The following is a 72089-nucleotide window of genomic DNA, read 5'->3' on the forward strand; positions in this document are numbered from 1 at the left end:
CAGAAAAAAATAATGGTATCTTGAAATTCGCAGGCAAGTGGATGGCACTTGAAGAAACTGTCCTGAATGAGGTAACCCAGTCACAAAAAGAGGAACATAGTATACACTCACTCATCTATGGATTTTACCTAGAGCAAAGGATCACAAGCCTTCACGTCACCAGAAGATCTAGGATACAAGGTTTATTCTAAGAGATTCATATAAAGTCCCTCACAGAAGCCGGAAGGGACAAGTCCTCTAGAGCACAGGGGAAGTGGGGGGGGGGGCAGCGAATGGAGAGAGAAGTAGGAGAAAGCGAGGGGGAGGATAGGAAAACACGTGGGACTAGGAAGATTGAGCCTGGATAGTAATAGCAGACAGGAGAGAGAGAGACAGACAGACAGACAGAGACAGACAGAGAGAGAAAGAGAGAGAGTACATAAAAGAGGGAGCCAATATTGTTTTGAAGATAAAATTGAACACAAGAAATGTCTAGAGAACTACAAGAGTGCTGCCAGCTAACAATTTGAGCAACCATGGAAAGGCTACCATAAATGCCCTTCCTGGATAGTGAGATCAACAACTAACTTATCCATGGAGCCCTCATAATACCTGTTGGAAATAGGAGCAAACACCCATACATAAACACTGAGTCGAACTAGAACCCAGATGCAGATGGAGAGACCAGGCTGCAGAAACACATAGAGACAGCTGACCTGAACTAGGAGGAGCTAACGGTCCCCCCAGACTGATAGCTGGGAAGCCAGCATGGGGCTGACTCTGGCCCTCTTGAATAAGGGTCGCAGCCAGAAGATCTGAGCAGTCTAAGGGAACTCAGACAGTGGAGCCAGGATGTATCCCTGGTGCACAAAATTACCTTGCGAACACATTCCCCATGGAGGGATAACTGCCTTAACTTAGAGACAGGAGAGAAAATCTAGTCCCTACTTCATATGACCTGTCAGATCTACATGAAACCACCTGGATGGCATTCCCCTACATATGGAATTGGGGTGGCGATATGGGAAGGGAGGAAATAAAAACCAACACTCACACACACACACACACACACACACACACACACACACACACACACACACACACAAATGATAGAGGTTCTCAAAGATGATATGAGAAAATCCCTTAAAGAAATGAAAGAAAAAAATGGAAGAAATCAACAAATCTTTTAAAGAAACTAAGGAAAGCCATGAAGAAACAATCAAACAGTATAAGGAAACATCTCAAACAATTCTAGACTTGAAACGGAAATAGAGACAATAAAAAAAAAAAAAAAAAAAAAAAAAAAAACACAAACTGAGGGAATGCTGGAAATAGAAAAACTGGGCAAACAATGGGGAACTACAGACACAAGGATAACCACCAGAATAAAAGAGATAGAAGAGAGAATCTCAGGCATGGAAGATAAACTAGAGGAAACAGATTCATCGACCAAAGAAAATCTTAAATCCAACAAATCTTTAACACAAAACATCCAGGAAATGTGGAACACTGTGAAAAGGCAAAACCTAAGGCATAGAAGAAGGCAAAGAAGCCCAGCTCAAAGGTGCAGAAAACATATTCAACAAAATCATGGTTGAAAATTTTCCCAATCTGAAGAAGGACATGCCCATGAAAGTACAAGAAGCATACCGAACACCAAATAGACTGGACCAAAGAAAAAAGACATGTCGGAACATAATAATAAAACACCTAACATACAGAATAAAAGTATTTTAAGAGCAGCAAAGGAAAAAGGACAGCTAACATATAAAGGCAGACCTACCAAAATTACACCTGACTTCTCCATGGAAACCCTCAAGGCCAGAAGGTCCTGGATAGACATTCTACAAGTACTAAGAGACCACAGATGCCAGCCCAGGTTACTATACCCAATCAGTATAGATGGACAAAACAAGGTATTTGATGACTAAGCCAGATTTTCACAATACATATCTACAAATCCAGCCCTACAGAAAATATTGGAAGGAAAACTCCAACCCAAGGAAGTTAACTCCAGTCACGAAGACATAGGCAAAAGAGAATCCCACTTCACCAGAACCCAAGGGTAAAACAGAGCAAATATATTCACAATACCACTGCCAAAAACAAATCTACAACAAACAAGCATTAACAGTCAATGATCCTTACTTTCCCTGAAAGTAGGCTAACAGAATGGATACAAAGACAGAATCCATCCTTCTGCTCCATACAAGAAACACATCTAAGCTTCAAAGATAGACATTACCTCAGGGTAAAGGGTTGGGAAAAGATCTTCCAATCAAATGGACCCAAGAAGCAAGCATGTGTAGCTATTCTAATATCTAACAAGTTACTTCAAACCAAAATCAGTCAAAAGAGATGAAGACGGCCATTTCGTATTTATCACAGGAGAAATCCATCAGCACAAAATCTCAATTCTGAACCTCTATGCCCCATATGCAAAGGCACCCACATTCATAAAAGAAACACTACTAAAACTCTGGCAGATGGGAGCAGGTGAAGAGACCCACATCCAAACATTAAGCAGAGAGAAAGAGACAGAGAGGGGAGGGAGGGAGAGAGATACCGGGGAATGTGAAATGAAGGTGAAGTTTGTGATTCTAGATGATACCTCTTTCTGGAAATTCTGTATCATATACATTTCCTCAGTGAGAAGTACAATGAATAGTATTAGTCTTCCACCTAGTAAGGAACTATAAAATGAGCTTGAAACACAATTTATTGTTACACAATGCAATTCAACAGCATTAAATAAATGACTTCTGGATGTCCCTCTCCTAGTTTCTAGGGCAGGACAATCAAAATCACAAAAGATTCTGCTCTTATAGGTTGTATTTTCCAGCAGGTAGACACATCTAAGTTCAAGGAGCAAAGGAATTAGAAAAGAAAAATTGAGGCCTTGGAGAAGGTTATGAAGGAGTAGGCTCTATTCATGCTGATGTGTAAGCATAGTACTTGACTCAGGAGTTTATAGACATCTCCTTTAAAGCTGTCGTATTTGACCTGTGCTTGAACAAGTCAGGTAATCTGAGTAGATAAGGGACAAAGTTTGAGAGAGTAATTCATCCCCATAGATTGGCTGGACATCATGTGGGAAATCTTATAATGTGTCTGTGGTAGGAGATACGAGAGGTTAATTAGGATGATAAGGTTAAAGACAAGGAAGGGTGATTGAAGAAGATAAATGGGGGTCAGGTCATGTGAAATGAGGAAAGCTAAGTTTAGAAATTAGAATTTAGCTTTGTTATATATACAATGTAGATTTTTAAGGAGTGTGGTGCAAGGAAGTGTTTGTAATGGGGTAGGCTGGCTATAAATACATATTGGGAGATTAGTTAGGTAAGCTTATGATATTAGATGAGAAACAGCACCATCTTGGTTTAGGATGAAAATTTAAACCTATTATCAAATTAGAACACTGTGCTGAATGTTATCACTGGATAGGGAAGCATTAGGAATATTATAGTTAAAACACTAAATAAAATCAACAAAGAAAGTGTATTGAATGATATAAGAGTTGAAATAAAAGTCACATATAAAGAAAAGCAGATCCAATCATAACTGATCTAGAAATGGAAATTAAAAGACAGAAAAGCCTGGAGCAAAGGATTCCAAATCCTAAAAGGTGATCACAGCCAGTCTAAACTAGTATACCCAGCAAATCTATCCACCATAATTTAAGGCAAAAGAAAATTATTTCACAGTGAGTACACAAACAGCACCCAAAATCAACAATATGATTACTGCTATTAACACACATATTTAAATAACTTTAAACACCAATGTCCTCAATTGTTAATCAAAGACTGAACAGACCAAGAAACAAAATACAGTTATTTATGTCTGTATAAAACACACCTCGAGAGAGAAACAGGGTGGACAGAAATATTTCCATCAAATGGGATGAGGAAGCATATCTATTTTAATATCAGATGAAGTAGACTTTAAACTTCATCAGGAAAGATAAAGAAGGACATTAAATTAGGTGCCATGTGTAGCATGAGTTCTGATAGGTCTTAATAATTAGAGGGGGAAAGCTGAAAGCTCAGAGAAGCAAAGAAGCCAGCCACTAGCTCTTACCTCTATCCCAGATGAATGGGTAATGCTGTCTCTAAGAATCCTCAGACTGACTGAGACTTACTGACTAGCAATGCACTTACTGCTCCTTAGACTGCAGTGAGTTCCTGTCTCCTCCAGCCTAACTTTCCTCTTTCCTGAGTTAGTGCTGTCATACCAAGTGCTGGGGTCACTTTTGTGTAAGCTTTTTTTTTTTTTTTTTTTCCCGTGAATCAATTTTGTGTAACACAGGGAGGCCTTGAACTCACAGAGAGCCATCTGTCTCTGTCTCCTGAGTATTGGGATTAAAGGTGTGTCCCACCACTGTCTGGCATCTGGTTAACTAGTGTGGCTAGTTCTGTACTCTGATCTTCAGACAAGCTTTATTTGTTAGAAAATAAACAAAATATCAATATACAATCAAGGGAAAAGTTAAGAAGATATCACTGTTCTACATACATATGCATTAAATCTGCAGTACCCAATTTCATAAAAAATTACTTTTGTATTTAAAGTCACAAATTAACATGAATCCATTATTATTAGGTGATTTAAGTACCACATGTTCTTAAATAAACCTATTATCTGGACAAACGGTAATTTGAAAAACATCAGGATTAGTTGAAATAATACATCAAAGGGACTTAACATATATCTATAGAATATTCAAACCAACACCAAAGAATATACATTCAACTCAATAACACACAGAAGTTTTTCTAAAGTAGAGCACATTCTGGGACACAAAACAAATCTTCAGAAATTCAAAAAGACTGAAATCACTTGTATCTGACCAGAATGTAGTAAAACTTAAACTCAACAGCAAACAAATCTTTAGTAAATGTACAAACTCACAGAGGTAAGCAACTCATTGTTGAATGATGAATGTGTTAAAGAATAAATTTAAAAAGAAATAATTTTTGGAACTAAATGTAAGTGTGAAATCAATCCTGTGAGAGAAATTCCCAATTCTAACTATAAGGAAAACAAAACAAAACAAAACAAAACAAAAAGAACACAAATAGCTTAATGATATACTGTAGCAATTTGGAAAATCAAGAAGATATCTAATTGTAAATCCAGTTGATGGCAAGAAACTGTAAAAGATAGAGGAGAAATCAACTAACTAGAAACAAAGAAAACAATAAGAATCAGTGAATCTAAGAGGCAGTTCTTTCAGAAAATAAACAAGATTGATAGATCTTTGGCCAAATTAAACAAAAGAAAGAGAGTACTTAAAGAAAAGTGAACTTTATTAAAAAGTGTAATAAACCATATAAACAGTGCTAAGGGGAGAAACAGTAATCTCAATACAGAACAGGTAAGTAGTATTGATAGTGCTTTGAAATGTTCAATTAGTAATAATTTTAGTTTTTTCTAATCTTTATCTTTTTATGGCTTCTATCATGTATGACTGTGTTATTTTTAAGGTCATATAGGATAACTATATGGGGAACAGTCTGAATATTGAAAGATTTTAGTTTGCAGAGCAAGGATGTAGGAAAGGGGCAGGAGAATAATTCTTGTAAGCAGAATATAGAAAATCACAAAGAATGGACGTTGGCATGGGAGGAAACATCAGGAATTATGAGAACAAGAAAGGGACCTAAAAGAGAATTGTAGCATTTACCTATCTTGAATTGAACTCAAATTATCTCACAAAACAAACTTACTATTGAAACCATCTAGAGCTTGGTAAACACAAGATCTGGATGGCCTTCAGCATCTGTGTGTTGATTCTTAAGATATATTCCCAATGAATTTATTTATATATAATCTCAAGGTTTATTTTAAATGCATTTAAACATAGGATTTGAAGTTAAACTCTATGTTCTCATGACCTATAAAAGACTTGGAGGCCAGATTAAATTCTGGAGTAGAGAGGAGGTAAGTTTTCCTTGACTCCTATCCACCTTATTATTGCTGTAATAGTATATTGCATACTATGAAAAGCCATGATTATCTAATGTGGGTGAATGAGACTATAAGATTAATAATCGATTATTGGTTAACATTGTGTTAACTGCTATCTAAGCATTGTCCAACTTAATTCCAGGACGTTCCATAAATATGGTACTGTTATCTTCTCTATATAAAGAGGAAATTGGTGCAGAATTACATTAAATCACCTGCTGATGAGATTGAAAAAGTGACTTTTTCTTACTGATAGAGTTCCTAATACTTAGTGGTGACAATCAACCCATGTGATAGGCTGGATTATTGTTCGTTCTGTGCTATAAATTTCTGTTACAAAATGGTATTCCATTTAATCCCACAAATTCATGTGGCCATTTCCATATAAGCAGAAACCTATGAAAAGATATTTGAATGATCTATGGTCCTTTCCATTGCAGTCAAAATTTTTCATGAGTTGAGAATTTAGCACATAAGCCGGAACAAACTGTGAACATGTGAGTGTGTGTGGTTTTCTGAGACAGGGTTTCTCTGTATTGTTTTGGAGCCTATTCTGGAATTCACTCTGTAGACCAGGCTGGCCTTGAACTTACAGAGATCTACCTGCCTCTGCCTCCCAAGTGCTGGGACTAAAGGCATGCGCCACCAACGCCCGGCCAAATTGTGAATATTAACACTCATCTTTTGGAAAACATTTTCTATATTTTACACATCACATCCTAAGTGGAGACACGAATTTTAGCTAGTAGTAATTACTATTATGTATATTTATATTATGATTTTTCAATTTAGGGTTTACTCTACTTCTTATTTAATAATTAGTTTTTAATCGTTACTGTATTAAGTGAATAAATCAAGGTTAGTGATTTTATTATTTCTTGAGACTATGCTATAGCTTATATTGGCTAAAATTAGTGACTTAAAAAATATAAAACCATTTAAACTCATGCTGTCAAAGTGATTGTAAAACTTTAGGCTATAACTAATTATGTATGCAAGCCATTTCATTTCACTGCTATTCATATTTATTGTGTTTTCCACTTTTTCAAGCTGATATTTTATTAAAATGTGCTAATTCTTTTATGACTCTACTGTTAATATTTTTTGTTGTTGTTGAGCTGAATCTTGCTGTATGTTTTTTTTAAAGGGAGGATTTTGAAAAGGATTGTAGGATTGTTTTCATTTACACAACTATATGTGTGTCTGTGTTGTTCAGTCCACAAGACTATATGTCTTAGCTGGTCTTCAGTATGTGACAGACTAGTCCCTAGTCTCTAGTGCTAGTGAAGGAATGGATTTGCCAATGAGAGTGAGGGCAAATAAAGAATAATCTTCCTTCTTCTATATCCTTTATATAGGCTGTCAGCAGAAGGTGTGGCCTGGATTAAAGGTAGATCTTCCTCCCTCAAAATATCTGGAATAAGGTGGATCTTCTCACCTCAAGGATCTGGATTAGAATTGGGATTTAATTAAGAAAGAAAATCACTCACAGGTGTTCCCAGACATTAGTTAATTCCAGGTGTAGTCAAGTTGACATGAAAGAATTGGCATCACAATATCTTTAAGACATTTTGAAATGGAATAATTTTGGCCAATAGTATGAGAAAGACATGGATCTAAATTGTGCTTCTTCCACCCAATAAATGGCAGTAGCTGCCTGACATTTTATATTAAATGTATTTTCTTCTTTGCAGTATTGTGATGTCTCATTCAGCATAAGTCCTGTAGAAAACGTTTCCTTCTAGGTTATGTCATCTCACTAAGTGGTCACATGGATATTCTGTTAGTTCGTTTTCAGAGAACTGAAAATGTCAGTGGCATTCCTTCTTTTCAAAGTTCTGCTCAGGAGACCATGAGTAAGTGTTTGCCTAAAAACCCAGAGAAGAGAAAATTACTCACTATTCCATTTGGCACTTAGTGTTTTCTAGGGTGATGTGTGATGAAGAAGATGGGCATTTTCCACCATCAAGTAATAGAACACTGGTCATGTTACGACATTTGAGATATCAAAGAAACTTCAGTGGGGTGCAGAAGCCCAATACAGAGACTAATTTTGAGAACCCCCAAGGAAAATATAGAGGGCTAGAAAATATTCAATGGAAAAAAAATTAGACTCTAAGGACTGTAGATAGTGTAGGATCATTACTTTTTATCCTCTTATGTTTCAGATGTCATACAGAGCAAGAAAAGAACATTTGAGATTGCATGTAATTCTTACCATACCCCCCCTCTTAATATATATATATATATATATATATTAAAGCTCTTCTTTTAAAAGGAATATTTAGTAGGGAAAAAACCCTAAATTTTAACTGTTCTGTACAGAGCAAAAGAGACTGCAAACTTCACTTTTGGTGCATTTGGGAAGAGATGGGAGATGAACATATGACAGAAGGAGCAGCTCCAGCTAAGGGAGACACTAAATGGTTCACATACGGTGCTATCTGGGAGTACCCTGCACTGAAGTGATGCTCAGAAGGTGTGAGATTGGGGCCTGCTTTGGCTTCAGCTTCTGGTTGTTTCTCTCCTGAGTATGAAGCTCACCCTTGTGTGTGTGTGTGTGTGTGTGTGTGTGTGTGTGTGTGTGTGTGTGTGTGTATGTATGTATGTATGTATGTGTGTGTGTGTGCTTTCTTCTTCAGCATTTTTAGCATAGCACATGTGTTTACCTCCTTAGATCTCTTTTCATTTTAAAATAGCTTGCTGGGTGATTTCAACTACATGCAAATGATCTCCAAATTTATGGCTCTGAGTTCTGCCCATTCAATTAACTTAAATGTCCCACACATTGCTTCTGGGATGATTCTTGCAAGGCCCCCACAGACAGAATCAGTATTTCCAAGGCCAAGTTCATTATTCTTCCCACTCTGCATCAGCTGCTTCTTTTATATTCTATTTCTTAATTAATAACTTCACTATCCGCATAGCCATTCAAGCAAGAAATATTGCAACTTCCTCAAGCATTCAGCTTCATATCCCAAATGAAATGTTCACTTCCCATATTCACACAAGACTGGGATCTGGTGTATCTATCACCTATAAGCTCCCACTGTGATTGTCCTCATCTTTTCCAGCTCTTACTGGTTTTCCTTTCTTGTAGATATATTTTTGTAAAATTATGTGTTGATATTGACAGTTAATTCGTCTGAGTAGTGTACATGGTGTAGGCATGTATGTGGGTGTATGCTTCTGAGCATGTGTATATAGAGAGCAGAGGAGGATGTCAGGTGTCCCTTTCTATCACTGTCTACCTAATTGATTTGAGATAGGAAGCTCATTCTTTGGACCTGCCTGTCTCCCTGATATAATGCTGGATAACAGGTTGGCAAAACATGCTCTGCCTTTTTGTTTTGTTTTTGCTTTTCTTTTCGAGAGAGAGTTTCTCTGTAGCTTTGGAGTCTGTCTTGGATCTTGATTTGTAAACCAGATTGGCCTTGAACTCACAGAGATCTGCTTGCCTCTGCCTTTCTGTGTCCTGCTTTTTTTTAAAAAAAAATGTAGGTGTGGGAATTGAACTCAGGTCCCAATCTTACCTGTGGAACTATCCCCCAGCCCCTGTAGTTAATACAGTGAAAATTCTTTGACTTTCTCTCCATTTAAAATGATGTTGCCTGTGGGCTTGTTACAAGTCATCTTTTTCATGTTGTATGTAGTGTGTTTCCTATAAATCTTTTATCATGAAACAACTAATTACTTCCATGTAATTAATCTGCCTCTAATTATTTGGTCATGTGGTTTCCGTGAATTGTGTTTCTTGATTTATGGATGTTGAAGCATCTCTGGGATGTAGCTGCCTTCATCATGGTGGATCATCTATCTTAATGTGTTTTTTAATTCACTTTGCAAATGTTGTAGTATAAATTTTTTTGCAGCCATGTTCATCACAGGTATTGACTTATAAAATTTGTTGTTGAGTTTTCAGTTATGGTTAAAAGGATTCCTAATGACTTACTGATATGCCTGTTGATCAATTTATCTTTCAGTCCTCATCAGAGACAACACTTCTTTCAGTAGATGCCAATTAACCCAGGGCTCCACAACTGGTCAATGTACAGAAAAGAATACTTTGCTCAACCCTACATGAGATGTCTGTATAACAATCCACCCCAATGGAAGAGGCAGGTGCAAAATGTCAGAGTCAGAGGTGATGAATACCTTCAAGACAACAGTCTTTTCCACACACAGCTGGGCAGGTGCATATATGATGAGCTCATAGTAATTTTGACACCATGTCCAAGAGCTGTGCAAGATCAAGTTAGACAAAGTCCCAACATTGACTTAGGTACTCTGGCATGTAGTCTCACTGTTGAAGAACTATTGTCATTTGATTGCTGCTTGGAGAAACAAAGTCAGTTTTCTTTAATAGTTTTGACACTTGGTATATGGCCTACACTTTAGGGCAAGCCTCACACCCAGAAGTAGTTGGCCATCACAAACTGCATGTGTGTGTATGGCTGGGTAGAGAGAGAAGATAAAGGTTTGGGGGGCTAAGGAGAAGGAGAAGATCTAGCAAGAGTTTGGGAAGATGAGAATGTGATCAAAATACATTGTTTGAAGTCCTCAGAAATTAATACAAATACTATTAAAAAAAAAAAAAGAAATTGAACGGTTTGTCACCACTCCACCATTAAGTGAACTTAAATATTTCAAATCAGGAAAGTGATGATACCTCTTGTAATGTACATCAGATTGATAAATTATCATGTGCTGTTTGAACTCACTGAGAAGCTAACTCTGGAAGTAGCATCATCTATGACATTTCAGATCCAAGCATGTTTATCTCCAAGTATCCTGCATGTCTGCTTGTTAAGGTATAGGCTGGCTTTCCTTCACCTCAACAGTAAAAGAAGAAAAGCAGGAATAGCTTCCCCGTAGTACCACATCTTTGAGAACAGCTAGAAGGTAAGCCATTCCAACAGGTTTACTGCTGTTTCTCCCATGACATGAAAACCCCTGAGTGGTAATGGGAAGCCAGAAGTTCAGCTATGAAAAGCTCATCCATGGAGCAAACACCCAGTTTGTTGACTTTAGTTGATGGCCCTGACTTCCATAGTCATTTCTGTTGGATGGTTATTAATGCCCAATGTGATGATATTATCTATTGGCTGCCCTCCCAGTCAAGGGCGCTCTGTTCCATCTGGGGCTCTTCATCAGAAATTCTATTCTGCTGCCTCAACAAGGCTTCCCCAGTCAACTTCTGCCAGATGCTTGTTTGTTTGTTTGTTTGTTTTATAGAAGAAAACATTTTAATACAACAGCAACAAAGTTTAATAAAATCAGTTCAATTAACTCCAACATATTAACAAAAACCAAACCAAAACAAAACAAAAAAAGAAGCCTGAGCTACTGCTATTGTGACAAAAGTCAATTCCTGCTCAGACTGGAGGGATACTAATCTCAAGGAGCCCATCCCAGGAGGAATTCGGGCTCTTTGAACAGCATAGGTAGGTAGCTCCATACAGAAGGCAACAGCACAGAGCCTCCAAGGGTCAAGCTCTGCCTTCCCACAAACTGCCAGATGTTTGCAAGCTCCAGATTTGATGTTGTTAACTTCTGTTTGTTCTCTCAGTTCAGCCATTCTAGTTGTCTTTGCTGCTGAATATCGGAAACACCCAATTTGAGGGTGGTTTTTGCTGCTTCTCTATTCTTAATAATGACTATGTATTCTTTTGCTTCCTCTTTATTCAATAAATTCACTCATAAAAAAACCAATTAGGCTGCAGATATGACACACTGATTAAAGTACTTGCTGCTGCTTTTTTTTTTTCATTTAACTTTGCAACAAGCTTGTTTTACATGCCAATCCCAGTTTGCACACCCTCTCTTCCTCTCCTGTTCCCCCCACCAATCCCCATCCCATCCTCTTTCTGCTCCCCAGGGAGGGTCAGATCTTCCATGGGGTATCTTCAAAGTTTGAGGTCCCATAGACTGCCCAGTCCTCCTAATTAATACTCACATTCAGGGGGTCTGGACTGGTCCTATGCTGGTTTCCCAGCTATCATACTGGGGGCCATGAGCTCCCCCTTACTGTTCAACTGTTTCTGTGGGTTTCTACAGCCTGGTCTTTAAACCTTTGCTCATCACTCCGCCATCTCTACAACTGGATTCCAGGAGTTCAACTCAGTGTTTAGCTGTGGGTGTCTGCTTCTGCTTCCATCAGGTACTGGATGAAGGCTCTAGGATGGCATATAAGGTAGCCATCAATCTCATTATTGGGGAAGTGCATTTAAGGTGGCCTATCCACTATTGCTTAGATTGTTAGTTGGGTTCATCCTTGTAGGTCTCTGGACATTTCCTTAGTGCCAGATTTCTCCTTAAATCTATAATGGTTCCTTCTATTATAGTATCTCTTTCTTGCTCTCCTCTTTTCTTTCCCTGACTCAATCTTACTGCTCCTTCATGTCCTCCTCTCCCCTCTTCTTCCTCCTAACTCCCTTTCCCCTCCCAACATGCTCCTTTGCTGCTAGGTTTTGAGGACCCAAGTTCACAACAGCTGTCTTTGGAAGCTCACAACTGCCTGTGACTCCATCAACAGGGAACCCTCTTCTGGTCTCCATAGCCTTCCTTCCTTGTTCATGTGCACACACATACACATAAATAAACAAAAACAATAAAAAAGAATGTAGACAAACTAATCTCTCCTTTTATCATAACATTTTATGTCACATTCTCTAGGAATACCTGGTATAAAATACTTCCTTGGTATTAAAACATAAGAGAAGACAGAACAGAATGCACATACCTTTTAAAATGTCATATGTTTAAAAATATTTTTAGAGAAAATGGTTTGGAAAACCATACCACTTGAGAAATTTCTATTGATATAACTGAAAATAAAAGTAATACTAGTTAACATATTTATCACATGATTCACTGAGATCATTCATATAATTAGAAAAACTTGGTAATTAAGAAATATGTAATAACTAATTACCCTTCCATTTCAAAAAAAAAAAAAAAAAAAAAGAAAAAAAGATCATCTTGCACCAAACAGTGTTAATTGAGCCACAAGTCTCCCTTGCTTGAAGGTGCTAGTTTTCCATAACTCTTCTCCACAATTTCTAACTTCTAGGATATGACCTCTTTTTCTTTCACTCTAGGATAATTAAAGTATATAAGATACAAATGATTCTTTTCATTTTCTGTGAACACTGAAGATTTAATGTTTTATCAGATGTACAATGTACTTGATGTCTTACTCTTTTTCAGTGTAGTGACTGTGGCTATAATTGAGGGTGCTAAGATCATGCTGAGTGCTTCTTAGATGTTGACACAAATGTTCTGAAGGATACATGCTAATTAAGATATCACTACTTATGTCTGTGTATTTTATACCTCGATATATAAGACATTAAGATCACCAGTTAATAAATGGGACCACATGGAGCTAAAATCCTAGCATGGAAAGGAAAGGTGAACATAAAGTCCTTCCCTAGCTAAGGAGCTATTGGCAATTTAGAGCTTTGGGAGAGGAAGAATCCATTTTTATAAGGGTGTCTTAGTCAATGTTGTATTACTGTGAAGAGACACCATGACCATGGCAACTCTTAATTTTATTTCATTTTACATTCCAACCAAAGTTTTCCCTTCTACCCCTTCTTCCACCCCCCTTGTCTCTTCCCACCCCTCTCACCTGTCCCCTGGGCCTAACCTCAGTCCACTCTTCCTCATGGGTAAGGACTCCCATGAGGAATCAACATAGTCTGGTACAACAGGTTGGGGCAGGACCAGGTCCCTCTCCCATGCATTAAGACTGAACATGGCATCCCACCAGAGGGAATGGGCTCCAACAAGCTAGCCCATGTACCAGGATTATATTGTGGTCCTACTGTCACTGAGCATGGCATCCTGCCCTAAGGAATTGGCTCCAACAAAGTAGCTTGTATACCAGGTTTGTATCATTGTCCTACTGCCAGGGGACCCTCTTATAGTCCAAGCTTCACAATTGTCTCCACATTTCTAGATCTAGAATTCACGAGTTCCCAAGAGCTTGGTTCAGCTATTTCTGTAGATTTTTTTCCCTTGACCATCTTTGCTCATATATTCCCTACTCCATCTCTTCAAATGGATTCCCTGAGCTCCACCTGGTTCTTGTTTGTGGACCTCTGCATCTGGTTCCATCAATTACTAGATGAGGGCTCTATGATGATAGGGTATTTACCAATCTGATTACATGGTTTCCTAGCAAAAGTGATTTCCACTTTTGCTAGGAGTCTTAGCTGTGGTGATTCTTGTGGATTCTTGGATGTTATCCTAGCACTAGGTTTCTCCCTATGCCCACAGTAGCTATCTCTATTAAGATATCTCTTTCATTGCTCTTCCACTGCATCCCTCCCCACCTAAGTCATCTCGTTCCCTCCTGTTCTCTTCCCCTTCCCCTCTCCCTTACCCCCCAATCTCAAGTTTGTCCTGTATATATCATCTAATTTCCTTTTCCAGGGCAATCCATGTGTCCCTCTTAGGACCCTCCTTGTTACCTAGCTTTTCTGGAGCTGTGGATTTTAGACTGATTATCCTTTGCTTTACATCTAAAATCCACTTGTGAGTTGAATACATACCATGTTTATCTTTCTGAGTCTGGGTTTCCTCACTCAGGATGTTTTTTTTTCTGAGTTCCATCCATTTTACCTGAAAATTTTATGAGGTCATCATTTTCTCAGTGACCATGGCAACTCTTATAAAGGAAAGCATTTATTGGGGCTTTCTTAAGAGTTTCAGAGGTTGAGTCCATTGTCATCATAGTGAGGAGTTTGGTGGTATATAGACAGACATGGTACTTCAGGAATAGCTGAGAGTTCTGCATGCAGATCCACAGGGAGCAGAGAGAGAGAGAGAGAGAGAGAGAGAGAGAGAGAGAGAGAGAGAGAGAGAGAGAGGATTGTTCCTCTATTGCCATCCTCCAAACAGTCACATTTTAAAACAGGCATGCTTAAAATAGCAATTTTAGTATACAATAAGTTAAAAACAAACAAGAAAAACCCAGAGAAATAAAATGCCCAAAAATGTAATAGCTAGAATTCTGCTACTCAGTTATTTTCAGGAGCACTAGGGACAGATTAAATTTTGTTCCATGCTGTTATAGACACAAAAAACAATTAAGTTAAATCATTATAACTTTACAAAACACTAGTGAGCTAGAATCCTCCCTAGGAGAGACCAACAGAGTCAAATTGAGGCATTGTAGGCCTCAATTTGTAGGCTCTCAAATTGAGAGCATTGAAGTTATTTCTTGACTCACTGCTATACACTGCGCTGAGCCTCAGTGTATCGCTTGGAGGGCCAAGGTCCAAGAGAAATCAACACCACCAAGAACCACCTGACACCAGAGGTGTCTGGATCCTTTGGTTTGCCAAACCAAAGAATGAATACCTTAGACAACAGGAGGGAGGGTGTAGAAAGGTATTTTATTATGGGTGGGTGGGTGGGGGGAGACAGAGCTTCAGTGTAGCCAGAGTGGATCCCAGAAATAGGCTGTCACTGAGTTGCTGGGTTGGGTCAAGGGATGCTGAGCTGCTCACTTCAATCCCTATATACCCCCCCCCCCCACACACACACACAGAGCTTTTGGTCATATCCTCAAGTAAGACTTACAGGAAGTGGTGCTTATCTATGTCTTGTAAAAGGAGAAGGGAGGATTTAAGAAGCCAGAGCAGGAACTGGAGCCCCCTTCTGGAATTTCTGGTTCTGCCTAGGATAGAATCAAGAAGACAGCTGGCTTTTGAACAAGAATTGCAGCCCTTGTCTCTAACCTCCTGACCAATTTCGATCTGACATTTTCACTAATAGTGTAGGCTGTGGGTGAGAGAATTAATAGGTTTAGAGGGCGCTGAGATTGGACATCCCTCATGATTAGCCCTGCATCCTGTCTCTCTTTGCCTAAAACATTGTTTTTAAGAAAGGGAAAGTATTACAGCTGTGTTAATATATACCATTTTACTTTAAAAAATAGTCAGTGGGCAATCATTTTCTGACCCTGAACTTGACTGCTAAGGTGCCATCAGCTATAAGTTATGGTTATTGCATGAAAAAAGTATGTACTTACAAAGTATTGGATATTTTCAGAGATCTATATCACTGAAAAAGACTGCAACAGGTGATTTAGTTCTTTTATCTGCTTTAGAAAGAGTTGGACTTAAATAATAATGATGGCTGTCCAACTGCCTGATCCCAGTTGAAGGATGACCCTTTCACATTCTGGTTTTGGTATGGTCACTATATAAGAGGTATTATATATCTGAGGCTGGTGTTACGCTTAATGGCTTTAGATGGAATGTCTTGCCATTTTCAAAACTGACTTTACACATGATAGAATATAGAAGATAGAAGAACGATTTATTTCTTTCCTATAGCTTCAATTACAAGGAAATCGTTATTCCTCCTAATATATAAAGCATTATAAAACTTTTCTTCCACATGAAGACATTTTCTTTTTTTTTTTTTTCCTAACGATTCTCATTGGAGTCTATTGTTAAGTCCCCTTTTTCGTTTCTGATTTTGTTAATTTGCATATTCTTTCTCTGCCTTTTGGTTAGTTTGGATAAGGGTTTGTCTATCTTGTTGATTTTTCTCAAAGAACCAACTCTTTGTTTCACTGTTGTCCTTGCTTTTATTTTATTGATTTCAGCCCTGAGTTTGATTGTTTTCTGCCATCTACTACTCCTCGGTGAATTTACTTCTTTTTGTTCTAGACCTTTCAGGTGTGCTGTTAAGTTGCTGGTGTGAGATTTCTCCAAATTATTTATGTAGGCACTTAGTGCTATGAACTTTCATCTCAGCATTGTTTTCATTGTGTCCTATATGTTTGGGTATGTTGCGGATTAATTTTCATTAAATTCTAAGAAGTCCTTAATTTCCTTCTTTATTTTCCTTGACCCAGAGGTGGTTCATTTGCGAGTTGTTCAGTTTGCATGAGTTTGTAGGATTTCTTTTTTTTTTAAATTTATTTATTTAATTTATAATTATTTTACATGTCAATCCCAGGTCCCTCTCCCTCCCCCCTCCCTCTCTCCCTTTTACCCTCTCTGCCCCCTCACATAGACCCTGCCTACCATCCCCTCCCATCCCCCCACCCCAATTCCACAACTAGGGCAATGCCATCCAGGTGGGGTCATGTAGATCTGACAGGTCATTTGAAGTAGGGACTAGGACTTCTCTCCTATCTCTAGGTTAAGGCAGTTATCCCTCCATGGGGGATATGTTCACAAGGTCATTTTGTGCACCAGGGATACATCCTAGTTCCACTGTCTCAGGTCCCTTAGACTGTTCAGTCCTTCTGGCTGAGGTCCATATTCAGGGGGCCTAGTCAGTTCCATGCTGGATTCCCAGCTATCAGTCTAGGGGCCCGTTAGCTCCTCCTTGTTCAGGTCAGCTGTCTCTATGTGTTTCTGCAACCTGGTTTTGTCCTCTCCTTCTTCATCTGGATTCTAGTTCGACTCAGTGTTTAGGTATGGGTGTTTGCTTCTGTTTCCAACAGGTATTAGATGAAGGCTCCATGGAAAAGTTAGTTGTTGATCTCACTATCCGGGAAGGGCATTTATGCTAGCCTTTCCATGGTTGCTCAAATTGTTAGTTGGTAGCAGTCTTGTAGGTCCTTGAGGTTCAGATTTCTCTTCAAACCAATATTGGCTCCCTCTTTTATGTTCTCTCTCTCTCTCTCTCTCTCTCTCTCTCTCTCTCTCTCTCTCTCATGACTTCTATCCCTATCCTTACTCAATCTTCCTATTTGCATGTGTTTTCCTCTCCTCCTGCTCTTTTTCTCCTACTTCTCTCTCCATTCACTGCCCCCCCCCCCGCCACCTCCGCTGTGCTCTAGGGAGTTGTCCCTTCCCCCTTCTGTGAGGGACTTTATATGAATCTCTTAGAAAACACCTTGTATCCTAGTCCCTCTGGTGGTGTGAATTTTAGGCTGGTGATCCTTTGATCTAGTTCTAAAATCCATATATGAGTGAGTACATACCATGTTCCTCTTTTTGTGACGGGGTTACCTCATTCAGGATGGTTTCAAGTGCCATCCACTTGCCTGCGGATTTCAACATTCCATTTTTTTTTTTTTTTCAGTAGGGTAGTATTTCATTGTGTAGAAGTGCCGCATCTTCTTTATCCATTCTTCAATTGAAGGGCATCTAGTTTTCTTCCAGGTTCTTACTATTACAAATAATGCTTCTGTGAACATATTTGAGCTGATGTCTTTGTCACATGGATGTGGAACATTTGGGTATATGCCTAAGAGGGGGATTGCCTGGTCCTGTGGTAAACTAATTCCCATTTTCCTGAGGAGCCGCCATACTGATCTCCAAAATGGCTGTATGAGTTTGCACTCCCACCATTAGTGAGGAGTGTTCCCCTTTCTCCACATCCTCTCCAGCATGTGTCCTCATTGGTGTTTCTAATTTTAGCCATTCTGGCAGGAGTAATATGGTATCTCAAAGTTGTTTTGATTTGCATTTCCCTGATAGCTGAGGATGTTGAGCACTTTCTAAAGTGTCTTTCAGCCTTTATGATTTCCTCTATTGAGAATTCTTTCTTCAGTTCTGTACCCCATTTTTTAATAGGGTTGTTTGGTGTTTTGATGACTAGTTTCTTGAGTTCTTTGTATATTGTGGAGATCAGCCCTTTGTCGGAAATAGGATTGGTGAAAATCTTTTCCCAGTCTGTGGGCTGCCGTTTGGTCTTGTCCACTGTGTCCCTTACTTTACAGAAGATTCTAAGTCTGAAGAGGTCCAATCTATTAATTGTTGCTTTCAGTGTCTGTGCCCCTGGAGTTTTGTTGAAGAAGCGGTCTCCTATACAAATTTGTTCAAGGGTACCTTCTACTTTCTCTCCTAAGAAGTTCACTGTGGCTGAATTGATGTTTAGGTCTTTGATCACTTTGAACTTGAGTTCTGTGCATGACGATAGACATGGGTCTATCTGCAGTCTTGTACGTACTGTCATCAATTGTGCTAGCACCATTTGCTGAAGATGCTTTCCTCATGCCATTGTATTCTTTTAGATGTTTTGTCAAAAATCAGGTGTTCATAGGTGTGTGGGTTAATATCAGGATTTTCAATTCAAATCCATTGGTGTACCTGTCTATTTTTGTGCCAATACAAGGCTGTTTTCAGAACTATAGCTCTGTAGTAGAGCTTAAAGTCAGGAATGGTGATGCCTCCTGAAGTTCTTTTATTGTCCAGGGTTGTTTTGTCTATCCTGGGTCTTTTATTTTTTTCATATAAAGTTGACTATTATCCTATCAAGGTCAGTGAAGAATTGTGGTGGGATTTCAATGGGGGTTGCATTGAATCTGTAGATTGCTTTTGGCAAGATTGCCATTTTAACTATGTTTATCCTACCTATCCAAGAGCATGGGAGATCGTTCCATTTTCTGGTATCTTCTTTAATTTCTTTCTTTAGAGCCACAAAGTTCTTATTATATAGGTCTTTTACTTGTTTGGTTAGCGTTACCCCAAGATACTTTATGTTGTTTGTGGCTATTGTAAAGGGTGATGTTTCTCTGATTTCTTTCTCAGTCTCTTTGTCATCTGAAGAAAGTAGGGCTACTGTTTTTTTTTTTTTTTTTTTTTTTTTTTAGTTTATCTTGCTAGTTTGCTAAAGGTGTTTATCAACTGTAGGAGTTCCCTGGTAGAGTCTATTGGGTCGCTTATGTAAACTATCATATCATCTGCAAATAGAGACAGTTTGACTTCTTCCTTTCCAATTTGGATGCCCTTGATCTCCTTTTGTTGTCTTATAGCTTTAGCTATCACTTCAGGTATGATATTGAAGAGATATGGAGAGAGGATAGCCTTGTCTTGTTCCTGATTTTAGAGGAATTGGCATAAGTTTCTCTCCATTCAGTTTGATGTTGGCAGTTGATTTACTGTAAATTGCTCTTATTATGTTTAGGTATGTTCCTGTTATCCCTGATCTCTCCAAGACCTTTATCTTGAAATGGTGTTGAATTTTGTTGAAGGCTTTTTCAGCATATAGGGAGATGGTCCTATGGGTTTTCTTTTTCAGTTTGTTTATATGGTGGATCACGTTGATAGATTTTCATATGTTAAACCATCCCTGCAATCCAGGGATGAAGCCTACTTGTTCATGGTGGATGATTTCGTTGATGTATTCTTGAATTTGTTTTCCCAGTATTTTATTGAGTATTTTTACATCAATGTTCATCAGGGATATTGGTCTGTAGTTTTCTTTCTTAGTTGTGTCTTTGTGACGTTTGGGTACCAAAGTTATTGTGGCCTCATAAAAAGAGTTTGGCAATGAACCTTCTGTTTCTATCTTGTGGAACAGTTTGAGGAGTAGTGGTATTAGTTCTTCCTTGAATGTCTGGTAGAATGCTGCACTGAAGCCATCTGGCCCTGGGCATTTTTTGGTTGGAAGGCTATTGATGACTGCTTCTATTTCATTGTGGGTTATAGGTCTATTTAAGTTGTTTGTCTGTTCTTGATTTAATTTTGGTAATTTATAGTTATCTGGAAATTTGTCCATTTCCTTTGAATTTTCAATTTTTGTGGAATAGAGGTTTTCAACATATGACCTGAAAATTGTCTGGATTTCCTCTGTGTCCATTGTTATGTTCTCCATTTTGTTTCTTATTTTTTAATTTGCATGTTCTTTCTCTGCTTTTTCATTAGTTTGGATAATGGTTTGTCTATCTTGTTGATTTTCTCAAAAAACCAAATCTTTGTTGCATTGATGTTCTGTATTGTTTTCCTGGTTTCTATTTTGTTGATTTCAGCCCTCAAGTTGATTATTTCCTGGCGTCTACTCCTCCGGGGTGTGTTTGCTTCTTTTTTTATTAAGGCTTTCAGTTGAACTGTTAATTTTCTTATGTGACTATCCTCTGTTTCTTCATATGGGCACTTAGTGCAATGAACTTCCCTGGTAAAAGTGCTTTCAAGGCGTCCCATAAGTTCGGATATGTTGTGTCCTCATTTTCATTGTATAGTAGAAAGTCCTTAAGTTCTTTCTCTATTTCTTCTTTGACCCAGCTGTGGTGCAATTGCACATCATTCTGTTTCCATGAGTTTGCAGGTTTTCTGCTATTTGTGTTCTTGAATTCCAATTTTAAAGCATGGTGGTCTGATAAGATACAGGGGCCTATTCCTATTCTCTTGTATCTGTTGAGGTTTTTATGCCATGTAGTATGTGGGCGATTTTTAGAGAAGGTTCCATGTGGAGCAGAGAAGAAGGTATATTTTTTTTTGTATTTGGATGGAATGTTCTATAGATGTCTGTTAACCCCAGTTGTGACATAACTTCTGTTAGTTCTTTTGTTTCTTTGTTGAGTTTCTGATTGATTGTCCTGTCTAGTGTTGAGAGTGGTGTGTTGAAGTCTCCTACTATACATGTGTGAGGCTTCATGTGAGCTTTGAGTTTTAGTAGCATTTCTTTTACAAATGTGGGTGCCTTTGTGTTTGGGGCATAGACATTCAAAACTGAGACTTTGTGTTGATGGATTTCTCCTGCAATGAATATGAAATGACCATCTTCTGATTAATTTTGTTTTGAAGTAACTTGATAGATATTAGGATAGCCATACTTGATTGCTTCTTGGTTCCTTTTTAAAGGAGGATCTTTTCCCAGCCCTTTACCCTGAGGTAATATCTATCTTTGAAGATTAGATGTGTTTCTTGTATGCAGCAGAAGGATGAATTCTGTATTTGTATCCATTCTGTTAGCCTGTGTTAATACCATTAATGTTGACAGTGAGTAAGGACCATTGATTGTTGATGCTTGCTTGTTTTAGATTTGTTTTTGGCAATGGTATTGTGAATATATTTGTCCTACTTACCCTTGGTTTCTGGTGTAGTTAGATTATCTCTTGCCTACATCTTTGTGGGCATAGTTAACTTCCTTGGGTTGGAGTTTTCCTTCCAATCCTTTCTGTAGGGCTGGATTTGTAGATATGTATTGGGAAAATATGGTTTTGTCATTAAATATCATGTTTTCTCCATCTATAGTGATTGAGAGTTTTGCTGGGTATAGTAGCCTGGGATTGCATCTGTGGTCTCTTGGTACTTGTAGAACATCTATCAAGGACCTTCTGGCCTTGAGAGTTTCCATAGAGAAGTAAGGTGTAATTTTGATAGGTCTGCTTTTATATGTTACATGTCCTTTTTCCTTCGCTGCTCTTAATATTCTTTCTTTATTCTGTATGCTAGGTGTTTTGAGTATTATATGTCGAGGGCTCTTTTTCTTTGGTCTAGCCTATTTGGTGTTTGGTATGCTTCTTGTATTTTCATGATCATGTTCATCTTCAGCCACGGAACTACATTATCATGTTATTATTAATTTAATTTTTAAAAGCCATTATCTGTTAAAGAAATGATGAAACATGCTTTGTTTTTGCCTGCATGTTCTCTTTCGAGACTCAAAGTGCATCTAATACAATTCCCTTTCAGAATCACCATCGCCATGGTCTCCTTATCTAGTTGTCATTCTGTAACCATAACTGGAAGCTTTATAAGTTTCATCAGGCTACCCTAAAACTCACTACGTAGCCTTGAAAATATTTGTCTTTGCTTATTTTTTCTTTGTCCCCAAACAAAGGGAAGTAGAAAGATCAGAAAGATTACTAGGAAGGACGGAAGTGTATAACTGAATGTAGAGGAAATGCTAACAGCTCTGTAGGATTTCTAGGTTATTTCTCTTCTCTTGAACAACTCACATCCATTCATGAAGTAATGGACACATAATGAGACTTGACTAATAATTAATTATTGTTTGGAGGAGAGAATTAAGCCAAGTATGGAGTGTCATTTCTTTATTAATTTAATTATTCAGTCATATAGAAAATGCACAGGCTCCTGTTATGTGCCAAACAGCATGAAACACTCTGAGAATATAGTCACGAAATGACACACAAAATCCTGTTCCTGGAAACATACATCAATGAGACCGAAGGAGACAAGCTGACCAATGAAAATAATCATTATGAACTGAATTCCTCATAGACTTTGAGGGGATTATGGGATACACATCTCATGTGTTTTAATCGTCTTCTCAATTCCCTAATTTTGCTCATGGATTTTTCTCCATATTGAAGTAAAATTTCCTGATCATAAATTGCCTAAACACCTGTGTGAGATGAATTTTCCTCTTCAAAAATCAATACCCCCTTTATGTTTTTATAATATTCTTTTCTTGGTGGCCAGTATATGCGTAAATAGTTTTTATTATAACCTGGCTTACGCTAGAGACATTAAAGAGGAGGAAGCCTCAAATAAGGAAATGCCCACAGAAGATTTAGATCTAGGACATTTTCTTAATAAGTGATTGATGGGAGGGCCCATCCCATTGTGGGTGGTACTGTCTTTGGGCTGGTGGTCCTAGGCTGAGTAAAGCAGACTGGATAAGCCATAAGGAGCAAGCCAGTTAGCAGCATCCCTCCATGGCCTGTGCTTGCATCAGCTCCTGTCTCCAGGTACCTGCCTACACTGTTTTTTGACAACAAACTATAAGGGAAAAAACAAACAAACAAACAAAACAACCCTTCCTTCCCTAAGGTGTCTTTCGTCATGATGTTCCAAACCAGCAATAGTAACCCTAACTAATTACAGTATACAAAATAATGACTTTCATTCTGGCAACTTCATACAGATGACCATACTTCTCTTTCACTCATTTTTTCCATTGTTCACTGCTCTCCAGCTTATCTTCTTCGGCTGTTTCCGTTTCTTGGCTCAGTTAGGACTTAGTTTAGCTTTCCCATTACATGTGTTCCGATACTCTATTTTCCATTTATCTTCCCACCCTCTCATGAGCCCCTTCTGCGGTTTATGAAAAGTGTTTCTGCTGTTATTGGATGCTTACCAATTACTACAATCCAGGGTGACTCATTTTCGGTCATATTCATTTTGTGTACAGTCCCATTGCTGTTAGCATTTACCACCTCTGTCATCGGCAGTGACAGTATAAAAGAAGAGTCATGGAATGTAGGAAAGAAGTACAAGGATGCTGCACACAGACCAGCTGAATCCGTGACTTATCCATGTCACTCCTCCACTCTGTTCTTTATTACTTAATCTCTCTAAAATGGGAATTTTAAAATAGACAGTCAAAGTTTTTGTACGTACTAATGATAGTAATAGTGAGAACAAAGTTCAAGGATACAACTTTATTCACAATGGCCTTAACAAAAATCTTGAAGTAAATATGATCCGGGGGATGAAAAACAAAACAAAACAAAATAAAAAACAAAAGAAAACCAAACCCATTAAAACATTAAAACACTGAGAAAATTTTGAGGAATGCCTTCCCATGCTCAGATAGGAAGAATTTATAGTGTGAAAATGGATGTCATAGCAAAAGTGATTCACATATTCAATGCAGTCGAGGTTATAATTCCAACACCATCCTTCAAAGTAACAGAACAACCAATCTTAAAATGTATATACGGAGTAATCCTGCAAAGCCAAAGTAATCCTGAACAATAAGAGTTACAATGGAAGTATCAACATTCTTGATTTTAGGTTAACTGTGGAGCGTTGTGATAAAAAAAACATGAACCCAGAATAGGAACAGACATGTAGAACAGTAATAGAGAACAGAGGGACTAGTTTATGATTCCCCATGACAAACATCTGATGTCTGACAATTTCCAAAAATACATACTGGATAAAAGGCTACAGTTTCAACATGCAGTAATGAGACATGTAGAAGATGAAACTAGACCCTTATCTATTATTCTGCACATAAATCAAATCAAAACAAACCAAGGAACTTAGTATCAGACCTAAAACAATGCACTGAAGAAAAATACAGAGTACATTCCATAATGCAGGCATAGTCATAGACTTTCTAGATAAGACTCTAGTTGCTCAAGAAGTAAAACATATAATCAACATATGGAATAAAGAAAAAAATTTAAAAGGAATGAATGGAATATTATGACATTGAAAAACTTCTCTTCAATAAGCATGTCTGTTACACAAGTGATGAGGCAGACTAAGAATGGGAGAAAATGTTCAACAGCTATATATGTCATAAAGAATTAATATTCAGAATATACAAAGAACTAAACAATTCTAAACATCAAAAAGCCAAACAACTCAATCCAACAATAGGTTATATGACTCAGCAGAGAAGTCCTCAAAAATAAATAATAATTGTGTTTATAAATTTTTACAATATTCAGGAGAGGGTAAATTCATAGCATGTTTGGATGTTGATTTCTACTGTGTTTGGGACCATAGTCTTTATTCCACTTCTTCTGTTTGTCACTTACAATCTGGTAACTTCAGTGAGGAAAAATGAAATTACAAAATTTGTAGGTAAACAAATGGAGCTGGAAACAGTCATTCTGAGTGATGTAACCTAGACCCAGAACATCACATGTTTTCTGTCATTTGCTGGTGTTAGCTTTGAATCTTTAGATACACAGATTTCATTTGGAATACAGAGGTCAGAAAATTAGTAAGGAGACATGGGGGTAGATTTCAAGGGTGGGAAGAAATAAAGCAATAGTATAAAATCCTAAAGGGAATCCATGGAAGAGAACAGGTTCAGTTGAGGTGGTTGTAGAAGGGTCAAGTAGAGGATTGACTACAGGGAAAGATAAATAGCTCTAAAATCCTCTTGAAATTGTTGTACAGAAGCCTACCCACTACTGGAGAACTATCTAAGAATATGGACAAATAAATGAATACAAAGAATTCAAATGTACTTACACTACAATGGGATAACAATGATGTACTGGACATCACAGGGTAAAAACTAAAAAGCCAGATGCCAAGAGTGGCTCTCCTTTTGGAATTATTCTTCAGTGGGGCTCCGTAAGTCCACAAACATTTAGGCTAATGCCAAAGCTATTGCCTTTCTTTTAGAACTTGACTGTAAGACTCTATTGCTCAAGACATCACATATTTTATTTATTTTTTTCCTTATTTTACATATCGATCCCAGTTCCCTCTCCCTTCCTCCCTCCCTCCTTCTCTCCCTCCCTCCTGTGCTGACAACCTTCCCATTCCATTCCCTCTGCACTTCACAGGGAGGGTGGTGTCTTCCAGGAGGGGTCAACATAATCTGTCAAGTCATTTGGAGTAGGGACTAGGCCCTTCCTCTTGCCTCTAGGTTAAGGGAGTATCCATCCATGGGGAATGTGCTCCCAAAGTCCTTTTGTGCACCAGGGATACATCCTGGTTCTACTGTCAGAGATCCCTTAGACTGCCCAGGCTTTCTGAGACCCATGTTCAGGGGGTCTGAGTCGGTCCAATGCTGGATTCCCAGCTATCAATCTTGGGGGCCCATTGGCTCCTCCTTGTTCAGGTCAGCTGTCTCTGTGGGTTTCTATAGCCTGGTCTTGTCCCCATTTTCTTATCATTCCTCCCTTTCTGCATCTGGATTCCAGTTTGGCTCAGTGTTTATCTGTGGGTGTCTGCTTCTGTATCCATCAGCTACTAGATGGTGGATAAGTTATTTGTCAATCTCATTATCAGGGAAGGGCATTTATGGTAGCCTTTCCACTGTTGCTCAAATTGTTAGTTGGAGTCAATCTTGTAGGTCTCTGGACATTTCTCTAGAATCAGTTTTTTCTTCAAAACTATAATGACTCCCTGTTTTATGCTCTCTCTCTCTCTCTCTCTCTCTCTCTGTTTTTTATTCCTCCCTGACTCAATCTTCCTAGTTCCACATGCTTTCTTCTCTTCCCCTTCTCTTTCTCCTAACTCCCACTCCACTCACTGCCCACCCCCCATGTGCTCAGGTGATCTTGTTTCTTTCCCCTTCTGTGAGGGACCTTGTATGAATCTCTTAGATTCCTTCTTATATCCTAGTTTCTAAAGACATCATGTAGTAAGCTACAAAATGCGAAGATATTAAGCTGATACTGACCCAAAAGTTTCTCCCCCACTGTATAGTTTTTATAGTGCTTGCCACTGGAGGAGAAAAGTAGTCAACTGTGAACCCATTGGACATATAGTAATGACTAGCTTGGCAAGACTGGTTCGATATAAGGGTGGAACAAACATCATGAGGGCAGCCAATTGGGTGACAGAATGCTGTCTGAGTAAATGCAACACAGATACCACCATCGTCCAACTTGGTGACCCAACTGGTTTTATTGGGGGTTACTTATGCGAATATGTGTAATAGTTTACTCACGGGAAGAGAAATAATTCAAAGTCAGCTGTGTCAACAAAGCCCACCTCAGCATGGATGACAACTCATAAAACCCAGAAAGCTAGAGCATAATGTGGACCGTTCAGGCTTCTCTACAGGTTGGAGAATTTCCTTTCCAGGTGGTTCAGTTGACTCAGCTGGGCCTTGTTTCTTTTAGGCTGCTTTCTGGCCTCTACTTCTTCTAGGGGGCAGGTCTTGTCTAAATGTTTCCCTTGTACTCCCTCCTCGGAGAGTAACACTAGGTAGTTTTACTGTTTGCTATTTGGGAAGGAGGGATCTAGTGAATTTGGTCAGTTTTGGAGACATCCTAGAGCTATTTGTTTACTTTCTGTCTTAATGAGCTTCCCTGCAGGGTGGAATGGCTCAATCCCAGAGGAAACTGCTACCAAACCCCGAAAATTTTCTGATTGGGTTTTAGTCCTCACAAACTGAAGCCAATACCTGACACCATTGTTGGGCAGAGAACATGTGACTACATGAGTTATCAAACCCAGTAGAGACTCTACTGCTAATATTCTGCTAAGTAAACATACTAGTCAATTGATTCCTAGTGTCTTGTTATATTCATAGATCAATGCATCTCTTAAAGTGCACCATAAAAGCTTCTCTGCATAGATGGTGATTAACAGAGACTAACACCTGGCCAAAGGTGCAGAAAATAAGAGCTCATGGAATGCTCAGGTGAAATGTAACATCTATGTTGCAAGTGGTGTTCTCATTGAGCCCAGGGTTATTGAAGAAGAAAGACTGGGTGGAATGACCACAAGAACCAGAGGCAATGAATGAATCTTGGGGAAATAGTGTCCTCCAGACACAACAAGGGAGCCAAACAAAGAATTCACAGTGGTTATGATGGTATGTACAAGCCCCATGCCAATCTCACCAACCAAATCCCAGCATGATGGTGGGAGATGAACTCTCACCCCTCAGTGAGGAGCTATTAGCAATTGGTAGCTACTGCAAAAGGGACAGTCACTTTTCTTTAAGAGTGCTGCCATTAGTAGGGTGACCTTCCTCCAATGGAAGGCCATACATCAATGAATTTATTGCCAGCACTAACTGGACTCCATACATGGGAAAATAAGAGAACACAAAGTCTAGTAAGTAGGAAAGAAAGGGTGGATCTCACAGGAGATGAGGGAAGAGGTAAATATGATATAACCTCATTGTGCCCAGTACTCAAAGAACCAATGAAAATAAATTTAAAAAGAAAAGTCATAACAAATTAGAGTGAAAATGTTGGGGAAAGTGGCATACTTATTCAGCATTTCTAGAAGTGTGAACTGGAGCAGCCACTGTGGAAATCAATGTGGATGTTTTTTAGAACCCTAAAAACATGGAAATGCTATGTGACCCAGCTGCATGACTCCTGGGAAGGACTACCACAGACACTTGCATATACATTTATTATTGATGTTTTGTTAATAGTTGGAAAAGGAATCAGCCTAGATATACGTAGTTAGGTGGATGAATAATGAGAATGTGATACATGTTAACATTGGAATTTTCTTCAGCTATAACGCAATTATAGAAAAATTGATAAAACTGGAAAATATCAAACCAGCAGAGTTATCCATGACCCAGAATGACAAATGCATAATTTTTCTCACATGTGTGGAATGTATCTTTAAATTTTTAGACAAGTGTGTTTAACTTGGAGCTTCCGTAGAGGTCAGGATGCTGGAAAATAGCAATGAGCAGGTAAACAAAAGGACTGTAACAGGGCAGGTTATAGAAGGAAGCATGGGTTTAAAAAAGTTAAATAAGGAGTGGTTATGGAGTATCAGAAGAGAAAGAGTAGAAGTTTAAATAAAATTAAGTCCATATGAAAACACGGCATAGAAACTTACACTTCACATTAATTAAAATACATAATGAAGAAGTTTGAATAGGTATTATGCATAGGTTGATAATGCTTCTGATAGAAGCCATAGGTTATTACATGAAGATCCCAGTTCCAGGTGTTAGAAATCTATCTATATGTCTTTGGACTTGAAGGCTCTACGGGAGTCTTTATACAAAAACAGTACAGGATATTGGGATCACTGTTTGATTGCCATCAGAACAAGATGGTAAGACCTTATTGGTGAATGCAACACACTGTGCTTACAGGACACAAAGAAATTTCACCAGATTGGCACTAGAAGCTTCTTCCCTGCTGGAAAGTTTTCACAGCACCACATCATGCTATGCAGGCTGATGGGAATCAAAGGACATCAATGTTCTTACCCCGCTGTTGTCCCTGAATACTACAGTACTGGTCTTCCAGGTATGGTACATCCACTGGAGCATTGGTGACTTGACTGTTATGGGGAAAATGAATTACTCACTGATTGGATAGGAGCCCTGCTCCATGGATGGGAATTTATGATTCATACTAGAAACCTGATAAAGAACCCATAGCTAGGGTGGTCATAGGGCCTATGAGGAACCTTCTACTATTGTTTCGCTAAGTGAAAACATGTCATGACTACATTCTATTTATGCTTCTACCTATAGATTAATGCTGATACCAGGTGTGGTCGGAAAACATTTTCTTTTTTTCTGACAGTGGATGGTAGTTAATGCAGACACCCACTAATATTTAAGGTTCAGAAAGGAAATGACTGTTGACTCTCCATGCCCAAGTGGTGTATCTATTTAATCATTTCCAAGCCTCTGGCAATATTGTTTAAGAGGAGTAGGAAAAGATATCATGGTGGGGGATGATGAGTAGTGTTGTAAAGTATAGTCTAGGATATGACACAGTGACTACACTCATGAACATACATCAGCAATGGGTACCTCCACAATGTGGGCATGTCAATATTACATTGTGGATGGAAGAGAATATGTTGCTGTATAATAGAAACCCTTTCCTCTCCAGCTTGCTTTTTGATAATGGTGTTTTGTTGCAGAAATAGAAATTCTAAGTCAGTACCCTTGGGGAAGTCAGAGACCTAATCATAAGTTCCCTTTTTCTACTATATGAGTTTTAATCATTAAATTATGTTAATCAGGCATGTATCAAATGGTCTATACAAGCTCAGCTATCTTACTATCCCCATGAATCCCTTTTATAAATACAGTTTATATAGTGCTGAATGGGAAAGACTATTATTTTCTGTTGATAGGTTTTAATAAAATTCTACTTTAACATTAAATCATGTCCACATGACTTTAAAGAGCTATGATAAAACTCTGACACAATTTTAGCTATCAACTGTGTCATAGGAAGCCTATGTTCAGTACCATTATGAGAAAATATTATAGATATTCTAGAAATATGCTTTCTGCCAATTTTAAATTTTGATGCATTGCCATCAGATATGATACAAAGAGTTATCTGAGCTCTTTGAATTTGTAGTATTTGCTTTGTGTCCCCCAAAGTGGTCTATTTTAGAAAAGTTTCAGCTACTTCAAATCTGCAGGGGTGAAGGTTTGGAACTATGAGATTTCAATGGGGGAGGACCAGGAATAAGAAAATAAAGACTACAGAAAGCAGCAACTTTGTTTAGCAGCACTGTGTCTCATATACTGCTTTCAGTGGGAAACATGGAGAAAGTCAGCAGAGAACTACCAGCAAGAAGATTATCAGGCTATGTTGTGTGAAGAGAACGCAGGCTATCTGAAGTGTGTCCCATACTAAGCACACGGCAGCCTTGGGACTGATAACGATAGCATTTCAGGGGAAAAGTAGAGTTCCCAAGAATGAAAAACTTGACTACTTAGAAGTCCTGGGTCCAATTCCACTGGGCAAGGACATAGAACTAAAGTTCCTTTTATACTCTATGGCCTCAGATAGAGCCTTGAATTTACTTTATCCCCAGTGCTTTCATGTGCTGATGAGAAGAATGTCTATATCCTTTGCTGTATGTTTAAAATATTGTGTAGATATATGTCTATTGGTGAAAGTGGGATATTAAAAGTGGGATATTTATCTATTCCTCAGTTAAAGGAAATCTAGGCTGTTTCCAGGTTCTGGTTATTACAAATAAAGCTGCTATGGACATAGTTGAGCAAGTTTCTTTGTGGCATCCTTTGGGTATATGCCAGAGTGATATAGTGGGGTTTTGAGGTATCTGTTTTGGCATGTCTACTGTTGTTGTCCTTGTGTAGTTCATGTGTAGTCAGTCACTCTGGTGAAACTTCATATGTGTAGTTTATGAGACTAGTAGGAGGCACAATTCCATATCAAAACTCCTCTATCCTCTGGATCTTACGATCTTTCTGCCACCTCTTTAATAATGTTCCCTGAACCTCAGGTATAAGTATCCATTGAGACTGGGTTCAATAACCCTTTAATTTGACTGGCTGTGGTTTTCTGTAATGTTCTCCATCATTTGCAAAGAGAAGTTTCTTTGACTAGGGGTAAGGACTACACTTATTTGTGTGTACAAGCACAAATATTTGTAGTGTAGTTAGGAATTATGCTAAATTACTAAAAATGGTGGCTGTAGGTTTTCCTTTAAGATCTATGATTCATTAACCCTGGGTAGTTAGTTAGGTTTCTAGTACCAGACATGATCTTCCACTTGATGAGACATTGTTAAGTCCAACCAGAGAACTTTTGGTTATAGCCAAGGTATGAATGCCACTACTGCATCCTTAAAATAAACATTTAGTGACTGATGGGGGATGTCCCCACCCTTTTTTGGTGGTGCCATGTCTGGGCTTTTGATACTTTGTTCTTAAGGCAGGCAGAGCAAGCCAGGAGGACCAGTAAGTAGCATGCCTTCATAGTCTCTGCCTCAATTCCTGCCTCCAGGTATCTGCCCCATTACAGTTCCTTTTCTGACCTCCTCAGATGGTGGATAGTGATAAGGAAATGAGAGACAAATCAATCCTTTCTGTCTTGACTTGCTTTGGTATTAATGGTGTTTCATACTAGCAAGAGTAACCTTAACTAGAACAGGTCTGTGGTGTGAAAGTCATCTGCAGAGAGAGAAAGAGAGAGCTACTGGTGCCATCAACATGGGAGTTGAGACTGCAGCAGCCATGCCAGGAACCTCACACCATTCTCTCAAGGTTCAAATATCAATCTGGCCCTCCTAGAGGCAGATTCTAGCAGACAAGAATTGCCAGGAGGAAATGGGATTTGGAGGGGTTTTGGGTTTTTTTTGTTTGTTTGTTTTTCTGTCTATGTGATACAGCAGAATAAAAAGGGGGAACAGGTTTGGAGCTGAGAGGAAACAAAGGCACAGAAACACATGCAGAAGACCTATGCTAATGACTGATATACATAAATTCCATTAAAAAGAAAGCAATAAATTCATTAAAATAAAGAAAAGTGTGAGTGTGATAGGACCTCGTTTTATTTGGTGGTAAATGATTATGATGCTCAAACAAGGATGGCTCCAGAATTTCTGGTGTACGATTTTTACATACACAGTGATTTTTCTATGTTCTGAAGTCTACAAACTAATACAGATTGATTTCCTATAGAGTAGATATTTTCTTATTATGTCTTTTGTCTTTTCTGTTTACTTTTCTCACGTTTCTCAGCTAAATCATCAGGCGAAGGTTCAGCCACATGTGCTGGTTTAGCTTCTGGCTTGTGCATTTCTTCTAGTTCGAGTTTGTACAGTTATTGTATATTTTGTAATTAGGAAAATCAAGGTAAGGAACAAAGCCAAAAAAAGAATAAAAAAACCTAGTATGAACTTACCACCCTTGGGCTTCTTAAAATATATCCTTGGAGGTGGTCCACTGTCTATACTACCTCCAAAGCCTTTTATCATACAGTCTGGTGGTTTCCATTGAGCATCACAGTGGCAGTGATGTTTATTGTTACAGACTCCTTTCATATTGCATTGGGATGCTGAACAGTTACTTAACAAAGCAGGCTTATGGGCACACTTCCTGTCAATGCAGATTTGATCTTGACCACAAGCTGTGCCATCTCTTACTGCTCCACTGTCCTCTACTGTCATTCCAAAATGAAAGTCTATACTCCAGCAGGTGACATTGTTGAAGTGAATCCAATGCACTGTTTCATGGCTTCTTCTACGTGGAATCAGTTGCACATTGTCACACTGAATTCGTCCACAGAGTACATCAGCAGCAGCACAACTTCTATACTTTAAGCTATCATTACCACAGTTACCAAAACGGTCACCCCTTGTATTCATTTCCTTGTAACAAATCTCTCCTGCACTCTTGGCTTTCCTACCAAAAAGCTTCCAACAGTGTTCTTCATGTCTAGGACATGTCTTATTATAGCAATAACCATCACCCCTGCATGGGCTTCCATTTTCCATGTACACATCTTCTGGACACTCAGCTGAAGTTCCATTGCACCATTCTGGAAGGTCACACTCACTGTTCTTTTCTCTACACACTGTGCCTGTGGAAATGAACTTGCAATCTTTGCAACAAAGTCCAGAAGCACATTCAGCACCGGGTTTGAATGCACAGTCTTTGCGACAGCATGGATCTCTTTGACATGACTCAGAGGGTCCACAGTCGCACTGCTCTCCATCCTCAACTATATAATTCCCACACCAGGTCAGGTTTGTGGTGATGCTGCTTGCTTCATCTGGAAAACTGTATAAACAGGTTCTTTGGGTAACCGTTGAAAACAGCTTTTCATAACTGCAGTTGCTGAATCTGTGGGAATTAGATTTTGCTGGGAACATTATACATCTCCGTCTCCCACAAGTACATTCTCCATCATCATGAAGCATACCCAAATTGTGACCCATTTCATGTGCTGTAAGGAATGCCATGTCTGTCATTGTATCATATATGAAACTGTTAACAGCACAATTATTAGGTGTACAAACTGTACCTACATAAGCTAGCCCCAAATATTGAATATAATCTTGCCTGGCAAAAAGATGTGCAATGTCATTTCTAGTGTGTCTGTCAATGTTTATTTTCTTCCAATTGCAGAAATTAGGTAGGTCTTCATATATAGATTCTGTTACATTGACTTTGTTTGTTATAGTCCAAACTTCCAGTGCAGTTAAAATCACCTCAACATCTATCTGACGATAATAACCATTTAGCCCATGGACAATTTGCAACATTTCCTGCATACAAACTGTGAGATTACTTGCTCTATAAACATATCGTTTATTATCAACCACCACATAATATTCAAGATATTTGTGATGGGTCCACCAGTTCTCATACTGGCTTTGCATAAGCGTGGAGTCTTTGCTTTCTTGAATCTTCATTTGTCGTGCTATTTCCTCTTCTGTTAACCCACATCTCATAGAAAATGATTCTGAGTCCTCACTGTCCATTTTGTAAGCAAGGTGTTCAAATGTGGAAGTTGACTTCTTAGGCATGATTTCATAAACTGTGCCATTTATCTCTAGTGTGCCTTGCAAACTTCCCAAACAGGTGTTAATAATCACCATGGAATCTGGGTCTCCATCTACATCGCCATGATAGTAGCAGTCAGTCTGCACAAAAGGCTGTTCTGCAAGGAGATCACCTTGGTCAGTGTAGGTAAACAGCAGGAAGTTTCTAGATATGAAGTATTTTGTGGGTTTCATGGTGATAATATGTCTGTCCCTTCCAAACTGTAGGCTATAGGACAACCAGCCTGTGGAAGTATTAAGTCTGTTAGTGTCAGTGACCCTCAAGGGTATCACTACTTCAGGAGGGCTATTGTATTTAGCATGTCCAGTTGGGGACCATGTGGAGAGGAAGAGCATCATCCACAGACAGAATTGAAAGACCATGATCCTCTCATGGACCAGGACCTCATCCACAGTCATTATGTCCTGTTAGACAGCAAAGAGGGAGCATGAGATGGCTTGCTCACCTCAGTTTGTCAGATAGTATGCAGCACTGGCTTTTTGTGGTATGTCTTCTGGCAGAGTTGGACCATCAGAGCAGCAGAAATGAAGGAAATAGGAAAAAGAATGGCAGATATGGCCATATGTAAATCAGAATCAAATCATGTTAGAGAAGAAAAGAATGCAGAATGGGCTAAAATCAACTAGTCTTTTTCTCCAAAGGGTTTCAACATTGTGCTTGGATCTTTTTTCTTTATTTGTTAGCAAAGCAAAGTACACTTTATTTCAGTACAAATATATTTCTAATACTCTGCTAGCTTTTGGTAATATACTTACATTTTTAATAACTTGTCCTTATTTCCACATTGTTTCTGAATGTTCTAATTTTCAACCTTCCCTTAATATCAATGTAGATTTCCTTAGCTGAAAAATGAGATTGTCTTTGCTTTTATATATACATCTATGTACCTACCTGCCTATCTATTTATCTACCTAGTGATTTATATTGTTACTCCCTTCAAACACTGTCCTGCTCGTTGAGTACATTTGTATGTTCCTTATAATCTTGCCTTGTCGTTGTGGGTGGCAGAAACTTCTATGAGGATAAAAATTATTCTTATTTTATTACCATATTTTGGTTTTAATATTGTTGCCTGTGAGTCTGTACACTAGTGTTAATGTGAACTCTGCATGCATCTCAATATGTGTTTGGACGTTACACTTCATCTTGGATAGTGAGTCTTCAGAAGCTATACACATTGCTTGTCCAATTACTTCTTAAGTTTAGTGTTTTATTTATTTTTGTTTGCATATAAGTGTGTGTGTGTGTGTGTGTATTTGTGTCGGTGTTCTTGTGTGTGTATTTGTCTTTTTGTTGTTGTTTCTAGAAGTCAAGAATTAGCCTTGGATGTCATTCTTAAGGCCTCATCCACCTTGGCTTTGAAACAGAGTTGATCAATGACATGGTGCTCACTAAAGAGGGATGTGCTCATTAAAAGAGAAGAATGACAGGCCAGAATGCCACAGCAATATTCATATTTCTGCCTCCTATTTTGTGGCACTGCAATGACAGGCCACTGACTTAGTATATACATAGCTTTTAGGGATTATTTTCCATGTCTGTATGCTCTCAGAACATTCATTTTACCAAATGAACAATCTCTCCAGTCTGGTATCATAATCTTTAGTGTGCTATTATTTTGAAAAATTAAGGTAGCATGTAGAGTACTAAGAGGTTAATAAGGAAAAGCTTCTATAAAAGACATTTAAGGACAACGAAACCATGATTAAAACTTTGACATGCTAATTATTATCCAAATATATTTTGATTATAAAAAGTGTATTTCTGATGTAGAGAAAATTATTTATTAAAAATGCACCATTTTTAGGATTGTAGCAAGAAAAACATGTAAAAATTAATGACTAAATCTATAGTAGTAGATAGGTTAAAAGCAAACCTTAAATATAATTAAACAAGTTGAATTTTGCATTTATTAAATTAATGTATACAATGATTCTAACATCCAAAAGTCTAGAGAAGCAATACAAATTTTTCTTCCAAAATTTGGTGCAATTATAACAATCTAGATTTCCTCTCAGATACCATCTTTTACCTATTCTCTTCCCACAATTTCATCAAATTTATCTATAGCTAGTCATTTACCAACCAAGCTATCTCATAATTTGGGATGTACTCTATTACACTAGAAGCTCTAGGTTCAGCATAATAAAATAGAAGAGAGTGAAAATATTTAAAGGAAACAAACCCCATTCTTAAATATGAACAATTGTCCAGGAATTGAGGGATGTATGGGTTCTCCTAATTGTTTATGCTTCTTACTGAATCTTCCAAAGTTTTATCACCAGATAAAGAGATACCTGTGTTCCTATGGTCTTGTTCACAAAACATTTGTAAAACCCATCTTAGTAACAAAGATTTTTGTTTGAGAATGCACAAAAGAATGTAAATCCTTTATTTGTCTCTTATGGAGTAAGTTCTAGATTCTTCAGCCTAGCAACAGGAGCCTCTCATTTAATAGAACCTGGCAACTGGTGAAGTTCTTCCAAAAGGTTCTACCACTTCAACCAACTCTTTCTTTTTGTTCATATTGTAATAATTGTTCCTGTTTATTTACTCAGTATTGACCATAATAAGGAATACTCAAAGCACTTAAAATTCTAGAAAATAATTCTACCCCTTTAAAAAATACTCTTAAGGAATCATGTGTCTTAATTTATCTTTCTCTGGTCAGTGAATATCCCAGAGACACAGAACACCTGCACATATAGATTCATTGTCTGTTTCATACAACTGTTATTAATCTAATGCATGAACTGAATTTAGAAGGTGAGAATTGAATGACAGCATAGGGATAAATTTCTTTGGCAGTGAACTAACTGATAAGTGAGAGAACATTAGATTAAAAGCCATGCATTTCCTAAGTTGATGAGTAACTGGGAACATGTTTATTTACTGATAAGATGTCTGGGAGCTTGTTGACCTGTTTGTGTGATTCATTGATTCTTCCATCTTTATTATTTTCTTTGAGAATTTTATACTTTATATTTTATTACATTCTTTCTTATCATGTATCTCCTCTCAGATCCATCCCCCTTTCATTCCACCAAGCTTCATGGGTTTTTTTTTCTGCCTTAAAACAAAACAAAAACAACAAAAATTGAAACAAACAACAAAAAGATACTAAAAAGTCTGGAGTCTGATTAGTGCTGGCCAAGTACATGTGATCATTGTGTCTGCCCAGGAATGAGTGAGTACTGAAGAAAACCATTTTTTTTCTTTTTCAGAAATTATCACTTGCAAATAACTTCCTAACTAAGAGTGGGCCTTTTGAAAGAGTTGTTTTTATGAAGTTTCTTCCCCCCCCCCCATACGATGTATTTTGATCATGTTATCTATTGGTGGCACTTTATGCCCACTTCTTGTAATTCTGTATGGATTGAGGTTGTTTTTCTGAGTTCATAAGTGAGTCCTATTGTGTCTAGAAAGTGTTATTTTCTTAATCATGAATAATTCCTGGCTCTTAGATGTTTCTATTCTCATTTTTACATTAATTTCTGAAGTCCAAGTGGATGAAGACATCCAATTTAGGGAGAATTACCCCCCCTAAATCTCTCACTTCTGCATATTGTTCAGTTTTAGTCTCTGTGTTATTTACTATTCACTGCTTGAAGAAGATTCTTTGATGAGAGTTGTTTAAAACTCTCATCCATGGATATAGCAATAGGTAATTGGGAGCAATATGTCATTTTATTATAATATTTTTTTTTGTAGTAGAATTATAGTTGTATATTTCCACCTTGGCCCCAAGACCTACCTATTTTAAACACAACCAATACAAGTATGGGTTCTAAATCATGGAGTGTAACTTAAATCCAATAAAATGTTGCGTTGGTGAGTCCCTGAACATTCTTACCACTATTTCCACTATTGTGCCTATGAGCATATCTTAATGGCAAGTCATTACTACAGCTTGGCATAGCTGGATAAGGTTGATGATTGTGTATCTATTCTCAAAGCATATATGGTACATGTAAGACATACGTGAAAGCTTGCCTGCATGGGTGAAGTCTCTAGTTTACTATCATCAATGTTTCTTCATATTGCATGCCATAAATAGGTTGTACCATCATCAGTAGCATCTTACCATTAGTTGTAGCTGGTAGCCACTATCATTAGCAATATCCTTTAGTGACTGAGTGTTTATGGGACCACTTTAGCTAACAACTGAAAAAGATGTAGTCCATTCTGGGTACTGGAAGTTTTATTTGGTAGCTTAAGTAGGGACATAGTCTAACCTATTATAACTGTGACTCCATTTAAGTTGTATGTATGTATGTGTATGAGTATGGAAGTACATGTTTCTATAGTAGTAGGTCTTCCTATGACTTTTCTAACGACTTCACTGTTAATTATCCTTCCCCATATTTCTTCATATATCCAGTCCTCCCATCACCCACCCCTTTTAATCAGCCTGCTCTAATTTCACCTTTATTTCTTTGTAAATTTGTATTCTATATTTTTTTCCAGGGCAGACCTTCTATTCCCCTTAGTCCCTTATTAGACACATAATCTCTGTGTATATTATAAATGAAACATACATAATCTAAATGATAAGTTTTAACATTATATCCACTTTTAAGAAAAATATGCGATGAATGTTTAACTTCCTCAGGATGATTGTTTCTAGCTATATCAACCTACAAGCAAATTTAACTTTTTTAATTGTTGAATAATATTCCACGGTGCAAATGTACTACATTTGCATTTTCTTTTCATCATCCTAGAGTCATTTGGGCTGTTTTTATTTCTTGTTTTTCTGAATAGGTCAGCTTTGAACATAAATGAGTAATTATCCCTACAGTAAGATGTTGAGTCCCTTGGGTGTATGCTCCAGTTTCAGATGGATATAGCTTGTGGTAAAACTATTTTTCTCCTTTTCAGGAATCTCCACGATAATTTTCAAGTGGCTATAGGAGTACGCACTCTACCAGCAGTAATTAACTGTTCCTTATTACCTCATCTTAATCAGCATGTACTATTTTGGGTTTTATTAACCTTGGCCATTGTGATGGGGATACATGAAATTTCCAAGTAACTTTAGTCTTTTGCTATTGAAAGTGGATTACAACTGTAAGCTTAGCAAATAGGGATGCTTTATAATTTATTAAAGTTGCCTGATGATTCAGAAAGCAAAGCCAGCCACAAACCAAAGATGCCAGGAATACACCTTTAATTCCAGCAGCCAGAAGTTAGGAGGTGGTGGTACACACCTTTAATCCCTGGACTCATGATGAAAGGGGTAGACAGATCTCTGAGTCCAAGGCCACCCAGATCTACACAAGGTTGATACAGTCCTAAAGACAAAGAGCTCACACAAAAATGATCTAGGAATCTGGGATAACATAACTTTAATCCCAGCATTAGAGAGATATATAAGACAGGAGAAAAGTCTTAGTATCAGGTATTCATTCCCTAGCCACACTGAGGACAGGAAGGCATTCCGTCTCAGATTCTCCAGCCGTGCTGAGGAGAGGTAGCAAAATCAGACATTTCACCCTGAGATAGTGGTAAGAGCTAGAGACCAGCTACTTTGCTATTCTGATCATCAGTTTGAAGTTTGAACCCCAATATTAAACTCTGGATCATTTATCGTGTTACAGGGATGTTCTTCTTTGAGTCTTCCTCCTCCTTCTTTCTTTTCTTTTCTTTTTTTGAGACAGGTTTTTTCTTGGCTCTTTTGAAACTTGCCCTAGTAGACCAGGCTGACCTTAAACTCAGAGTAATGTCTGCTCTAACTCACAAGTGTTGTACCCATCATTGGATATTCACATCTTTTTTTTTTCTAGACATTTTAACAAGTGGTTTGTAAAAAGCTCATAAATGACCTTATGTTTTTCACTCTTTAATAAATTCTTACAATGGTCATTATAAGGTAAGACATAGTAACTGTAGCACTAAATAGAATAAATTTATTGTGTGGCATTTTAGAGTTCAGAATCTCAATACATGATGTCCTCATAGCCACACATCCTCTCATGTTGTTAAGGCCCATGAACTTCAGGACACTTCTTCAGTCTGGAGGGTCCTTGAGCAGAGGAATATTATGCTACTTTTTTTTACCTACCATTGTCTTCATGTAAATTTTACTCCATTTAAATGACTGTATGACTGTAAAATATATCTTTTTTTTCACATTTTTAAAATTAGTATTAAAATCTTGTTTTCCATGTCAATCCCAGTTCCCTCTCCTTCCCCTCCTCCCCTGCCCTCTACCAACCCCCTATGTCATCCCTTTCTGCTCTCCAGGGAGGGTGAGGCCTTCCATGGGGGATCTTCAAAGTCTGTCACATCATTTGGATCAGAGCCTAGGCACCCCCCCATGTGTATAGATTGAGAAAGTATCCCTCTATGTGTATTGGGCTCCCAGTGTCCATTTGTACACTATGGATAAATACTGATCCACTACCAGAGGCCCCATAGACTGCCCAGTCCTCCCAACTAACACCTCCATTCAGGCAATCTGGGTTGGTCCTGTGCTGGTTTCCCATCTATCAGACTGGGGTACATGAGCTTGGCCTTATTCATGTCAGCTGTTTCTGTGGGTTTCTCCAGCCTAGCCTTGACCCCTTTGCTCAACATTCCTCCCTCTGAGCATCTGAATTCCAGGAGTTTGGCTCAGTGTTTAGCTGTGGATCTCTGCTTTTGCTTCCATCAGCTACTGGATGCAGTCTCTAGAATGGTATACAAGGTAGTCATCAATCTCATTATAGGGGAAGAGCATTTAAGGTAGCCTCTGTATTATTGCTTAGATTCTTAGTTGGGGTCATCCTTCTAGATCTCTGGACATTAGCCTAGTGCCAGATTTCTCTATGGGCCTATAATGGCTCCCTTTATAATGTTACCTGTTTTCTTTATCTACTGTATTTTCCACCGACTCAATCTTGCTGCTCCCTCATGCCCTCATATCCCCTCCTCTTCTCCCCTTCTCCTTTTCTTGATTCCTTCTCCCCTTACCACATGCTCCCAATGTCCTCAGGAGATCTTGTTCATTTCCTCTTCTCAGGGAGACTGTGAATTTCTCCCTTAGAGTCCTGCTTACTTCCTTGCTTTTCTAGCGGTGTGAGTTGTAGGCTGGTAATCCTTTGCTGTATGTCTAACATTCATATATGATTTTGTACATACCATGTTTGTCATTTTGAGCCTGGGTTACCTCACTCAGGATAGTTTCTTCTAGCTCCATCCATTTGCCTGCAAATTTCAGGATTTCTTTTTTTTTCTTTCTTTCTTTTTTTTGTGGGGGTTGTTTGTTTTGTTTTTTGTTTTTTTCCCACTGAGTATTACTCCATTGTGGAAATGTACCACATTTTCTTTATCCATTATTCAGTTGAGGGGCATCTAGGTTGCTTCCAGGTTCTGACTATTACAAACAATGAACATAGTTGAACAGATGTCCTTGTTGTATAAGTGTGCTTTGGGTATATGCTTAAGAGTGGAATTCCTGAATCTTGAGGTAGACTGATTCCCTTTTTCCTGAGGAATCACATACTGTGGCTGTATGAGTTTGCATTATAACCAGCAGTGAAGGAGTGTTCCCCTTTCTCCACATCCTCGCCACCCTAAACTGTCATCGGTGTTTTTGATATTAGCCATTCTGAAAGGAGCAATATGATATCTCAGAGTTTTTTTGATTTGCGTTTCCCTGATGGCTAAGGATGTTGAGCACTTTCTTTAGTGTCTTTCAGCCCTTTCAGATTCCTCTATTGACAATTTTCTATTTAGTTCTGTACTCCATTTTTTAATTATATTATTTGTTGTTTTCATGACTAGCTTCTTGAGTTCTTTGTGTATTTTGGAAATCAGTTCTTGGTCAGGGTCAGATGTGGGATTAGTGAAGATCTTTTCTCATTCTATTGGCTGCTGTTTTGTCTTGTTGATTATGTCCTTTGCCTAAAGAAGCTTCTCAGATTCAGGAAGTCCCATTTACTAATTGTCAATCTCAGTGTCTGTGCTACTGGTGTTACGTTCAGGAAGCAGTCTCCTGTACCAATTTGTTCAATGGTACCTCCCACTTTCTCTTCTAAGAGGTTCAGTGTGGCTAGATTTATGTTGAGGTCATTGATCCATTTGGACTTGAATTTTGTGCATGGTTATAGATATGGATCTATCTGCAGCTTTCTACACATCATCATCCAGCTATGCCAGCACCATTTGTTAAAGATGCTTTCTTTTTTTCCTTTGTATAATTTTAGCTTCTTTCTCAAAAATCAGGTATTCATAGGTGTGTGTGTGTTAGTATCAGGGATTTCAATTTGATTCCATTGGTCTTCCTGTCTATTTTTGTGCCAATACCAAGTTATTTTCAGGACTATATCTCTATAATCGAACTTGAAGTCAGGGATGATCATGTCTCCAGAAGTTCCTTTATTGTACACAGTTGTTTTGGTTACCCTGGGTCTTTTGGTTTTCCATATAATGTTGAATACTATTCTTTTAGGCTCTGTGAGGAATTGTGCTGGGATTTTGATGGGGATTGCATTGAATCTGAAGATTGCTTCAGGCAAGATTGCCACTTTTCTATGTTGGTTCTCCCTATCCAAGAGCATGGGAAATCTTTCCATTTTCTGGTATCTTCTTTCATTTCTTTCTTTAAAAACTCAAATTTTTGCTATATATGTCTTTCACTTGTTTGGTTAGAATTACCTCAAGATATTTTATGTTGATTGGGGCTATTGTAAAGGGTAATGTTTCTTTGATTTCTTTCTCAGTTCCTTTATCATCTGTATATAGTAGGGCTACAGATTTTTTTTGAGTTTTTCTGATATCCTGCCCTTTGGTGAAGGTGTTTATCAGCTGTATACATTCTATAGTATGGCTTTTAAGGTCACTTATGTAAACTATCATATAGTCTTCAAATAGTTTAAGTTTGACTTCTTAGTTTCCAATTTGTTTCCCCTTGATGTCCTTTTGTTGTCTTATTGCTCTAGAGACAACTTCAAGAACAATATTGAAGAGATATGGAGATTGTGAACAACTTTGTCTTGTTCCTAATTTTAGACAAATCATGTTAAGTTTTTCTCCATTTAGTTTGATGTTGGCTGTTGGTTTGTTGTATATTGATTTCATTATGTTTAGGTATGTTCCTGGTATCCCTGATCCATTCAGGACCTTTAGCATGAAGGAGTTGGATTTTGTCAAAGGCTTTTTTAGCATCTAGTGAGAATATCATGTGTTTTTCTTTTTCAATTTATATGGTGGATCACATTGATAGATTTTCATTAAAACATCCTTCCATCACTTGAATGAAGCCTACTTGATCATGGTGGATGGGTTGTCTGATGTGTTCTTGGATTTGATTTGCCAGTATTTTGGATTATTTTTGCATCAATGTTTGTTATGAGTAATTTTTTTCCCTGCCGGTCTCGTCCCACTGCCCGGCTAGCCCCCAATGATACACAGAGATGCTGTATTAGATTTAATTCTGTTGGCCAGTTAGTTACTAGTTTCTCACCTGCTAGCTCTGTCTTAAATATTAACCTATTTCTATTAATCTAAGTACTTCCACATGCCTCATTTTACTGGAGAGAGGGGCTGGCATTCTACCTCTTGTCCTCCATCTTGGAACTCCTCCCTACTACCTCCTCTCCCCACCTAGTCTCCTAGTCCCTCCTATCTTGCTTCCCTGTTGGCCAACAGTGCTTTATTTATTAACCAATACAAGAAACATATTTACAGAATGACATCTCCCATCATCTCCTCTTTTCTGTCTTGAGAGCTGGAGGGGAAACTACTCATAACAAAATGGTGCCAAATGTGAACCTGAGAACTTCCACATAAAACTTGACAAAAGCTTAAAAAGGGATTTCAGAAACAAAAGAACAGAGGTGGTGAAGCTTCTTGGTAGCAGCATGTTTTTTTTTTTTTTTTTTTTTTTTTTTTTTTTTGGTTGGACTCTGTTTTGCTAGAGACAAGCAGAGACTTATGGGGCTCCTTTAAGGGAGATTTCCTGACTCAGCATAAGTGGCAAAAACTGCAAGGCTTTTAAAGAGCTCTGATAACAACTGAATGCTGTGTACAAGAGCTGACAATGGCAGTAACCACATCTCCAATCCAGCAGCATGCTGCTGAATGGCAGCACAGACCAAGGCATTGAGCACAGCTCTCAGTTCTGGCAGTAAATGTACCCACCACCATCTTTGATAGATTTAAGCTAATAAAGCTGTGACTTCCATTTTAGCAATGTTGTTTTGCAGATAAAAGACTCATGGCCAGAAAAAGATAAAGATTTACAGTAAATACAGATTCAAATTAAGAAAATCCTCTAAAGGTTTACAGTGTGTTTCAAAATATATGTAGGCTTGGGAGAGAAAAAGAATAAAATGGTTTTAAAAAGGCAGAGAGTAGCTGAGTGTGGTGGCATATGCCTTTAATTCCAGCACTTGGGAGACAGAGGCAAGCAGATCTCTGTGATTTCAAAGTAAACCTGGTATACAGAGTGAATTCCAGGGCAGGCAAAGTTACACAGAGAAACCCTATCTCAAAAAAAAAAAAAAAAAAAAAAAAAAAAAAAGAAAGAAATAGAAGAAATAGAGTAATAAGAAAGCCACATAAAGATGAAAAGTACTGAGAAAATCTGGATACTGTACAGAATTATAATAATGTCTTTGTATCATTTGACTGCTGATGAACCAACTGTTAAAGGAAATGCTGCTGGATTGATTCAATTTATATATTTTAAAAATGCTTTGACTTTAAAATTTAAGTCTAAGGACAGCTTACTGGGGAAAAGGATTTCTATTTTTGTATCCACAGAAAATGAAAAGCTGTGGAATCCTTCCAGTCTAACATGGTTTGATCAAGCAAGACCCCCCTGAAACAGCATCCCAGGTGATCCAACATTCAAAACAGTTGGGACAAGGCAGCCTTGCAAACTACAGCCAGGATTTCTGTGTCTTCTTTGGATCCCCAAGACAGCACCCCCTACCAGCAGGAAGCAGTTTGGAAAGAACGACGGCCAAATTCCCAAATATTGTCTATATATGTTTGTTTTCATTTAAATGGGGTTAGTTATAAATGGTTAATGACCACAACCAATGTCTTTTTAACTGAGCAGTCTAAGGGATCTCAGACAGTGGAGCCAGGACGTATCCCTGGTGCACAAAAGGACCTTGCTAACACATCGCCCATGGAGGGATAACTGCCTTAACCTAGAGACAGGAGAGAAGCCCTAGTCCCTACTTCACATGACTTGTCAGATCTACATGACCCCAACTGGATGGCATTCACCTACATATGGAAATGGGGTGGGGGGATGGGAGGGGAGGATGGTTAGTGTGCATGTGAGAGGGCAGAGAGGGTAAAAGGGAGGGAGGGAAGGGGAGATGGAGGGAGGGAAGGAGAAGGAACTGGGAATGACATGTAAAATAATAAATTAAATTAAAAAAATGCTTTGACTCCAAAATTTAAGTTCAAGGACAAGTTACTGGGGAAAAGGATTTCTATTTTTGTTTCCACAGAAAATATAAAGCAGTGGATTCCTTCCAGATTAATGTGGTTTGATCAAGCCAGACCACCTTGAAACAGAGTGCCAGATGATCCTACATTCAAAACAGCTGGACAAAGCAGCCTTACAGACTACAGCCAGGAATTCTGCATCTTCTTAGAATCCCCCATGACAGCGCCCCTTACCAGCAGGAAGTAGTTTGGAAAGAACGACGCCCAGATTCCCAAATATTGTCTATAAATGTTTGTTTTCATTTAAATGGACTTGGTTATATAAAAAAATGAAAAAGACATAAAAAGGTAATTATGGTATAAATATGAATACATTGTTTTGAAATGGATTTTCATTTATTGATACAAATTTAAGGTCAATTTTATGATGTGTATATTTCTCCTCTTGTTCAGGTATTGTGTTTATATAGCTCATTTAATAATGTATAATTTAGTACAGATTATACATAGTTACCTTTGATAGTCAAAACTTATAGTTAAGTTAGTGAGGACTTCTAGATATACAGAGTATTCCTAGATGTACATGTATTTGAGATGAATAGGCATTCTTCAAATCTTTTCAAAGACCTACAGAATATGGCATTTAAAATGGTTTAGGGGTTTTTCTGAACAATGAGGCACAACTGCTCCTGGCAACACCATCTGAGTCAAAAAGGAAGATGGACCTTGAAGAAATGCGTTATGGAGTTTGCTTTCAATATGGCAAGACTAGCCATTTGAGCAAGTACTGCTCTTGTATGGACTGTTTGACTTCATGTTGTATAAACTGGACATGCAGGACCCCAGGAAAGTGACTGCTGACTGCTGATACATGATGGACATTGATATAGGGTTTCTGATTCATGGAAGAGTCTGCCAGACCATCTGCAGGACACAAAGAAAAGTGACTGACAAACTGCCACTACAAGAAGATAGTTTAAAGTTTCCTCCTTTGCTGAAGAGTCTGCCAGACACACTACGGTCTATGGGCTGAAGATGGAAAATTACAGAGGAATTTTGGGTGACTGACCAGGCAGTGAGTTTTGTCATTTCTAGAGTTTATATATTATCCTTCTGTGCTCTTTGAAGGAGTTGAAGACAGTTATGGTTATAGTTTTCCTTAGCTAGGATTAAAGATAAGTTACATATTGTAGTGAGGTAGTCCTTCTGTAGCACTGACCACGCCCATTGGGGGGTGGAGCGATGGGCGGAGGTGACCTGAGGAAGGAGGTCGGAGGGGGCCAGGAAGGTGCTCTCTTGCTGGCGTGACTCGGACAGGAGAGGATCGGGTTGAATTTCCTGGTGTTCATCTGTCTAGGTTGTAAGTTATTTCTCCCTGATTAAACATCTATTCGGCCTATTTGTTTATCCTGATCCTTATTTACCGCAATATCTGGTGTCAGAAGCGGGATTTACCTGGGTTTTGCCCCCAGGCGGCAGAAGCCGCCCCCCTCCCCCACCTTCCCCAATGGGCAGGGTTTAACCAGGTGGACTCACCACAGCTTTGGGACATTTGCCTCTTCCTTACTGCAAAGGAGATCTTTGCCGCTAAAGCAGACCTGAGAAGGCACTTACCGCTTAACATTTTTTGCCCATTTCCGCACAGGACTTTGCATTCGCGCAGAGCCTCTCGGCGGCACCCGCTCCCACCCGGCGGCACCCGCCCGGCTTGCACGCGTTTCGTCTTGTGTTACAAGTAACTCCAAAAGTCCCCTTTTAACAAAATTCTGCTTGCCATAGTTTGTTAAGAACTTTTTACAGGAACCGGGATCAGATGAGCCTTGGCGGCTAGGCGCTATTTGGTGACACACCTTCAGGCGTAGCTACCACAAGCTGAGATATACAACTAAAAGCATCAAAGTTCCAGGACAGCAGAATTACACCTAAGGTAATTGTAACATCCTTTGCAATTTAAGCTGATATAAAATCTGAGATAAATTGTTCCATAACTATGGCAGATAATTTTACTATGCAGAACTTTAGGAATTATTTTACTTCATATGTAGAAGGGATTTTAGCAGAAGAAACTTATGACTGGACCAATATATACTTTTATTTTGTAATAGCAATGGGTTTCATCATTAACATGATATTCTTAAAGAAATGGTTTGAGATTACAGCAAACAATAAGGAAATTGTACAAACCATGGGAGACTTAGTGACAAAGATTCGAAGCATTGAAAATGATGGAATTCAAAACATAGAGACAAAGATTCGAAACATTGAAAATGATAGAATTCAAAGCATAGAAAATATAGAAAGAAAGGTTCAGAATATTGAAGATGGCGTTGGCGAGCTGAAAGGTACAATTTGTTTAATGTCAGATACCTCAATAACCAGAACAGAAACAATGCAATGCATTAACAAACTAGCAGAAACAGCCCACTCCTGGTCGGAGGAAGCTACTAATAAGTTTAAAAAACTGGAACATCAGATAGAAAGACTAGATGACAGAATCTCTTCCATGTCTGAGGATAATGGCAAGCTAGCAGATAGAACATTGTTTCTGGAAGGCAGTTTACACGCCATTCAGATAATATCTAAGGATGATAAGATTAAAAACATGGAATCATTTGTAGTTGGAGAAAGTAAGAAACTGACTGATGCAATGAAGTCTCTAGAAAGTTATTTGATTCAAGAAGTTCAGACACTCAAAGAAACAATGGTGAATAGATTTCAGGCTTTAGAAGACCTTCAGTCTGATACATCAGAAGAAGAACTACAGGTAACAGGGCATGAAAAAGATTTAAAAATTTCCACACCATTTAGGGTCAGGGGAGCTTTCCCTGTATCTATTCATGAAAAGCCAGCAACGAAGAAACATCCAAAAGGTGTCGTTGCATATCAGTGGGAACCAATACGTATGAAAGATTTAAAAGGTATAAAGGAAGCAGTAGTCTTTTATGGCATGCACTCACCTTATGTGAAGCAATTAGTAGAATCATGGGCATGGAATAACAAGGTAACCCTTAAGGATTGGGATCAATTAATATCAGCTGTCCTTGAAAGCTCCTCTCAAATAGAATGGAGGGCTTTATGGAGAGAGGAAGCAAAAGCTCTTGAACTTCAGGGCTTAAAGAAAGGTTATAAAGCTCCCCAAGATAAAATTCTTGGTGAGGGTCTCTATGCTGACCCAGAAACCCAAGCTGCCTATGATGAACACATCTTGTCTCTATGCAGTACAGCAGCTTTGAATGCTTGGGATAAGGTTCATGAATTAGGAGAGAGGATAGAACACTATACCAAGATAAAGCAAGGACCTAGAGAACGTTTTAGTATCTTTCTAGAAAGATTATCTAGGGCAGTACAATTAGAGATAGCAGACATAGATGCTAGGCGAATACTCATAGAATCTTTAGCTTATACGAATGCGACTCCTCAATGCAAACAGGTGCTTTGGCCTTTAAAAATGCGGTCAGCACCCTTGGATGAATGGGTCCTATATACAGGCAACATTGAGTATAATGACAATAAGACTGAAGCATGGATAGGAGAAGCCATATCTAAAGGTCAGAGAAGATATCAAGATAACAGAGTTCCTTACTATGGTGACTTAGAAGCTTGGGTAGGAAAAGCCATCCCCAAAGGTTTGAAAAGATATCATAATGTCAGATGTTATAACTGTGGTAAGATAGGACATCTAAAAAGAAATTGTAGGCAAAGCTTCCCTAGAAATAACACCCCCAGGAATGAATCAAACAGAAGGCCTCAGCCTCCTGGGTTATGTAGAAGGTGTGGCAAAGGCAGACACTGGACAAATGAGTGTAGATCGACCAGACACAAGAAGGAAACCCTTTACCATCGGGAAACTCCTTGGGGGGCCTCTCGAAGGCCCCCACATCACAGGTGGTTCGAACATTCCCAGTCACAGTGGAAGACAATCTCCCACAGGACAATTAGAAAATTCTGTGCCTATTATAAAAACTCATACTGCTCTGGATGACGAACTAGTGACGGGAGTTGAATCAAACATGACAGAAGGAAATGAAAAACGTATATTTTGGCAAACTGCTATAAATAGTCATAGGCCTAGATTGATAGTTAAGATGAATAATAGACTGTTTGAGGGTCTGCTGGACACAGGAGCTGATGTAACTATCATATCTAATAAATCTTGGCCTCAAAGATGGCCCCTGCATGAGGTAAATGTTCAATTCTTATGGATTGGAACCCTGGCTCAGGTAAAACAAAGCACGAGATGGATTGACTGTATAGGACCAGAAGGACAGAGAGGGAGGTTGAGACCATATGTGGCTGATGTAGTGATAAATTTATGGGGTCGTGATCTATTACAGCAATGGAATACACAGATTAACATTCCTCCTGTATTAGATAGGAACCATAGACGACCTCATGATTATGGAAAGAATACTGTTAAGTACTATACAAGACAGAGACCAAATATCCAGGCAGTACAAAAACAAAATACAAATGCTGAACAAACAGAGGAACCAAAAGCCCTACCTTTAAAATGGCTAACAGAGGAACCTGTCTGGGTAGGACAATGGCCTATGACCTCTGAGAAGTTAGAAGCTTTAGAAAGCCTGGTTCAGGAACAGCTAAATGCTGGACATATTGAGGAATCAACCAGCCCTTGGAATTCTCCTGTATTTGTGATCAAAAAGAAATCTGGTAAATGGAGAATGCTTACAGACCTGAGAGCCATCAATAAAGTTATCCAGCCAATCGGCTCTCTACAGCCTGGAATGCCCTTGCCTTCTTTGATACCCAAAGAATGGCCTATTATAGTTATTGATTTAAAGGATTGCTTCTTCACTATACCTTTACAAGAACAAGACAAAGAGAAATTTGCCTTCACGGTACCTAATTATAATAATTCTCAACCAGTGAAGAGATATCAATGGAAGGTTTTGCCACAGGGGATGCTAAATAGCCCCACCCTGTGCCAATATTTCATACAAAAACTGTTAGAAATAATTCGTAAACAGTTTCCACAATCCATAATCTATCATTACATGGATGATATATTGTTAGCTGACTCTAAAGGAGAAATATTAGAAAAAATGTTTGAGAAAGTAAAGGAAGTTTTACCTCGCTGGGGATTACAAATTGCACCTGAAAAAATACAAAAAGGAGAGTCTATCAACTACTTAGGATATAAAATAGGTCTACAGAAAATTAGACCACAAAAAGTACAGATCAGAAGAGATCGCTACCAGACTCTTAATGATCTTCAAAAATTACTAGGAGAGATTTCTCAACTGCAAACCATAATTGGAGTAGAAGGGCATGATTTGAAAAACTTGAAAATGGCCCTAAAAGGAGATAATGACTTGAATAGTCCAAGAATACTATCAGCTGAAGCTGAGAAGGAATTAGAATGGGTAGAAACGAGGATACTAGAAGCACATGTGGACCGTGTGGATCCAAACCTAGACTGTATTCTGGTTATATTACCATCTAGAGAATATCCTTCAGGGATTTTGATGCAGAGAGAAGATATCATATTAGAATGGATATTCCTACCACATAAACAGAATAAAAAACTAAAAACATATATAGAAAAGATCTCTGACTTGATTATAAAAGGTAAATTAAGACTTCGTCAGCTAATAGGAAGGGACCCAGCAGAAATTATAGTACCTTTAACTAATGAGGAAATTTCTTCCTTATGGAAAGATAACGAATATTGGCAGAGAGCTTGCAGTAACTTTTTGGGAACAATTAGCAACAACTATCCCAAAACTGAGAGAATCAAATTCATAAAGAAAACGATTTGGATTCTTCCACGCATTGTAAGAAAAACACCTATTTCTGGAGTTCATACATTCTACACTGATGCAAATAAATCAGGTAAGGCAGGATATAAATCAGGAAATATTAGCAAAGTGGTTCAAAGCCCTTACAATTCTGTACAAAAGGCAGAATTGTATGCCATTCTCATGGTACTTATGGATTTTAAAGAACCCCTCAATATAGTTACTGACTCTCAATATGCAGAGAGAGTCATTTTAAACATTGAGACTGCAGAATTTATTCCTGACAATACAGAATTAACTTCATTGTTTATACAGTTACAAGATACTATCAGAAAGAGGACTCATCCTATATATATAACACACATCAGATCCCATACAGGTCTGCCAGGTCCTCTAGCACAAGGCAATGATGAAATTGATCGTTTATTGATAGGAAGTGTGCTAGAAGCCTCAGAGTTTCATAAGAAACACCACGTGAACAGTAAAGGTTTAAAAAAGGATTTTTCTATCACTTGGGAACAAGCCAAGGAAATAGTAAGGAAATGTCCTACTTGCTCATTCTATAACCAAACTCCTTTACCACCTGGCAGTAACCCTAAAGGTATAAATAGGAATGAAATATGGCAAATGGATGTGTTTCATTTTGCAGAATTTGGAAAATTAAAATATGTACATCACACTATAGATACATTTTCAGGGTTTCAGTGGGCTACTGCTCTGAGCTCTGAAAAGGCTGATTCTGTTATAACGCACCTTTTAGAGGTAATGGCCATTATGGGCATACCTGCACAAATAAAAACGGACAATGCTCCAGCATATGTCTCCAGCAAATTGAAAGAGTTTTTTGAGTATTACAAGATAAAGCACATAACTGGTATACCACACAATCCTACAGGACAAGCAGTGGTTGAGAGATCCAATCGTACTTTAAAAGAAATTCTGTGCTCTTTGAAGGAGTTGAAGACAGTTATGGTTATAGTTTTCCTTAGCTAGGATTAAAGATAAGTTACATATAGGACTTCAGACTCACAAAGATAGGCTAGATGATGAAATATTTTCTTTAATCTTACTAAATGTCAATGTCCTAAATATTGTTAATTGTGATTCTTATTTGATAACTGTTGTGTGATATATTTTGTTATGCTAAGGTTAAAATCCTTCTTTTTATTTTAGACAGAAAAGAGATGATAGGAGATGTCATTCTGTAAATATGTTTCTCTTATTGGTTAATGAATAAAGCACTGTTGGCCAATAGGAAAGCAAGGTAGGCAGGACTAGGAGGAGAGAGGAAGTAGTAGGGAGGATATCCAAGATGGAGGACAGAGAGAGAAGAACGCCAGCCCCTCTCTCCAGTAAGATAACACCACGTGGAAGTGCTTAGATTAATAGAAATGGGTCAATATTTAAGACAGAGCTAGCCAATAAGAAACAAATAACTGGCCAACAGAATTATATCTAATTCAGTGTCTCAGTGTATTATTTGTGGCTGGTGTGGACCAGACCGGTAGAAGGAAAAAACATACTCTAACAAATGTTCATGAGGGATATTGGTCTGTAGTTTTCTTTCATAGTTGTGTTTTTGTGTGACTTGTGTACTAAGGTAATTGTAGCATTGTAAAAAGAGTTTGGTAATGAACCTTCTGCTTCTATCGTGTGGAAAAATTTGAGGGTATTGGTATTAGCTCTTCTTTGAATTTCTGGTGGAATTCTGCACTGAAGCCGTCTGGCCCTGGGCTTTTCTTTACTTGGGAGACTTGATGACTGCTTCTATTTCATTAGGATTTACAGGTCTGTTTAAATTGCTTATCTGTTCTTGATTTAATGGTAAGTGATATCTATCCAGAAAATTGTCCATTTCCTTTGAATGTTTTAATTTTGTGGAGCACAGGTTTTGAAAGTATGATTTCCTCAGTGTTTGTCATTATGTCCCCCTTTTCATTTATGATCTTGTTAATTTGCATGTTTTCTCTCTGCCTTTTGGTTTATCTATTTTGTTGATTTTCTCAAAGAACCAACTTATTATGGATAGTTTTCCCTCAGCCTACTTTCACAGCCGCATCAGCCCCAAACACCACACAGTGATGCCATATTAGATATAAAGCTGTTGGCCTGTTACTAGTGTTTTTTATTGGCTAGCTCTGTCTTAAATATTAACCCATGTCTATTAATCTAAGTATTTCCACATGGTCTTATTTTACTGAAAAAAGGGTCCAGACCTCGTCTTCTAAAGTCTCTACATCTTGAATTTTCTACTACATTTTCCAGAATCCTCCTTGTCTCCTATTATTGTCTGTCTTGCTTTCCTATTGGCCAATAGGGCTATATTCATTGACCAATAAGAGAAACATATTTACAGAATGACATCTCTCATCACCAACTCTTTGTTTTAGTTTCATTGATTCTTTGTATTCTTTTCCTAGTTTCTACTTTATTGATTTCAGCCCTCAATTTTGTTATTTCCAGGCATCTACTCATCTGCAGTGAGTTTGCTTCTTTTTGTTCTAGAGCTTTCAGTTGTGCTCTTAATTCTCTGATGTGAGTATTCTCCAGTTTCTTCATGTGGGCATTTATTGGTATGAACTTTCCTCTTGTACTGCTTTCAAAGTGTCCCATAAGTTTGAGTAAGTTTTGTCTCCAATTCTCATTGATTTCTAGGAAGTCTGTAATTTCTTTCTTTATTTCCTCCTTGTCCCAGGAATGGTGAAATTGCACATTGTTCAATTTCCATGAGTTTATAGGCTCTCTGCAATTTGTTTTGTTGTTGAATTCTAACTTTGGAGCATGGGGGTCTGATACGATACAGGGTGATATTCCAATTTATTTGTACCTATTGAGGTTTACTATATTGACGAGTATGTGATCAATTTCAGAGGAGGTTCCATGTAGTACTGAGAAGAAAGTATATTCTTTTTTGTTGGATGGAATGTTCTATAAATGTCTGTTAAACCCAATTGGGTCATAAATTCTGTTAGTTCCTTTGTTTCTTTGTTAAGTTTCTCTCTGGTGGTCCTGTCTAGTGTTGAGAGTGGGGTGTTGAAATCTCCCACTATAAGTGTGTGAGGTTTTATGTAGGATTTGAGTTTTACTAATGTTTCTTTTATGAATGTGGGTACCTTTATATTTGAGGCATTGATGTTCAGAATTGAAACGTCATCTTGATGCATTTTTCCTGTAATGAATAAGAAATTACCTTCTTCATCTCTTTTGATTGATTGTTGTTTAAAGTCTAATTTGTTAGATATTAGGATTGCTACACTCGCTTGTTTCTTGGGTCCATTTGATTGGAAAATCTTTTCCCAACCATTAACTCTGAGTTAAGGTCTGTCTTTGAAGTTGAGGTGTGTTCCTTATATGCAGCAGAAGGATGGATTCTGTCTTCATATCCATTCTTTTATCCTGTGTCTTTGTAGGTGAGTTAAGACCATTAATATTACAGGATACTAATGACCACTGATTTGTAAGTCTGGTTTGGACTTGTTGTTAGTGGTGGTATTATGTGTAGATGTCCCTCTATTTTTCTTTTGGCTATTGGTAAAGTGGGATTATCCATTGCCTATGTGTTTGTGGGTATAGTTGACTTCCTTGGGTTGGAATTTTCCTTCCAGAGCTTTATGTAGGGCTGGACTAGTTGATGAGTACTGTTTACATCTGGTTTTGTCATGGAATACCTTGGTTTCTCCATCCATAGTAATTACCATACCCAGCTTTTCTGGGTATGGTAATCTGGGCTGGCATCCCTGGTGTCTTAGTGTTGGTGGAATATTTATCCTGGACCTTCTGGCCTTCAGAGTCTCAATGTAGAAGTCAGGTGTTGCTCTTAATATTCTTTCTTTATTCTATACATTTGGTGGTGTTTTGATTATTATGTGGTGAGGGGACTTTTTATGTGGTCCACTCTATTTGGTGTTCTGTAACCTCTTGTGCTTTCATTGGCATGTCTTTCTTCAGGTTTCGAAAGCTTTCCCATCAATCACTAAATGAGAAAGTGTTCTATAGACTTTCCTACAATCAGATTCAATAAGAACATTTTCTCAATCAATGTTTCCTCCACTATGATTACTATACCTCATGTCAGGTTACATTAAGTTTAGCCAGAACAACACCATTGTCCATTCTAGAGATTCAAAACAAGTATGAAACATTATACCCTGAATTCTGGTCTCAGGTCTCTAAGTTCCCCACTAATTCTAGAAATTCCAGCACCAAATCTGTCCTTCTGGATTAGTCTCCCACAGCAAAGGAACACTCTTCAAAGTGTTGAACAGTTATCCACACTTTTTTCCCTTTGAAATCTAGTCCCAGTATAGAGAGCTACACATTTCAGTTATACATTCTATTGGAGTTGTTCTAGCATGGACCAGTGGTTGATTTTTCGATAGGGGAGTTCATTGGAGAAGAGTGGGCTTTGATGTAGTGCAGGATGATTGATTAGATTAGGCTAGGTGATGAAATATAAGATGTAGGATGTTACAGAGGCCTAGAGGCCAGCTGCTGCATTTCCGTAGCTGGTAAGACTGGGATTGGCACTGTTTTTGGATCAGGGATAGATATATCAGGTTGCATAAAAATATGGATAGACTGGTTTGGAGTCATTAGCAGGCTATACCCTAGGTATTGAGAGTTGTGGTGGAAGCAGCAGAGAAGGGATCTATGGATTAATGCACTTAGGATGTTATGTGGTGAAGGCTAGGGTTTGTGCAGTGTAGGATGCGTAGTTAGATAAGGCTCGGGCCAGGCACTGTTTTTAGTGGCTGGACATCAATGCAACTTTGACCTGCAATTTTTCCTGCCTGCAAAATGTGCTGAGGTAATGGTCTCATGGAACTTGAGGGAATGGCCAAACAATGACTGTCCCAACTTGAGGCCCACACCATGGAAGGGAGTCCACTCCTGATACTGCCTGTGTAGACAGTACCAGAATCTGAACAACCCAGAGACCTAAAATAGAACCAAACACAATGAGAAAAAGTTGTCAATGAAATGATTCCTTATGATAATCTTCTATACTCTCAGATTGGAGCCTAGCCCAATTGTCATAAGAGAGGATTTATCCAGCACCTGATGAGAGCAGATACAAAAATATAAAGCAAAACATTAGGTGAAACTTACAGAATCCCACAAAAGATGGGAAGAGAGGATTTTAGAAGCCATAGAAATCAAGGACATCAGGAGAATATGGCCCACAGAATCAACTAAGTAGAATTCATGGGGCCTCACAGAAACTGAAGCAACAATCATAGAGCCTATAAAGATCTGAGCTAGGTCCTCTGCATATGTGTTATAGTTGTACAGTTTGATGATCTTGAGTGACTCCTAACAATGGAAGTGGGAACTGTCTCTGACTTTTTGCCTGTTCTTAGGACCCTTCCTTCTACTGGGTTGCCTGGTCCAGCCTTGATATGAAGGCATGAACCTAGTCTTATTGTAGCTTGTTGATATCCCTGCTCATTTCTGAAGGGATGCAGAGGAAGAGTGGACCTACAGGAGAGGCAATGTGTGCATGGGGGAATTCTTACATTTTATTAGAAAGTACTTTTAAATTATTAATTGACAATTTCAAACATTATAAAATGCATCTTAATCACATCCACCCTAACCTTGCTAGACCCAGTCTCTCCCTGTTGGCTATTCCAAATACTATCCTCCAACTGTCTTGCTGCTTTCACTTGTTTAATCTAGCTGTAGTAATGTTTTCCTCTAGAGAAAAAAAAACCTGATAAGATAAATAAACAAATACGTATATGTTCAAAAATTATATCTATATATTTAAACATATGAAGTTTATGTTATATACATTGCTTACAGATTGTGGTCCAGATAATCTAATAATGGCTGTCTAGTAAGGAAAATAGTAAAATTTAGCAGTAGTTCAGTCAACAGAGATGGCTGTCTCAGCTGCTCTTCAGTATGCACTGAAATCCCAAAGAACTAAGCTCTAATGCTAGTGAAGAAATGTACTTGCCAATGAGAATGAAGGCAAAAAAGCAAAGAACAAAAATTTCTTCTTCCAGGTCCTTTATATGGACTGCCACCAGAAGGTATGGTCCATATTAAAGATGTATCTTCCTACCTCAAAAGATCTTGAGTACAGGTAGATCTTCCCATTTCAAATGATTCAATGAAGACAAATCCCTGTACCCAGCTTCCTGGGTTTAGTTAATTACAGATGCAGTCCAGTCAAGTTTACAACCAGTAATAGCCATCACAAGTTCATCGCCTATCAACTGACACACTATCATATCTCTTTAGGTCATATTTAATTTCCAAATGGAAACTATAACCTGGTCATAATTATACCTAACATGATATACCTAACCCTGATACAATTGTAAATGCATTAAATACTTAACTAGGTCATAATTTATGCTTAGTGGGATATAATGACCCCACAAAGAGCTGAATATGTATATTATACATCTTAAAATAAATGGCAGTATCACTTAAGTCACAAGCATAGTATCTAAAAACTTAGGTATTATGACCACTGACAAAATTTTGTGTTTCATTGAGGTTACTTACAGGTATATTGTTTAGAGTTATCTTTCAGAATCAGAAATAGCTCAAAAAAGCTGAATCAGAAATCTGGGAACACACTACACATCTGGCAGATTCTCAACATGTTGGAGAATGTCCTTTCCAGGTCCCACAGTTGGTCTAAGCTACTTCTAGGCAGCTGAATCAATCCCAACTCCTTCCAGGAAGTTTATCTTGTTGCCAGATTATTCAGGCAAAGCAATTGATCTTAGTAGTCATTATGGCTTACATATGATCACAAAGGAGTTTCTTAGTGAATTTATTCAGTTTAAGGGAATTCCTGCTTAACAAACTGCACTGATGAAAAGAATGATTTATCTCCCCATGGAAAAGACTATGATTTCATCTACTTTTCAACATCATGTGCCTTAGCAAGAGTGTTAGATCATCCTGTTGTTCACATTTCTTTCAACAATATTTTGTTTAAAATAGTCATGTAATGTCCTTGAGGTCAAAAGATGTATAATTTGGGGTGCTTTTTCTGGCTTACATTGGGTGATATTGACTTTATAAAAATAATTTGGAAGGATTCTAGCCATTTTTATATTATGAAATAATTTTTGAAGCATTGATATTAATTCTTGTAGGGATTTGCATAAGAAATATCCACCAAAGTCTTTTACATTTGAACACTTCCTATTTGATGGCAGTGTTTGGGGAAGTTTAAGAACTGTAAACACATTAGAGAAAATATAATGCAGGAGGCAGGTATTGGTAGTTTAAAGACACCGCTGTTTCCAGTAATTCTCCATCCTTCAGCTTTTTGGTTCAATGAGCCCTCACTTAGGTTTACCCTCCAGTCACCTTGCTTGCCTTTTGCTATCATATTGTCCCCACCATTATGGACTTTAATCCCCTAGAAACCAGAGCCAAAATATACCATTCCTTCTAAGTTTCCAGAGTCTGCCAGCATCCTGGTACCACCTTAACCCACTGGAATAGGAAAACCATCAGAGTATTGGACCTGCTTGCACTCACCAGAAGGGAACTTTGGTCCCGTACTCACCAGAAGAGGGAGAGACCTCATCAGTACAAACTGGAAGAAGGGATGGTAAGATGGCAATGTAAGAACACAGTCAACACAGCGCCCCTTACCAGCAGGAAGTAGTTTGGAAAGAACGACGCCCAAATTCCCAAATATTGTGTATAAATGTTTGTTTTCATTTAATTGGACTTTGTTATATAAAATTAAATAAAAAAATAAATAAAAAAATAATGAAATAAAAAAAAAGAATAAAAAAAAAAAAAAAAAGAACACAGTCAACAACAGAAAGATCAATATGACATACCTAGAGTCTAGGGACTCCACACCAGCAAGACTTGAACATTCCAACACAGATGAAGCATAAGAGAACAGTCCTAAAATCAACTTCATGAAGATGATAGAGACTCTAAAAGAGGAAGTGAAAAAATCCTTTAAAGAAATGGGGGTGGGGAGGAAGCAAACCAAAAAGAGCAATAAATCAACAAATCTCTTAAAGAAAGCAAGAAAAACCAAGAAAACAACAAGTAGATAAAGGAAAATATTCACACAGTCTATGATCTGAAAACTGAAATAGAGACAATAAAGAAAACACGAACTCAGGGAATGCTGGAAATAGAAAAGCTGGGTAAATGATCAACACTACAGATGCAAGCATAACCAACAGAATAAAGAGATGGAAAAGAGAATCTCAAGCATTGAAGATACACTAGGAGAAATAGACTCATCAACAAAAGAAAATCCTTAACATAAAATATCCAGGAAATATGGAACATCATGAAAAGACCAAACATACGAATAATAGGTATAGAAGAAGGTGAAGAAACCCACCTCAAAGGTGCAGAAAACATAAGCAAGCCACGGTGAGTAAGCAACACCCCATCCATGGCATCTACATCAGTCTATGTTCTTGCCTTGTTTGAGTTCATACCTTGACTTCCTTCAATGATGAAGTGTGATGTGGAAGTGTAAATTAAGTAAACCCTTTCTTTGCCAAGTTGTCTTGGTCATAGTGTTTCATCCATAGTGTTCTTAACTAGGACTAGGAAAGCTGTGTGGTAATCACCTGCAGAGTGAGAGCTACTGATAGCAAGCAGGTGAGAGCAGATGCTACAACATCTGTGGCAGGAATCTCAAAACATCCTCCCAAGTATCTAATCTCACTATGATTTGCCTAGCAGCAGATTCTTGTGGATAGGAATTGCTGTGAGGAAATGGGATTTGGAAAGTCCTTCTTTCTATGTGACAAGGCAGAATGAAAAGGGGAAGGGGTTTAGAGCTGAGAGAAACTAGATACAAAGGAATATACACAGAGGCCCGTGGATTGACCCTAAGCTAGAGAATGACAGATGTCAATTCCATTTTTTAAAGGGGCAAGAAATTGCTGAAGTAAAAGAAAAGTATGAATATGGTAGGACCTCCTTTTATTTGGTAGTGAATGTTTTTGATATTTAAACAAGGGAAATCTCCAGAACTTCTGGCCTGAGATTTCAGAAAAAAATACACAGTGATATTTCTCTGTTCAGGAAGCTCCATACTATTACACGAAGAAGTTCTTATGGGATAGTTTCCTTTAGTATTTCTTTTGTGCTTTATGTTTCCCATTAGCACCTTCTTTTGCAGGTAAACACTTAAGATTGAGCTTTTGTTTTTCAAAGGAATTTCATTTTGACATGATGGTTCTGGTGCTGCTTCTGGTTCTATTTCATGATATCATTCTATCTTTCTAATTATGAAAATGAAAGAGCATATAAGAATCAGAAAAGAAATTAAAATCAGCAGTATGTAGCTCTTTCACTTTTTCTTAGGTAATCTGACAGGAAGTGGGCCACTGTCTATAGTACCTCCAAAGCCACTGAGAACACAGTGTGGTGGTTTCCATTGGTAATTGCAATGGCAGCGATGTTTGTTAGTGCAGACACCTTGCTTATTGCATAAGATTTCTGAGCAGTTACTTAATGGTAAGGGCACATGGACATACTTCCTGTTAATGCATATATGCTTTGGACCATAAGGTGTGCCATCTGTCACTGCTCCAGTGTCAGCTATGTTTCTACCAAAGTGGTACTCTCTAGTCTAGCAGGTGACACTGTTCAAATGTGTCCTTTCCTATGGCCTTTCAAAAGTGGAAGCTCTGCCATGTCTATTTTTCCACAGAGTATATCAGAGTCATTGCATTTTTTGTAGTTGTAATTATATGTATGCCACAGTTACCAAAATGATCACCCTGTTTCTTCACTTCCATGTAGCAAGTCTCATGTGTACTCCTGGCTCCCATGTCAAAAATCTTCTGACAATGGTTCTTATGGGTATTAAATGACTTTTTTTTTTTTTAGCAATAGTCTCCACTACAAGGGCTTGCATATTTCATGTACACATCTTCTGGACACTCAGCTGAAGTTCCATTGTACCACTCTGGAAGGTCACATTCATTGTTCTTATCTCCTGGGAGTATGAATTTGCAGTCTTTACAACAAGGCCTGGTAACACATTCAGCATCAGATTTCACAACATGGTCATATCTACAGCATGGATCTCTTTTACAGGATTCAAACAATCCACAATCACACTGCTCTCCATCTTCAACCAAAGTATTCCCACATAAGGTCCATGGCATGACAGTTTCTGTATATGGATTATTGTGTAAACACATCCTTTCGGAAATGCAGTCCCACATCGTGGCATAACTACAGTTGCTGCATCTAGTAGACAAATTTAACCCTCTGAACATTATGCATGTTTCATGTCCACTCACACATGTCTTTTGATCATGAGGCATACACAAATTATGACCCAAATAATGTGCTATAGTGAATGATACAGGGCTTAGTGTGTCCCACAGGAAACTGTTAATTGCACAATTAGTATGTGGTTAAACAAAGTGAACCTAAATGAGCTATCCCTAAATTTATACCATATTCTTGCTTGTCAAACATGTATGAAATCATATTGATTGTGATCACTATTAGTTTCTATCTTCCACTGGCAAAAGGAAATTAGAACAGAAACTACATTTCTTTCTGCTTTTATATAGTTTTTTTCAGTCCAGATTTCAAGTCCAATAAAAATCAAATCAATTTCTATTGCAACATAATAGCCACTCATTCCATTGAAAACTGCTAATACTTCATTGCCATAAATTATGACATTACTGCCCTTATGAACAAATCATTTATTATCTAATACCACAAAATATTCAAGATACTTGTGGTTAGGTCCATCATCCCTCATATTGGCTTTGCATAAGAGTGGCATTACTGCTTTTTTGAATCTTCATTTGTCGTGCTATTTCCTCTTCTGTTAAACCACATCCCATGGGCAATGATTCTGTCTCCTCAGTTTTCATCTTGTAAAAACATATGTAAAATGTGGAAGTTGACTTCTTGGGCATGAGTTCATAAACTGTGCCATTTATCTCTAGTATGCCTTGCAAACTTCCCCAACCATGGAATCTGGGTCTCAATCAACATTGCCTTGGTAGTAGCAGTCATTCTTCACAAAAGGCTGTTCTACAAAAAGATCATCTTGGTCAATGTAGGTGAGCAGTAGTTTCTGGATATTAAGTTTTTCTTGTGTTTCATGGTGATAATGTGTCTCTGTCCTCCAAAGCACAGGCCAGGAGAACTAGTATGTCTCCTAGTGTCAGTGACCCTCAAGGGTATCACTACTTCTAGAGGGCTACTGTATTTAGCATGTCCATTTGGGGACCACATGGAGAGGAAGAGCACTATCCACAGGCAGAGCTGAAGGACCATGATCCTCTCATTGACCAGGGCCTCATCTACAGTCACTATGTCCTATTAGAGAACAAAGGGAGAGCATGAGAGGGCTTGCTCTGCTCAGTTTGTCAGGTTGTATACAACACTGATCTTTAATATTGTGACTTCTATCAGAGCTGATCCAACAGAGCAGCAAGACTAAAAGAAACAGAGGTAGGAAATTTACATAGGTATAGGTAAGTCATGATCAAGTTTGGTTAAAGAGGAAATCAGAGAATAGGCAAAAATCAAACAGTGTTGAAAAGTATTCTTGTTCCTGTACAAATATATTTCCAGTGCACTTACAGCTTTCAGTAATGTGCCCTCTTTCACATTGTTTCTGAATGTCCTAATGTTTGACATTCAACAGCAACTGAAAATTTCCTTAGCTGAAAATTACAGCTGTTTTTGCATACACACACAATATATTCTCAAATTGAAACCCCTTCCAAAAACAAGTTTATGCTCCTTTATATCCTTGACTTGTCATTGGAATGTGTGGCAGAAACTTCTCTTGAGTTCAGTATCATGCTCATGTGTATTTTCCGTTTTCTTCTTAATCATGAATATTACAAGAGATTATGTACACTAGTGTGATCACGTAGCTTGTAATTGCACATTAGTATGTCTGGAAGCCACATTTTATCCAGGCTAGTGAGTCCTCTGAATCTATATGCCTTGTTAATATTTCTACATCTTCCAGTTTGGCATCTAATTTACTTATTTTCTTATTATTTGCTGGTTTGTGTGGTTGTGAGTGTGTGTTTGTAGAAGCCAATCATTAGTCTTGGATAACTTATCTAAATGACCACCCAGTTTAGTGCTTGACACAGAGTTTATCACTGACATGGTGCTCACAAAGAGGAAAGAACAACTGGCCATTAAGCCTTACCAATATGCATGTATCTGTCTCATCATAACTGGCATTGCAAACACAGGCCACCACCTAGGCTTTTTAGATAGGTTCCCAGTGTCATTCTCATGTCTGTATGCTTGTGCAACATACATTATACAAATGGCCTGTCTCCCCAGTCAGACACCATCATCTTTAGTGTATCTTTGTTTGGGAAAAGCAGTTGGGGAATGTGATACACTACCACATATAGTGCCAGGAGCCCGCATAAGAAAAAGAATTAGTAAAAGCGGTTTGAGGACAATATAATGAAACTGTCATTAAAATTTTGACATGCTGAGTCACTATCTTGATTTAGATTTGAAATAAGTATTATAGCACATTGATTTCTGGTACAAAGAAAATAATTATTTATCAATAATACATCATGTTGAAGTTGAAACAACAAAAATATGTCAGAATTTATGGCTAAAACTACAGTAACAGAGGAGCAATTGCTGAGGCGGTGAAGAATCTTGTTGGGCTTAGCTTGTGGTTTTCCCTTGCCATAGATCCTCCTCTGCTGGCTTACTCCTCACACTGCTTTTCGCTCCAGCGAGCCAACCAATTCGGTCATGGCAACCCGCAGTCCCAGCGTCATGATTAGTGATGATGACCTAGATTTATTTTGTATACCTAATCATTATGCTGAGGATTTGGAAAAGGTGTTTATTCCTCGTGGACTGATTATGGACAGGACTGAAAGACTTGCTTGAGATGTCATGAAAGAGATGGGAGGCCATCACATTATGCTGGCCTCTGTGTGCTGAAGGGGAGCTATAAATTCTTTGCTGACCTGCTGGATTACATTAAAGCACTGAATAGAAATAGTGATAGATCCATTCCCATGACTGTAGATTTTATCAGGCTGAAGAGCTATGTCAACAGGGGACATGAAAGTTATTGGTGGGGATGATCTCTCAATTTTAACTGGAGAGAATGTCTTGATTGTTGAAGATATAATTGACACTGGTAAAACAATACAAACTTTGTTTTCCTTGGTCAAGCAGTACACCCCCAAAATGGTTAAGGTTGCAAGCTTGCTGGTGAAAAGGACCTCTTGAAGTGTTGTATATAGGCCAGACTTTGTTGGATTTGAAATTCTGGACAAGTTTGTTGTTGGATATGCCCTTGATTATAATGAATACTTCAGGGATTTGAATCATGTTTGTGTGTCATTAGTGAAACTGGAAAAGCCAAATACAAAGCCTAAGACGAGAGTTCAAGTTGAATCTGCAAACATGAGGAGTTGCATTGATGTTGCCAGTAAAATTAGCAAGCATTCTAGTTCTGCAGCCATCTGCGTTGTAGTATAGGTTTTTACATGAACCTTTTAAAACTTTTATGTTTTTTTTATTTTTAGAAATGCCAGTTGGTACATTCTTGAACTTTTTATTTGCTCTATGAGCCTATAGGTCAACTATAGGTTGTCGCTTACCTTGTGAGCAAAATAAATCTCTTAAATTACCACTATTAAAAATGCTGAGATTGTATCTGTAAGAAGCATTTAAAGAGGAGATATATTAGTCTTTTAATTGGTATTTTAATTTTTATATATTCAGGAAAGAAAGATGTGATTGAACATTGTTAATTACACCACCATGTATTTAGAACAGTATGAGCACTCAATTTTGTGTCAGTGACCATCTAAGAAGTTCTGCCCAGTGGAATAAACATATGTTTCAGCAGTCTTGGCTGTATTTCCCCACTTGGATTATTTCAGTGAGTCTTTGTCAACAGTTCCTTTTAAATACAAATAAATAAATTCTAAAACTTTTTTAAAAATTAAAAAATCTACAGTAACAGAAAGTAAAAAAAAAAAACTTTTAAGAATGATTGAGCAAGTTGAGTCATGCATTAATTAAATTCCTGTATACAATAAACTCTAGAGAAAAGATATAAGTTTTCATCCAAAATGTGGAACAGCTATAATCATCTTATATATCTATAATTCTCAGATATCATCTTCGACCTTAACTTTTTTTCTTCCCTGAACTTCAAACCATCAATAGTTGGCCAATTTACCTAAGCTCTGTATTAGATAGGATGTATTGAATCACAGTAAATATGCGATGGTAAATATCATAGGAGAGAGTAGAAATATTTAAAGGAAATGTCATTCCTAATTATGAACAACTGTCCAGGAATTGGGAGGTGTAGGCTTTTACCTCCTAATTATTTGTGCTCCTGTTCCTTATTAAATCTTCTAAAGACTTACCATTAGTTGAAGTGATACCTGTGTTCCTTTCTGATCATGGTCTTTCTCTCAAAACCTTTTAAAAACCCATCTTAGGAACAAAGACTTTTGTTTGAGAATTCACAAGGGAATATAAATCCTTTATTTGTCTCTTATGGAGTAAGTTCTAGTTCCATGAGCCTAGCAACAGGAGTTTCTCATTTAACAGAACCTGGCAACTGGTGAGGTTCTTCCCATCAGTTCCTCTTCCACTTCAGTAGAGGTTATTTGGATTTGCTCTTCCTTGTCATATGTCATGCTCCAGTATCTCCAGCATAAACAAATCCCATCTCCTAACTTAGACTGTAACATCAGCAGAACTCTTTATTTTTGTTTATATTGTAACCATTACTCTTGTTTATTTACTTTGTATTGACTCTAGTAAGGGATACTCAAAGAACTTCAAATTCTAGGCAATAATACCACTTCTTTAAAAACTATTCTTAAGGAAATGAGTGTCGGCCATTAGTTGCATCTTCCTGTGGCCAATGAGTATCACAGGGAAATAGAACACTTGCACATCCAGATTAATTTTCTGTGTCATACAACAGTTATTAAACTGATGCAAGAAGTGAATTTAGGAGGGAGTGAGGAACAGGTTAAGGTAAATTTCCTTAGCAGTGAACTGATAATTGATAAAACATCAATCTGAGAGCAATGTATTTTATAATAGGTTGGTGGGGATAAATGGTGGGGGTGGGAACATATTTATTTGCTGACTAAGATTGCTAATATTCCATCTTTTTATCACTATTTTCTTTGAGAATTTTATACTTTATATTTTATTGTATTCTTTCCCATTCTGTAACTACTCCCAGATTCATCCCCTCTTCCCACCCACCTAACTTCAGGTGGTTTTTTTCCTCTTTTAAGACAAAACAACAAAAGTGAAACACAAAGAAAGACACTAAAAGCTGTGAGTTTGCTTTGTGTTTGCCATACTAGATGTGATTATTGTGTCTGCCATGGAGTGAGTCAGTGAGTTTCCTAGTTTCGCTCCATTAAAGAACATTAATATTTTTTGTCTCCCAGCAATTTTCTCTTGCAAATTAATACATGTCTTGGAGTGTTTTTTTTTGTTTTCTTTGTTTGTTTGTTTTTGTTTTTTTTAATGAATTTTTAATACAATATGTTTTGATCATGTTTATCCGGGGTGGGACTTTGTGCCTACTTCTTATAGGGGTTCTATCTGGATTGAGCTTGTGCAGGCTTTTTTGTCTTCATTTCTGTGAGCTCATAAGTGTCTGCCCTTTTGTATTTAGAGAACGATGATTCCATCTATTACCTCTGGTTCATAGAATTATAATTACTTCTATTGTAAGCTTTGGGGATATACTCAAAATTCATACAGATACATCTTATGATAAATCTATTTTCCTCTTTTTGAGGAATATCTACACAGATTTGCAGAGCTGCTCCCCAGTTTGCACCCTGACTAGCAATTAATAACTGTTCCTCATAATGTACATCCTAGCCAGTGTATCACGTCTGGTTTTTATTAATCTAGCCCATTACAACTGGAATAAAATGAATTTTCAAAGTAATTTTAATTATTTGCTAAATAAATTTTGTGATATCTGGAAGCTTGGTTAATGTGGTTTAATAAGGATCAGGAGAAACAAATAGGCCGAATAGATGTTTATTCAGGGAAAAATAACTTACAACATAGACAGATGAACACCAGCAGGTTCCTAGTCCCTAGGATGCCTCCGGATGCTCTTCTGTCCCTGTGTTGCAAGCCAGAGAGCTCCTGGGAGCCCCTCCTCAGACCTAGTTCTCCCAGGTAATGTTCACCCCTGTCCCCACCCTCAATGGATGTGGTCAGTGTCACAGGTAGGGACAAAGTGAATATCTCTCTACACTTGGCACATATAAATGTTCTCCTTGCCCCTTCCTTTTTATTTCCTTATCTGTACTGTGTCCCTCTTTGGATTTTTACATCTTCTTCCTTTTTTCTAAATAGTGCAAATTTGTCCTGATGCTTTCTAGCCCTTGAATATTTTTCTATAGTTTTCATCATTAGTAATACAAAGTGACAGCATTATGACATAAATTTATTACCTGGCAGATTTGGAGTTCAGAAACTCAATAACATGATGTCCTCAAAGCCACATTTCCTTTCATGTTGCTAAGGAACTTCAGGGTGCTTCTTTAAGTCTGGTGGGTCCCTGAACAGAAGAATATTGTGCTATTTGTAACTTACCATTGTCTGTGTGCAAGTTTCACTCCATTTAAATGAACTGTGATAATATATGTATATATACATATATATATATATGTGTGTGTGTGTATGTGTTTAACATTTTAACAGGATTATTTATAATTGTTATAAAACTGAACTATTGAAAGAAGTTCACTGAAACATTTTGCTTGCATTAATGCATCTTGCTTTTATATTAAGAATTCACACACAATTGAAAATGGAAAAACTGTCAATACCTGATTTCTGTGCCATATTTTTTCACTCACAATCAAAAACTTAGTTGCCTTTTGACCCCATGAAAAATATCTAACATTTAGAATAAATGATAACAGGGATAAGAGGAATAAATATTTTTGAGAATGAAATCTTTCTCTTCTCAAGCACATTTTTCATGTATGTGGCTTGCTAGCTCGATATCTTCTGGCATACTTGTTATGTGTTTGGAATGGATAGTGCACAGGTTGGTATATTAAAAAAGACCAAGAAGATAGGCCTCTCTTGCCCCCCTGGAAAGCATCAAGAGCTTCATGTAGCACAATAAGTAACAGACCCAGACATAGATATTGGGGTGCAAGCTTCGAGATGAAGATCAGAGAAGCAAAGCAACCAAAGTCAGTAGATCTTATCTCTACCCTGCTGAAATGACAATCAAGTCTCCACAAATCCTCAGAGGCAAAAGGCTCCGAATTCCTGTCTTCTCCTCCATTTATTCCTTTCTCCACCCATCTATATCCTCCTGTCTCCACCTCCCTAGAGTAGGGATTAAAGCCATGTGATCCTAGGGACTGATGTCACCTCTGTGTGAGCTGTTTCTTTCAGGAATGGATCAATTTCATGTAATCAGTGTAGCCTTGAACTAACAGAGATCTGTCCACCTCTTAATCTTAATCCTGGGATTAAAGGTATGTGCCTGGCTTCTATGGCAAATTGCTGCTTGGCTTGTTTGATATCCAGTAGCTTTAATAGATCATAAACAATTTATCACCTCAGCTGCAGTATAGAAGCACAGATCTGTTTTGAAGTCTTGAGCAAGTTCTTGTACCAGACGCTGGAAGGGGAGCGTGTATATCAGAAGTCCAGTGGATTCCTTATAGCATCTGATTTCATGGAATGCCAGAATACCAGGCCTGTAACAATGAGTTTTTTTTTTCTTTCTTTCTTTTTTTTTCTCCACCCCTTCAATAGAGATATATTCTTGCGAGCAGCTTTGTTTTTAGCCAGTTGTTTCCTGAGTGGTTTACCACTTATGGATTTGTGGGTAGTCTGCTTTGCATGGGCCTTGGAATGACTACCACCTTACTTACCCACCTTCTCCTTCTGCTGGAGCTCTGCAAGCCAGAGGTGGTGCTGGTGTTAGACAGTGGCTGCAAACACAATTGAGTTCTGTCTTAAAATACAATGACCATGAAAAAAATTATTTTGCAAATGAAAGTCATACATGATAAAATGCCAATGTTCTCATTATCCATTCAGTAGTTGTTGCATGTCTAGGCTGTATCTAATTGCTTGCTACTCTGAATAGAGTAGGAAAAAAACCCAGGTAATTAACAAGTATCTCTGTACTATGATGTAGTGTAGTGAGATATCCACCCTGCCTGCACCTGTTACATTGACCATGCCCACTGGGGTAAGGGGACAGGTGCAGGCATGATCTGGGGGAAGTAGGTCTGGGGTTTGGTACCCCAGCTCACTCTCTTGTTTCCTGGTCAGAGACAAGAGAGCATCCAGAGTCATCCTTGGGATGGGAACCTGTGGGCGGTCATCTGTTTCTGGTGTAACTGATTTCTCTCCAAATAAACATCCATCAGCCTATCATTTTTCAGATTCTTATTTATCCCCACAATAATGTAGAACCAGTAAATATGTGCAAAAATATCAATAAAAGTATAAAACATGAGATACAATGATAAGGAGTTGAGGTCTCCAAATAAATAATCTACAAACACAGTCTTTTGTAGATCTTGAGACCTGGAGGTTTTCTGTCTTCAGCAGAAGTTATCTTCTGTTACTGAGGGAGCCCCCATCTTCAATGCAGGTACAGCCTCAGTTAGTGCTGCAGAGGAAAGAATGGAGGGCAGTTCACCTCATTCCAAAATGGCTTTCTGGATATGAAATGTATTCTTCATAGTTACTTGGACCGTTGTCTCTCAGCAGTCTTTTGTGTTTTATTTTCAAAGAAAACCTGATTTGATATTATATATTTTATAAAAGATAAAATTCTAAAATATCCCTGGAATTATTTATGCATGTATGTAAGCATATATGTATTAACTAATGTGTTTGTTTGTTATTTCTTGTTTGTCCTTGCATAGAAGCATGCGTGCTGCTCTCTCAAGGTAACCTTCGGGAGGTCAAAGACATTTTCAGGGGTCAGTTGTCTCCTTCTGTCATGTAGATTGTAGGGATTAAGTTCTGTTTAACATGCTCATGTCACAATGGCCCATAGTAGCTCAGGTATCTTGCCAGTCACGTGAATGTATTTTATAAGAAAAGTTAATAAAAACCCTCAGTGGGAAGACCTATTTTTTCTGTTGACAGATTTTAATAAAATTCTACTTACCCTTAGGTCATGTCTACTTACTTTATTTTTTCCTACTATATTTTTAAAATTTCAGTGATAAACAATCTTGTTTTACATGTCAATCTCAGTTCCCTCTCCCTTCCCTCCTCCCCTATCCCTCACTGACCCCTATCTCATCCCCTTTTTGCTCCCCAGGAGGAGTGAGGCCTTCCCTGTGGGGTCTTCAAAGTTTGTCACATCATTTGGAGCAGGATCTAGGACCTCCACTGTGTGTCTAGGTTGAGAGAGTATCCCTCTGTGTAGAGTGGGCTCCCAAATTCCATTCATATACTAGGGATAAATACTGATCCACTACCAGAGGCCCCATATACTGCCCAGTCCTTCTAACTAACACCCAAATTCAGGGTGTCTGAGTCGGTCCTATGCTAGTTTCCCAGTCTGGGGTCCATGAGCTCCCCTTGTTCAGGTCGGCAGTTTCTGTGGGTTTCTCCAGCCTAGTCTTGACCTCTTAGCTCACCACTCCTTCTCAGCAACTGTATTCCAGGAGTTCAGTTCAGTGTTTAGCTGTGGGTTTCTGTTTCTTCTTGTATCAGCTAGTAGATGAAGGCTCTAGGATGGCATATAAGGTTGTCATCAGTCTCATTATAAGGGAAGGGTATTTAAGGTAGCCTCTTCACTATTGCTTATACTGTTAACTGATGTCAACTTTGTAGGTCTCTGAACATTTCCCTACTGCCATATTCCTCTTAAAAACCTATAATGATTCCCTCTATTATGGTTTATCTCTTTTCTTGCTCTCCTCTATTATTCCCCCTGGCTCAATCTTCCTGCTCCCTCATGTCGTCCCCTCTCCCTCTTCTCTCATTCTCTTTCTCCTAACTCACTTTCCCCTCCCCCCATGCTCTTAATTTGCTCAGGAGATCTTGACCCTTTCCCCCCTCTCCAGGGGACCTTGTCTACACACCTTAAAAGGCCTTGATGAAACTCTGACACCATCATAGTTATCAAGTAGGCCATAGGAAGCTGTGCTTCCTTCGGTTCACTTCAAGAATGAAAAAGCACATCCCTGAGATAACAGAGTGACTAACTAGACTGAGTACTGTGTCACTAGGAGGACAGATCAAAGAATGAGGAGATAGTCTTGGTTCTGGAGTCTGTCTTATTCATCTAGAACATAAGAACCTGAAGTCCCTTTGGCAACAGTATAGCCACATTGGAGACTGAACTTCTGGAATTTTCTAGAGGACTCAAAGAATCAAGTCTCAGATAGGCTGTTTCAGTGCAGTGCTGTATCGCTGGGACTCTCAGTGCAGATGCTTCGAGAACAGCCCAGACTACGCACTAATTAATCCTGGACTACAACCTAAAAATGCCACCTGGGTGAGAGTTGTGACAAACAACATGGTAAAGTACTTCATCCTGACAGTTGCCCACTTTTTCAA

General features: G+C 38.1%; 1 protein-coding gene and 1 pseudogene across 1 annotated transcript; one reads left to right on the forward strand and one right to left on the reverse strand.

Moving 5' to 3' along the window:
* Positions 1 to 28500: 28500 nt before the first annotated feature.
* On the reverse strand, positions 28501 to 34769 carry LOC127220401 (disintegrin and metalloproteinase domain-containing protein 26A-like). Its single transcript, XM_051182234.1, has 2 exons — positions 32708 to 34769; positions 28501 to 28574 (listed from the first exon to the last, which is right to left on the reverse strand). The coding sequence occupies exons 1-2, from the start codon at positions 34767 to 34769 to the stop codon at positions 28501 to 28503; spliced, it is 2136 nt and encodes a 711-aa protein (XP_051038191.1).
* Positions 34770 to 64262: 29493 nt separating this feature from the next.
* LOC127220493 (hypoxanthine-guanine phosphoribosyltransferase-like) lies at positions 64263 to 64900 on the forward strand (annotated as a pseudogene).
* The last annotated feature ends 7189 nt before the right edge of the window (positions 64901 to 72089 follow it).

The sequence above is a fragment of the Phodopus roborovskii genome, unplaced genomic scaffold (genome assembly GCF_943737965.1).
Source record: "Phodopus roborovskii unplaced genomic scaffold, PHOROB, whole genome shotgun sequence".
Lineage (NCBI taxonomy): Eukaryota > Metazoa > Chordata > Mammalia > Rodentia > Cricetidae > Phodopus > Phodopus roborovskii.

What these genes read in the sequence shown, in the direction of transcription:
- LOC127220401 (XM_051182234.1), bottom strand. Translation starts at nt 34,769, where the DNA reads ATGACTGTGGATGAGGTCCTGGTCCATGAGAGGATCATGGTCTTTCAA. An exon ending in TTTTAAGAAGCCCAAGGGTG is followed by an intron (nt 28,575 to 32,707) that starts GTAAGTTCATAC and finishes ATTGCGTTATAG; the next exon opens with CTGAAGAAAATTCCAATGTT.